Source organism: Mytilus trossulus, chromosome 5 (assembly GCF_036588685.1).
Source record: "Mytilus trossulus isolate FHL-02 chromosome 5, PNRI_Mtr1.1.1.hap1, whole genome shotgun sequence".
NCBI classification, from domain to species: Eukaryota; Metazoa; Mollusca; class Bivalvia; order Mytilida; family Mytilidae; genus Mytilus; species Mytilus trossulus.
Genome location: NC_086377.1, coordinates 51,573,221 through 51,645,309, shown reverse-complemented (window position 1 = coordinate 51,645,309; position 72,089 = coordinate 51,573,221). Strand labels below are relative to the sequence as shown.

The 72,089-nt window shown below is 33.2% G+C and overlaps 1 protein-coding gene across 1 annotated transcript; it reads right to left on the bottom strand.

Annotated features, from left to right (window-relative positions):
• Positions 1-42,112: 42,112 nt before the first annotated feature.
• LOC134718053 (craniofacial development protein 2-like) lies at positions 42,113-42,583 on the bottom strand. The gene has a single exon (XM_063580550.1). It carries the CDS (start codon positions 42,581-42,583, stop codon positions 42,113-42,115), a length of 471 nt encoding a protein of 156 aa, XP_063436620.1.
• Positions 42,584-72,089: the final 29,506 nt, after the last annotated feature.

The following is a 72,089-nucleotide window of genomic DNA, read 5'->3' as shown; positions in this document are numbered from 1 at the left end:
ATTCAAGGTCTATAGTAGGGAATTTACCGCAGGGGGGTCAAATTACCATGGCTAAGTAAAATTTTCAAAACATCTTTTCCAGCATGTTGAATACATACAAATTAGAATTTGGAGTATTATTACTATGTTAAGGAGTTAGATTAGCTTGAATTTTTGAAATTCAAGGTCTATGGTAGGGGGGTCAAAATACCATGGCTAAGTAAAATTTTCAAAATATCTTTTCCAGTATGTTAAATACATACAAACTACTTGTAGGAGTATTATAACTATGTTAAGGAGTTTGAATAGCTAGAATTTTTGAAATTTAAGGTCTACAGTAGGGGTCAAAATACCATGGCTAAGTAAAATTTTCAAAATATCTTTTCCAGTTTGTTAAATGTATACAAACTACTTATTGAAGTATTATAATTATGTTAAGGAGTTTAAATAGCTAGAATTTTTGAAATCTAAGGTCTATAGTAGGGGTTCAATATACCGCAGGGGGGTCAAAATACTTATTGAAGTATTATAATTATGTTAAGGAATTTGAATAGCGAGAAATTTTGAAATTTAAGCTCACAGTAGGGGTTCAATATACCGCAGGGGGGTCAAAATACCATGGCTAAGTAAAATTTTCAAATATCTTTACCAGTATGTTAAATACATACAAACTACTGGTTGGAGTATTATAACTATGTTAAGGAGTTTGAATAGCAAGAAGTTTTGAACTTTGGGGTCTATGGTAGGAGGTTCAACGACCTCAGGGGGTCAATATACCATGGAATTTTTTTTTCTTTTCAAAATATCTTTTCCAGCATGTTAAATACATACAAACTACTTGTTTGAATATTATAACTATGTTAATGAGTTTGTATGTATTCAACATGCTGGAAAAGATATTTTGAAAATTTTACTTAGCCATGGTATTTTGACCCCCTGCGGTATATTGAACCCCCTTCTATAGACCTTGATTTTCAAAAATTCAAGCTATTCTAACTCCTTAACATAGTAATAATACTTCAATAAGTTGTTTGTATGTATATAACATGCTGGAAAAGATATTTTGAAGAAAAAATATTTTCATGGTATTTTGACCCCCCTACCATGGTAAATTGAACCCCCTACTATAGACCTTGAATTTCAAAAATTCAAGCTATTCTAACTCCTTAACATAGTAATAATACTTCAATAAGTTGTTTGTATGTATATAACAGGCTGGAAAAGATATTTTGAAGAAAAAATATTTTCATGGTATTTTGCCCCCCCTACCATGGTATATTGAACCCCCTACCATAGACCTTGAATTTCAAAAACCCAAGCTATCCTAACTCCTTAACATAATTATAATACTTCAATAAATAGTTTGTATGTATTTAAAAAACTAGCAAAGATATTTTGAAAATTTTACTTAGCCATGGTATTTTGACCCCCTGCAATCCCCAAGGCTGACTGGGGTATAGAAATATGGTCACTTGGTCTTCTCCCGACCAGCAGTAAAACGCTTGCTGAAGTGGGGCGTCCGTTTGGCTGTGCGGGATGTATCAAGTTCGCAGTCACGTCCGGTCAGAAGGGGGACGTAAAATCCAATGTCTCGTGTAAAGAGAGTGCCACGCTCTTTGCACGTTAAGAACCCTTGCAACAACTCTTTGAGGGGTCCGTAGGTGGCCTGTTGCAAGGCTAAATTTCTGTCCCTATCCAATATACCCTCTTTTTCCGGTGGCAGTCCAAATTTCTCCGACCATCATCCCAGATGGCCTCTATTGTATCAACCTACCTATTGTATTTATTGTGAACTTGTTCTCGTCCTGAATATGCATGAAATATTTGCCACCGGACGTCAATCAATCAATCATTGACCCCCTGCAGTATATTGAACCCCTTCTATAGACCTTGATTTTCAAAAATTCAAGCTATTCTAACTCCTTAACATAGAAATAATACTTCAATAAGTTGTTTGTATGTATATAACATGCTGGAAAAGATATTTTGAAGAAAAAATATTTTCATGGTATTTTGACCCCCCCTACCATGGTATATTGAACCCCCTACTATAGACCTTGAATTTCAAAAAACCAAGCTATTCTAACTCCTTAACATAATTATAATACTTCAATAAATAGTTTGTATGTATTTAACAAACTAGCAAAGATATTTTGAAAATTTTACTTAGCCATGGTATTTTGACCCCCTGCAGTATATTGAACCCCTTCTATAGACCTTGATTTTCAAAAATTCAAGCTATTCTAACTCCTTAACATAGTAATAATACTCCAATTTGTAGTTTGTATGTATTCAACATGCTGGAAAAGATATTTTGAAAATTTTACTTAGCCATGGTATTTTGACCCCCTGCGGTATATTGATTCCCTTCTATAGACCCTGATTTTCACAAATTCAAGCTATTCTAACTCCTTAACATAGTTATAATACTCCAATTTGTAGTTTGTATGTATTCAACATGCTGGAAAAGATATTTTGAAAATTTTACTTAGCCATGGTATTTTGACCCCCTGCGGTATATTGAACCCCCTTCTATAGACCTTGATTTTCAAAAATTCAAGCTATTCTAACTCCTTAACATAGTAATAATACTTCAATAAGTTGTTTGAATGTATATAACATGCTGGAAAAGATATTTTGAAGACAAAAAATATTTTCATGGTATTTTGACCCCCCTACCAGTGTATATTGAATCCCCTACTATAGACCTTGAATTTCAAAAATTCAAACTATTCTAACTCCTTAACATAGTAATAATACTTCAATAAGTTGTTTGTATGTATATAACATGCTGGAAAAGATATTTTGAAGAAAAAATATTTTCATGGTATTTTGACCCCCCTACCATGGTATATTGAACCCCGTACTATAGACCTTGAATTTCAAAAACCCAAGCTATTCTAACTCCTTAACATAATTATAATACTCCAATAAGAAGTTTGTATGTATTTAACAAATTGGCAAAGATATTTTGAAAATTTTACGTAGCCATGGTATTTTGACCCCCTGCGGTATATTGAACCCCCTTATATAGACCTTGATTTTCAAAAATTCAAGTTTTTCTAACTCCTTAACATAGTTTTAATACTCCAATAAGTAGTTTGTATGTATTCAACATGCTGGAAAAGATATTTTGAAAATTTTACTTAGCCATGGTATTTTGACCCCCTGCGGTATATTGATTCCCTTCTATAGATCCTGATTTTCAAAAATTCAAGCTATTCTAACTCCTTAACATAGTAATAATACTCCAATTTGTAGTTTGTATGTATTCAACATGCTGGAAAAGATATTTTGAAAATTTTACTTAGCCATGGTATTTTGACCCCCTGCGGTATATTGAACCCCCTTCTATAGACCTTGATTTTCAAAAATTCAAGCTATTCTAACTCCTTAACATAGTAATAATACTTCAATAAGTTGTTTGTATGTATTCAACATGCTGGAAAAGATATTTTGAAAATTTTACTTAGCCATGGTATTTTGACCCCCTGCGGTATATTGAACCCCCTTCTATAGACCTTGATTTTCAAAAATTCAAGCTATTCTAACTCCTTAACATAGTAATAATACTTCAATAAGTTGTTTGAATGTATATAACATGCTGGAAAAGATATTTTGAAGACAAAAAATATTTTCATGGTATTTTGACCCCCCTACCAGTGTATATTGAATCCCCTACTATAGACCTTGAATTTCAAAAATTCAAACTATTCTAACTCCTTAACATAGTAATAATACTTCAATAAGTTGTTTGTATGTATATAACATGCTGGAAAAGATATTTTGAAGAAAAAATATTTTCATGGTATTTTGACCCCCCTACCATGGTATATTGAACCCCGTACTATAGACCTTGAATTTCAAAAACCCAAGCTATTCTAACTCCTTAACATAATTATAATACTCCAATAAGAAGTTTGTATGTATTTAACAAATTGGCAAAGATATTTTGAAAATTTTACGTAGCCATGGTATTTTGACCCCCTGCGGTATATTGAACCCCCTTATATAGACCTTGATTTTCAAAAATTCAAGTTTTTCTAACTCCTTAACATAGTTTTAATACTCCAATAAGTAGTTTGTATGTATTCAACATGCTGGAAAAGATATTTTGAAAATTTTACTTAGCCATGGTATTTTGACCCCCTGCGGTATATTGATTCCCTTCTATAGATCCTGATTTTCAAAAATTCAAGCTATTCTAACTCCTTAACATAGTAATAATACTCCAATTTGTAGTTTGTATGTATTCAACATGCTGGAAAAGATATTTTGAAAATTTTACTTAGCCATGGTATTTTGACCCCCTGCGGTATATTGAACCCCCTTCTATAGACCTTGATTTTCAAAAATTCAAGCTATTCTAACTCCTTAACATAGTAATAATACTTCAATAAGTTGTTTGTATGTATTCAACATGCTGGAAAAGATATTTTGAAAATTTTACTTAGCCATGGTATTTTGACCCCCTGCGGTATATTGAACCCCCTTCTATAGACCTTGATTTTCAAAAATTCAAGCTATTCTAACTCCTTAACATAGTAATAATACTTCAATAAGTTGTTTGAATGTATATAACATGCTGGAAAAGATATTTTGAAGACAAAAAATATTTTCATGGTATTTTGACCCCCCTACCAGTGTATATTGAATCCCCTACTATAGACCTTGAATTTCAAAAATTCAAACTATTCTAACTCCTTAACATAGTAATAATACTTCAATAAGTTGTTTGTATGTATATAACATGCTGGAAAAGATATTTTGAAGAAAAAATATTTTCACGGTATTTTGACCCCCCTACCATGGTATATTGAACCCCGTACTATAGACCTTGAATTTCAAAAACCCAAGCTATTCTAACTCCTTAACATAATTATAATACTCCAATAAGAAGTTTGTATGTATTTAACAAATTGGCAAAGATATTTTGAAAATTTTACGTAGCCATGGTATTTTGACCCCCTGCGGTATATTGAACCCCCTTATATAGACCTTGATTTTCAAAAATTCAAGTTTTTCTAACTCCTTAACATAGTTTTAATATTCCAATAAGTAGTTTGTATGTATTCAACATGCTGGAAAAGATATTTTGAAAATTTTACTTAGCCATGGTATTTTGACCCCCTGCGGTATATTGAACCCCCTTCTATAGACCTTGATTTTCAAAAATTCAAGCTATTCTAACTCCTTAACATAGTAATAATACTTCAATAAGTTGTTTGAATGTATATAACATGCTGGAAAAGATATTTTGAAGACAAAAAATATTTTCATGGTATTTTGACCCCCCTACCAGTGTATATTGAATCCCCTACTAAAGACCTTGAATTTCAAAAATTCAAACTATTCTAACTCCTTAACATAGTAATAATACTTCAATAAGTTGTTTGTATGTATATAACATGCTGGAAAAGATATTTTGAAGAAAAAATATTTTCATGGTATTTTGACCCCCCTACCATGGTATATTGAACCCCGTACTATAGACCTTGAATTTCAAAAACCCAAGCTATTCTAACTCCTTAACATAATTATAATACTCCAATAAGAAGTTTGTATGTATTTAACAAATTGGCAAAGATATTTTGAAAATTTTACGTAGCCATGGTATTTTGACCCCCTGCGGTATATTGAACCCCCTTATATAGACCTTGATTTTCAAAAATTCAAGTTTTTCTAACTCCTTAACATAGTTTTAATACTCCAATAAGTAGTTTGTATGTATTCAACATGCTGGAAAAGATATTTTGAAAATTTTACTTAGCCATGGTATTTTGACCCCCTGCGGTATATTGATTCCCTTCTATAGATCCTGATTTTCAAAAATTCAAGCTATTCTAACTCCTTAACATAGTAATAATACTCCAATTTGTAGTTTGTATGTATTCAACATGCTGGAAAAGATATTTTGAAAATTTTACTTAGCCATGGTATTTTGACCCCCTGCGGTATATTGAACCCCCTTCTATAGACCTTGATTTTCAAAAATTCAAGCTATTCTAACTCCTTAACATAGTAATAATACTTCAATAAGTTGTTTGTATGTATTCAACATGCTGGAAAAGATATTTTGAAAATTTTACTTAGCCATGGTATTTTGACCCCCTGCGGTATATTGAACCCCCTTCTATAGACCTTGATTTTCAAAAATTCAAGCTATTCTAACTCCTTAACATAGTAATAATACTTCAATAAGCTGTTTGAATGTATATAACATGCTGGAAAAGATATTTTGAAGACAAAAAATATTTTTATGGTATTTTGACCCCCCTACCAGTGTATATTGAATCCCCTACTATAGACCTTGAATTTCAAAAATTCAAACTATTCTAACTCCTTAACATAGTAATAATACTTCAATAAGTTGTTTGTATGTATATAACATGCTGGAAAAGATATTTTGAAGAAAAAATATTTTCATGGTATTTTGACCCCCCTACCATGGTATATTGAACCCCGTACTATAGACCTTGAATTTCAAAAACCCAAGCTATTCTAACTCCTTAACATAATTATAATACTCCAATAAGAAGTTTGTATGTATTTAACAAATTGGCAAAGATATTTTGAAAATTTTACGTAGCCATGGTATTTTGACCCCCTGCGGTATATTGAACCCCCTTATATAGACCTTGATTTTCAAAAATTCAAGTTTTTCTAACTCCTTAACATAGTTTTAATACTCCAATAAGTAGTTTGTATGTATTCAACATGCTGGAAAAGATATTTTGAAAATTTTACTTAGCCATGGTATTTTGACCCCCTGCGGTATATTGATTCCCTTCTATAGATCCTGATTTTCAAAAATTCAAGCTATTCTAACTCCTTAACATAGTAATAATACTCCAATTTGTAGTTTGTATGTATTCAACATGCTGGAAAAGATATTTTGAAAATTTTACTTAGCCATGGTATTTTGACCCCCTGCGGTATATTGAACCCCCTTCTATAGACCTTGATTTTCAAAAATTCAAGCTATTCTAACTCCTTAACATAGTAATAATACTTCAATAAGTTGTTTGTATGTATTCAACATGCTGGAAAAGATATTTTGAAAATTTTACTTAGCCATGGTATTTTGACCCCCTGCGGTATATTGAACCCCCTTCTATAGACCTTGATTTTCAAAAATTCAAGCTATTCTAACTCCTTAACATAGTAATAATACTTCAATAAGTTGTTTGAATGTATATAACATGCTGGAAAAGATATTTTGAAGACAAAAAATATTTTCATGGTATTTTGACCCCCCTACCAGTGTATATTGAATCCCCTACTATAGACCTTGAATTTCAAAAATTCAAACTATTCTAACTCCTTAACATAGTAATAATACTTCAATAAGTTGTTTGTATGTATATAACATGCTGGAAAAGATATTTTGAAGAAAAAATATTTTCATGGTATTTTGACCCCCCTACCATGGTATATTGAACCCCGTACTATAGACCTTGAATTTCAAAAACCCAAGCTATTCTAACTCCTTAACATAATTATAATACTCCAATAAGAAGTTTGTATGTATTTAACAAATTGGCAAAGATATTTTGAAAATTTTACGTAGCCATGGTATTTTGACCCCCTGCGGTATATTGAACCCCCTTATATAGACCTTGATTTTCAAAAATTCAAGTTTTTCTAACTCCTTAACATAGTTTTAATACTCCAATAAGTAGTTTGTATGTATTCAACATGCTGGAAAAGATATTTTGAAAATTTTACTTAGCCATGGTATTTTGACCCCCTGCGGTATACTGATTCCCTTCTATAGATCCTGATTTTCAAAAATTCAAGCTATTCTAACTCCTTAACATAGTAATAATACTCCAATTTGTAGTTTGTATGTATTCAACATGCTGGAAAAGATATTTTGAAAATTTTACTTAGCCATGGTATTTTGACCCCCTGCGGTATATTGAACCCCCTTCTATAGACCTTGATTTTCAAAAATTCAAGCTATTCTAACTCCTTAACATAGTAATAATACTTCAATAAGTTGTTTGTATGTATTCAACATGCTGGAAAAGATATTTTGAAAATTTTACTTAGCCATGGTATTTTGACCCCCTGCGGTATATTGAACCCCCTTCTATAAACCTTGATTTTCAAAAATTCAAGCTATTCTAACTCCTTAACATAGTAATAATACTTCAATAAGTTGTTTGAATGTATATAACATGCTGGAAAAGATATTTTGAAGACAAAAAATATTTTCATGGTATTTTGACCCCCCTACCAGTGTATTTTGAATCCCCTACTATAGACCTTGAATTTCAAAAATTCAAACTATTCTAAGTCCTTAACATAGTAATAATACTTCAATAAGTTGTTTGTATGTATATAACATGCTGGAAAAGATATTTTGAAGAAAAAATATTTTCATGGTATTTTGACCCCCCTACCATGGTATATTGAACCCCGTACTATAGACCTTGAATTTCAAAAACCCAAGCTATTCTAACTCCTTAACATAATTATAATACTCCAATAAGAAGTTTGTATGTATTTAACAAATTGGCAAAGATATTTTGAAAATTTTACGTAGCCATGGTATTTTAACCCCCTGCGGTATATTGAACCCCCTTATATAGACCTTGATTTTCAAAAATTCAAGCTATTCTAACTCCTTAACATAGTAATAATACTCCAATTTGTAGTTTGTATGTATTCAACATGCTGGAAAAGATATTTTGAAAATTTTACTTAGCCATGGTATTTTGACCCCCTGCGGTATATTGATTCCCTTCTATAGACCCTGATTTTCACAAATTCAAGCTATTCTAACTCCTTAACATAGTTATAATACTCCAATTTGTAGTTTGTATGTATTCAACATGCTGGAAAAGATATTTTGAAAATTTTACTTAGCCATGGTATTTTGACCCCCTGCGGTATATCGAACCCCCTTCTATAGACCTTGATTTTCAAAAATTCAAGCTATTCTAACTCCTTAACATAGTAATAATACTTCAATAAGTTGTTTGAATGTATATAACATGCTGGAAAAGATATTTTGAAGACAAAAAATATTTTCATGGTATTTTGACCCCCCTACCAGTGTATATTGAATCCCCTACTATAGACCTTGAATTTCAAAAATTCAAACTATTCTAACTCCTTAACATAGTAATAATACTTCAATAAGTTGTTTGTATGTATATAACATGCTGGAAAAGATATTTTGAAGAAAAAATATTTTCATGGTATTTTGACCCCCCTACCATGGTATATTGAACCCCGTACTATAGACCTTGAATTTCAAAAACCCAAGCTATTCTAACTCCTTAACATAATTATAATACTCCAATAAGAAGTTTGTATGTATTTAACAAATTGGCAAAGATATTTTGAAAATTTTACGTAGCCATGGTATTTTAACCCCCTGCGGTATATTGAACCCCCTTATATAGACCTTGATTTTCAAAAATTCAAGCTATTCTAACTCCTTAACATAGTAATAATACTCCAATTTGTAGTTTGTATGTATTCAACATGCTGGAAAAGATATTTTGAAAATTTTACTTAGCCATGGTATTTTGACCCCCTGCGGTATATTGATTCCCTTCTATAGACCCTGATTTTCACAAATTCAAGCTATTCTAACTCCTTAACATAGTTATAATACTCCAATTTGTAGTTTGTATGTATTCAACATGCTGGAAAAGATATTTTGAAAATTTTACTTAGCCATGGTATTTTGACCCCCTGCGGTATATTGAACCCCCTTCTATAGACCTTGATTTTCAAAAATTCAAGCTATTCTAACTCCTTAACATAGTAATAATACTTCAATAAGTTGTTTGAATGTATATAACATGCTGGAAAAGATATTTTGAAGACAAAAAATATTTTCATGGTATTTTGACCCCCCTACCAGTGTATATTGAATCCCCTACTATAGACCTTGAATTTCAAAAATTCAAACTAGTCTAACTCCTTAACATAGTAATAATACTTCAATAAGTTGTTTGTATGTATATAACATGCTGGAAAAGATATTTTGAAGAAAAAATATTTTCATGGTATTTTGACCCCCCTACCATGGTATATTGAACCCCGTACTATAGACCTTGAATTTCAAAAACCCAAGCTATTCTAACTCCTTAACATAATTATAATACTCCAATAAGAAGTTTGTATGTATTTAACAAATTGGCAAAGATATTTTGAAAATTTTACGTAGCCATGGTATTTTAACCCCCTGCGGTATATTGAACCCCCTTATATAGACCTTGATTTTCAAAAATTCAAGCTATTCTAACTCCTTAACATAGTAATAATACTCCAATTTGTAGTTTGTATGTATTCAACATGCTGGAAAAGATATTTTGAAAATTTTACTTAGCCATGGTATTTTGACCCCCTGCGGTATATTGATTCCCTTCTATAGACCCTGATTTTCACAAATTCAAGCTATTCTAACTCCTTAACATAGTTATAATACTCCAATTTGTAGTTTGTATGTATTCAACATGCTGGAAAAGATATTTTGAAAATTTTACTTAGCCATGGTATTTTGACCCCCTGCGGTATATTGAACCCCCTTCTATAGACCTTGATTTTCAAAAATTCAAGCTATTCTAACTCCTTAACATAGTAATAATACTTCAATAAGTTGTTTGAATGTATATAACATGCTGGAAAAGATATTTTGAAGACAAAAAATATTTTCATGGTATTTTGACCCCCCTACCAGTGTATATTGAATCCCCTACTATAGACCTTGAATTTCAAAAATTCAAACTATTCTAACTCCTTAACATAGTAATAATACTTCAATAAGTTGTTTGTATGTATATAACATGCTGGAAAAGATATTTTGAAGAAAAAATATTTTCATGGTATTTTGACCCCCCTACCATGGTATATTGAACCCCGTACTATAGACCTTGAATTTCAAAAACCCAAGCTATTCTAACTCCTTAACATAATTATAATACTCCAATAAGAAGTTTGTATGTATTTAACAAATTGGCAAAGATATTTTGAAAATTTTACGTAGCCATGGTATTTTAACCCCCTGCGGTATATTGAACCCCCTTATATAGACCTTGATTTTCAAAAATTCAAGCTATTCTAACTCCTTAACATAGTAATAATACTCCAATTTGTAGTTTGTATGTATTCAACATGCTGGAAAAGATATTTTGAAAATTTTACTTAGCCATGGTATTTTGACCCCCTGCGGTATATTGATTCCCTTCTATAGACCCTGATTTTCACAAATTCAAGCTATTCTAACTCCTTAACATAGTTATAATACTCCAATTTGTAGTTTGTATGTATTCAACATGCTGGAAAAGATATTTTGAAAATTTTACTTAGCCATGGTATTTTGACCCCCTGCGGTATATTGAACCCCCTTCTATAGACCTTGATTTTCAAAAATTCAAGCTATTCTAACTCCTTAACATAGTAATAATACTTCAATAAGTTGTTTGAATGTATATAACATGCTGGAAAAGATATTTTGAAGACAAAAAATATTTTCATGGTATTTTGACCCCCCTACCAGTGTATATTGAATCCCCTACTATAGACCTTGAATTTCAAAAATTCAAACTATTCTAACTCCTTAACATAGTAATAATACTTCAATAAGTTGTTTGTATGTATATAACATGCTGGAAAAGATATTTTGAAGAAAAAATATTTTCATGGTATTTTGACCCCCCTACCATGGTATATTGAACCCCGTACTATAGACCTTGAATTTCAAAAACCCAAGCTATTCTAACTCCTTAACATAATTATAATACTCCAATAAGAAGTTTGTATGTATTTAACAAATTGGCAAAGATATTTTGAAAATTTTACGTAGCCATGGTATTTTGACCCCCTGCGGTATATTGAACCCCCTTATATAGACCTTGATTTTCAAAAATTCAAGTTTTTCTAACTCCTTAACATAGTTTTAATACTCCAATAAGTAGTTTGTATGTATTCAACATGCTGGAAAAGATATTTTGAAAATTTTACTTAGCCATGGTATTTTGACCCCCTGCGGTATATTGATTCCCTTCTATAGATCCTGATTTTCAAAAATTCAAGCTATTCTAACTCCTTAACACAGTAATAATACTCCAATTTGTAGTTTGTATGTATTCAACATGCTGGAAAAGATATTTTGAAAATTTTACTTAGCCATGGTATTTTGACCCCCTGCGGTATATTGAACCCCCTTCTATAGACCTTGATTTTCAAAAATTCAAGCTATTCTAACTCCTTAACATAGTTATAATACTTCAATAAGTTGTTTGTATGTATTCAACATGCTGGAAAAGATATTTTGAAAATTTTACTTAGCCATGGTATTTTGACCCCCTGCGGTATATTGAACCCCCTTCTATAGACCTTGATTTTCAAAAATTCAAGCTATTCTAACTCCTTGAACCCCGTACTATAGACCATGAATTTCAAAAACCCAAGCTATTCTAACTCCTTAACATAATTATAATACTCCAATAAGAAGTTTGTATGTATTTAACAAATTGGCAAAGATATTTTGAAAATTTTACGTAGCCATGGTATTTTGACCCCCTGCGGTATATTGAACCCCCTTATATAGACCTTGATTTTCAAAAATTCAAGCTATTCTAACTCCTTAACATAGTAATAATACTCCAATTTGTAGTTTGTATGTATTCAACATGCTGGAAAAGATATTTTGAAAATTTTACTTAGCCATGGTATTTTGACCCCCTGCGGTATATTGATTCCCTTCTATAGACCCTGATTTTCACAAATTCAAGCTATTCTAACTCCTTAACATAGTTATAATACTCCAATTTGTAGTTTGTATGTATTCAACATGCTGGAAAAGATATTTTGAAAATTTTACTTAGCCATGGTATTTTGACCCCCTGCGGTATATTGATTCCCTTCTATAGACCCTGATTTTCACAAATTCAAGCTATTCTAACTCCTTAACATAGTTATAATACTCCAATTTGTAGTTTGTATGTATTCAACATGCTGGAAAAGATATTTTGAAAATTTTACTTAGCCATGGTATTTTGACCCCCTGCGGTATATTGAACCCCCTTCTATAGACCTTGATTTTCAAAAATTCAAGCTATTCTAACTCCTTAACATAGTAATAATACTTCAATAAGTTGTTTGAATGTATATAACATGCTGGAAAAGATATTTTGAAGACAAAAAATATTTTCATGGTATTTTGACCCCCCTACCAGTGTATATTGAATCCCCTACTATAGACCTTGAATTTCAAAAATTCAAACTATTCTAAGTCCTTAACATAGTAATAATACTTCAATAAGTTGTTTGTATGTATATAACATGCTGGAAAAGATATTTTGAAGAAAAAATATTTTCATGGTATTTTGACCCCCCTACCATGGTATATTGAACCCCGTACTATAGACCTTGAATTTCAAAAACCCAAGCTATTCTAACTCCTTAACATAATTATAATACTCCAATAAGAAGTTTGTATGTATTTAACAAATTGGCAAAGATATTTTGAAAATTTTACGTAGCCATGGTATTTTGACCCCCTGCGGTATATTGAACCCCCTTATATAGACCTTGATTTTCAAAAATTCAAGCTATTCTAACTCCTTAACATAGTAATAATACTCCAATTTGTAGTTTGTATGTATTCAACATGCTGGAAAAGATATTTTGAAAATTTTACTTAGCCATGGTATTTTGACCCCCTGCGGTATATTGATTCCCTTCTATAGACCCTGATTTTCACAAATTCAAGCTATTCTCACTCCTTAACATAGTTATAATACTCCAATTTGTAGTTTGTATGTATTCAACATGCTGGAAAAGATATTTTGAAAATTTTACTTAGCCATGGTATTTTGACCCCCTGCGGTATATTGAACCCCCGTCTATAGACCTTGATTTTCAAAAATTCAAGCTATTCTAACTCCTTAACATAGTAATAATACTTCAATAAGTTGTTTGTATGTATTCAACATGCTGGAAAAGATATTTTGAAAATTTTACTTAGCCATGGTATTTTGACCCCCTGCGGTATATTGAACCCCCTTATATAGACCTTGATTTTCAAAAATTCAAGTTTTTCTAACTCCTTAACATAGTTTTAATACTCCAAAAAGTAGTTTGTATGTATTCAACATGCTGGAAAAGATATTTTGAAAATTTTACTTAGCCATGGTATTTTGACCCCCTGCGGTATATTGAACACCCTTCTATAGACCTTGATTTTCAAAAATTCAAGCTATTCTAACTCCTTAACATAGTAATAATACTTCAATAAGTTGTTTGTATGTATTCAACATGCTGGAAAAGATATTTTGAAAATTTTACTTAGCCATGGTATTTTGACCCCCTGCGGTATATTGAACCCCCTTCTATAGACCTTGATTTTCAAAAATTCAAGCTATTCTAACTCCTTAACATAGTAATAATACTTCAATAAGTTGTTTGAATGTATATAACATGCTGGAAAAGATATTTTGAAGACAAAAAATATTTTCATGGTATTTTGACCCCCCTACCAGTGTATATTGAATCCCCTACTATAGACCTTGAATTTCAAAAATTCAAACTATTCTAACTCCTTAACATAGTAATAATACTTCAATAAGTTGTTTGTATGTATATAACATGCTGGAAAAGATATTTTGAAGAAAAAATATTTTCATGGTATTTTGACCCCCCTACCATGGTATATTGAACCCCGTACTATAGACCTTGAATTTCAAAAACCCAAGCTATTCTAACTCCTTAACATAATTATAATACTCCAATAAGAAGTTTGTATGTATTTAACAAATTGGCAAAGATATTTTGAAAATTTTACGTAGCCATGGTATTTTGATCCCCTGCGGTATATTGAACCCCCTTATATAGACCTTGATTTTCAAAAATTCAAGTTTTTCTAACTCCTTAACATAGTTTTAATACTCCAATAAGTAGTTTGTATGTATTCAACATGCTGGAAAAGATATTTTGAAAATTTTACTTAGCCATGGTATTTTGACCCCCTGCGGTATATTGATTCCCTTCTATAGATCCTGATTTTCAAAAATTCAAGCTATTCTAACTCCTTAACATAGTAATAATACTCCAATTTGTAGTTTGTATGTATTCAACATGCTGGAAAAGATATTTTGAAAATTTTACTTAGCCATGGTATTTTGACCCCCTGCGGTATATTGAACCCCCTTCTATAGACCTTGATTTTCAAAAATTCAAGCTATTCTAACTCCTTAACATAGTTATAATACTTCAATAAGTTGTTTGTATGTATTCAACATGCTGGAAAAGATATTTTGAAAATTTTACTTAGCCATGGTATTTTGACCCCCTGCGGTATATTGATTCCCTTCTATAGATCCTGATTTTCAAAAATTCAAGCTATTCTAACTCCTTAACATAGTAATAATACTCCAATTTGTAGTTTGTATGTATTCAACATGCTGGAAAAGATATTTTGAAAATTTTACTTAGCCATGGTATTTTGACCCCCTGCGGTATATTGATTCCCTTCTATAGATCCTGATTTTCAAAAATTCAAGCTATTCTAACTCCTTAACATAGTAATAATACTCCAATTTGTAGTTTGTATGTATTCAACATGCTGGAAAAGATATTTTGAAAATTTTACTTAGCCATGGTATTTTGACCCCCTGCGGTATATTGAACCCCCTTCTATAGACCTTGATTTTCAAAAATTCAAGCTATTCTAACTCCTTAACATAGTAATAATACTTCAATAAGTTGTTTGTATGTATTCAACATGCTGGAAAAGATATTTTGAAAATTTTACTTAGCCATGGTATTTTGACCCCCTGCGGTATATTGAACCCCCTTCTATAGACCTTGATTTTCAAAAATTCAAGCTATTCTAACTCCTTAACATAGTAATAATACTTCAATAAGTTGTTTGAATGTATATAACATGCTGGAAAAGATATTTTGAAGACAAAAAATATTTTCATGGTATTTTGACCCCCCTACCAGTGTATATTGAATCCCCTACTATAGACCTTGAATTTCAAAAATTCAAACTATTCTAACTCCTTAACATAGTAATAATACTTCAATAAGTTGTTTGTATGTATATAACATGCTGGAAAAGATATTTTGAAGAAAAAATATTTTCATGGTATTTTGACCCCCCTACCATGGTATATTGAACCCCGTACTATAGACCTTGAATTTCAAAAACCCAAGCTATTCTAACTCCTTAACATAATTATAATACTCCAATAAGAAGTTTGTATGTATTTAACAAATTGGCAAAGATATTTTGAAAATTTTACGTAGCCATGGTATTTTGACCCCCTGCGATATATTGAACCCCCTTATATAGACCTTGATTTTCAAAAATTCAAGCTATTCTAACTCCTTAACATAGTAATAATACTCCAATTTGTAGTTTGTATGTATTCAACATGCTGGAAAAGATATTTTGAAAATTTTACTTAGCCATGGTATTTTGACCCCCTGCGGTATATTGATTCCCTTCTATAGACCCTGATTTTCACAAATTCAAGCTATTCTAACTCCTTAACATAGTTATAATACTCCAATTTGTAGTTTGTATGTATTCAACATGCTGGAAAAGATATTTTGAAAATTTTACTTAGCCATGGTATTTTGACCCCCTGCGGTATATTGATTCCCTTCTATAGACCCTGATTTTCACAAATTCAAGCTATTCTAACTCCTTAACATAGTAATAATACTCCAATTTGTAGTTTGTATGTATTCAACATGCTGGAAAAGATATTTTGAAAATTTTACTTAGCCATGGTATTTTGACCCCCTGCGGTATATTGAACCCCCTTCTATAGACCCTGATTTTCACAAATTCAAGCTATTCTAACTCCTTAACATAGTAATAATACTTCAATAAGTTGTTTGAATGTATATAACATGCTGGAAAAGATATTTTGAAGACAAAAAATATTTTCATGGTATTTTGACCCCCCTACCAGTGTATATTGAATCCCCTACTATAGACCTTGAATTTCAAAAATTCAAACTATTCTAACTCCTTAACATAGTAATAATACTTCAATAAGTTGTTTGTATGTATATAACATGCTGGAAAAGATATTTTGAAGAAAAAATATTTTCATGGTATTTTGACCCCCCTACCATGGTATATTGAACCCCGTACTATAGACCTTGAATTTCAAAAACCCAAGCTATTCTAACTCCTTAACATAATTATAATACTCCAATAAGAAGTTTGTATGTATTTAACAAATTGGCAAAGATATTTTGAAAATTTTACGTAGCCATGGTATTTTGACCCCCTGCGGTATATTGAACCCCCTTATATAGACCTTGATTTTCAAAAAATCAAGTTTTTCTAACTCCTTAACATAGTTTTAATACTCCAATAAGTAGTTTGTATGTATTCAACATGCTGGAAAAGATATTTTGAAAATTTTACTTAGCCATGGTATTTTGACCCCCTGCGGTATATTGATTCCCTTCTATAGATCCTGATTTTCAAAAATTCAAGCTATTCTAACTCCTTAACATAGTAATAATACTCCAATTGTAGTTTGTATGTATTCAACATGCTGGAAAAGATATTTTGAAAATTTTACTTAGCCATGGTATTTTGACCCCCTGCGGTATATTGAACCCCCTTCTATAGACCTTGATTTTCAAAAATTCAAGCTATTCTAACTCCTTAACATAGTAATAATACTTCAATAAGTTGTTTGTATGTATTCAACATGCTGGAAAAGATATTTTGAAAATTTTACTTAGCCATGGTATTTTGACCCCCTGCGGTATATTGAACCCCCTTCTATAGACCTTGATTTTCAAAAATTCAAGCTATTCTAACTCCTTAACATATTAATAATACTTCAATAAGTTGTTTGAATGTATATAACATGCTGGAAAAGATATTTTGAAGACAAAAAATATATTCATGGTATTTTGACCCCCCTACCAGTGTATATTGAATCCCCTACTATAGACCTTGAATTTCAAAAATTCAAACTATTCTAAGTCCTTAACATAGTAATAATACTTCAATAAGTTGTTTGTATGTATATAACATGCTGGAAAAGATATTTTGAAGAAAAAATATTTTCATGGTATTTTGACCCCCCTACCATGGTATATTGAACCCCGTACTATAGACCTTGAATTTCAAAAACCCAAGCTCTTCTAACTCCTTAACATAATTATAATACTCCAATAAGAAGTTTGTATGTATTTAACAAATTGGCAAAGATATTTTGAAAATTTTACGTAGCCATGGTATTTTGACCCCCTGCGGTATATTGAACCCCCTTATATAGACCTTGATTTTCAAAAATTCAAGTTTTTCTAACTCCTTAACATAGTTTTAATACTCCAATAAGTAGTTTGTATGTATTCAACATGCTGGAAAAGATATTTTGAAAATTTTACTTAGCCATGGTATTTTGACCCCCTGCGGTATATTGATTCCCTTCTATAGATCCTGATTTTCAAAAATTCAAGCTATTCTAACTCCTTAACATAGTAATAATACTCCAATTTGTAGTTTGTATGTATTCAACATGCTGGAAAAGATATTTTGAAAATTTTACTTAGCCATGGTATTTTGACCCCCTGCGGTATATTGAACACCCTTCTATAGACCTTGATTTTCAAAAATTCAAGCTATTCTAACTCCTTAACATAGTAATAATACTTCAATAAGTTGTTTGTATGTATTCAACATGCTGGAAAAGATATTTTGAAAATTTTACTTAGCCATGGTATTTTGACCCCCTGCGGTATATTGAACCCCCTTCTATAGACCTTGATTTTCAAAAATTCAAGCTATTCTAACTCCTTAACATAGTTATAATACTTCAATAAGTTGTTTGAATGTATATAACATGCTGGAAAAGATATTTTGAAGACAAAAAATATTTTCATGGTATTTTGACCCCCCTACCAGTGTATATTGAATCCCCTACTATAGACCTTGAATTTCAAAAATTCAAACTATTCTAACTCCTTAACATAGTAATAATACTTCAATAAGTTGTTTGTATGTATATAACATGCTGGAAAAGATATTTTGAAGAAAAAATATTTTCATGGTATTTTGCCCCCCCCCCCTTTCCCCCCTAACCATGGTATATTGAACCCCCTACTATAGACCTTGTATTTCAAAAACCCAAGCTATTCTAACTCCTTAACATAATTATAATACTTCAATAAGTAGTTTGTATGTATTTAACAAACTAGCAAAGATATTTTGAAAATTTTACTAAGCCATGATATTTTGACCCCCTGCAGTATATTGAACCCCCTTCTATAGACCTTGATTTTCAAAAATTCAAGCTATTCTAACTCCTTAACTTAGTAATAATACTTCAATAAGTTGTTTGTATGTCTGGAAAAGATATTTTGAAAATTTTACTTAGCATTTTGACCCCCCTGCGGTATATTGAACCCCCTACCATAGACATTCAATTTCAAAAATTCCAGCTATTCTTACTCCTTAACATACATGTAGTAATAATACTTCAATAAGTAGTTTGTATGCATTTAACATGCTGGAAAAGATATCTTGAAGAAAAAATATTTTCATGGCATTTTGACCCCCCCCCCCCCCCTAACCATGGTATATTGAACCCCCTACTATAGACCTTGAATTTCAAAAACCCAAGTTATTCTAACTCCTTAACATAATTATAATACTTCAATGAGTAGTTTGTATGTATTTAACAAACTGGCAAAGATATTTTGAAAATTTTACATAGCCATGGTATTTTGACCCCCTGCAGTATATTAAACCCCCTTCTATAGACCTTGATTTTTAAAAATTCAAGCTATTCTAACTCCTTAACAGTATTATAATACTTCAATAAGTTGTTTGTATGTCTGGAACAGATATTTTGAAAATTTTACTTAGCATTTTGACCCCCCTGCGGTATATTGAACCCCCTACCATAGACATTCAATTTCAAAAATTCCAGCTATTCTTACTCCTTAACATACATGTAGTAATAATACTTCAATAAGTAGTTTGTATGCATTTAACATGCTGGAAAAGATATCTTGGAGAAAAAATATTTTCATGGTATTTTGACCCCCCCCCCCTAACCATGGTATATTGAACCCCCTACTATAGACCTTGAATTTCAAAAACCCAAGTTATTCTAACTCCTTAACATAATTATAATACTTCAATGAGTAGTTTGTATGTATTTAACAAACTGGCAAAGATATTTTGGAAATTTTACATTCAATTTAAAAAAATCCAGCTATTCTTAATCCTTAACATAGTAAAAATACTCCAATAAGTAGTTTGTACGCATTTAACATGCTGGAAAAGATATCTTGGAGAAAAAAAAAATTCATGGTATTTTGACCCCCCCCCCCCCCCCCCAACCTTACCATGGTATATTGAACCCCGTACTATAGACCTTGAATTTCAAAAACCCAAGCTATTCTAACTCCTTAACATAATTATAATACTCCAATGAGAAGTTTGTATGTATTTAACAAATTGGCAAAGATATTTTGAAAATTTTACGTAGCCATGGTATTTTGACCCCCTGCGGTATATTGAACCCCCTTATATAGACCTTGATTTTCAAAAATCCAAGTTTTTCTAACTCCTTAACATAGTTTTAATACTCCAATAAGTAGTTTGTTTGTATTTAACATGATGGAAAAGATATTTTGAAAATTTTACTTAGCCATGTTATTGTACCATGATATATTAACCCCCCCCCCCCTTCTATACATCTAAACTAAAGACCTTTCATGTTAAAATATCTTGCTACTGTAACTCCATAACATATTTATTATACTCCATCAGTAGTTTGTATTTATTTTATTAGTTTGAAAAGATGTTTTGAAAATTTTACCTTTTAAAATCAAGTGAGCCATGGTAATTTGACCCCCTCCCCCTTTTATACCATGGAAAATTAAAACTTAAAAGTCTACCATTCTATATAAATATTTTAAATTTCAAAGAATTATAGTGTCCAAGCTACATGGTCTAGTTTTAATGCTTTAAGAAGTTTTTTTTAATGAAATTTTGTTGGTTAAGATTTCAGAGCACTTATACCAAGCAAATATTTTTCTTTTAACCAATCATTGAAAATTTACCTCCCCTTCTTGTATAAATGATTTTTAATATTTGATTAGCTTTTATAGAATGTTAAACGTTTTATTAATCATCTAAAATGAAAAAAAACAGGGGGGTTCAATTTTTCATACAGGGGGGGGTTCAATTTACCATGGGGGGGTCAATTTACCATAGCGGTATTTTGACCCCGGGGTCATTTTACCATGGGGTTCAAAATACCATATGACACCGGTCGGGAGAAGATCAAGTGACCATATTTCTATTCCCCGGTCACCCTTGGGGTGTCACTTAAATGCTATTTTAAAATACCAGTGCTAATCATCTACAGTATTTTACCATGATTACAGTAAAATACTTAAAAGAAAAATTTAAATTGGTGATTTTACATGCTGTATATCCATGCTACACTGTAGGACACAAGTCCTTCTTCCAGCACCCGAAAAAAAAAACCATTTAGTCCAGTTTAACTAAGATTTAACCTAAAACTAATTACAACAGAAAATGTTTAGTTCTAGTCTATAGCAGTATGCCCTTTATATTCACAGAAAAAAGTCCCATTAAATCTAACTCGAGGAAAACTCAGAACCAGCATTTTTAATTTCTTATGGAAATTAACATTGGAAGGGTAGATAACTTACTTAAATAACTCTTTTTTCGGTCAGTTTTTTTGTTATATTTCTTGAAATTTATGTAATGTAATATACTTTCATCGGCATCGGGTGAACAGTTTGTATTAGACTAAATTATATAATCTTCTCATGAAATGTTCAAAATCGAAGTGTTATGGTTAGTTTTATTTTCTTCGTGCATTTTTCATTAACGAAATTGCAAATTTGAAGCTTCTGAACCATTTTGAAAAAAATAGTGTGAACATTTGGTATTGTTTATATCTGTATTTTATATTTTCTCAGGAACTTACTTCTCTAAAGAAGATTTTAACCACAAAAAGAAGAATTCATTATTTTTTTTAATTTGAGATTCTTTACCTTGACATGTTGAAAAATTCAATAATCATACCCAACAACCGGTATATCAGTCCTATTCAGGACCGATAACTCTGTCGATAGATATTATCGGGTATACAATATTGTTACAACCAGACCAATCGTGTTATACGTCTCTGTTGGAATGTATACAATAACTATATTTTTTTTTACACAATTTAAACTTTATATCGATTCATTGCCTGGATTTAGCTTTAAATATTAAATTAAAAAATAAATAGCAATAAAATCATGTTCAATGATCGAAAGTCATTTAAATTCATATTTGAATCAGAATATTTCTTTGAAAAAAATTTAGAAACATAAATATTTGAATGCCTTTTGAGCAAAAATTTTTTTTTTAAGGAAATGTTCATTATTTTCATATTTTCCAAGGGTTTATTATGAAACATACTTCTTCTGATTTGACACGGGAAGGAGAAGATATTTATTTGTACATTTATGAAAACTTTGGTATATCACAAAATTTAAACTTTGGTAATACATGTATACACACTGACAGGATGTTGAATGTCACATGGTTGCTTTTGGTTTGCACGTCTACCTGACAATATATTATGATGTAACATTATAACCCAACTTAGATTTCACCTGTTCGGTCAAGGAATAAAATTTTAAAGGTATAGAATATTTACCTATTATAATTGGACATTGTTTTTTTTTCTCTTTGGATGAAAACATTTATTTCTTTTTTGTTTTAAAAGGAATGTATAAATGTATTTTTAAAGAAAGATAAAATAAACAGAAAACTTAAAAAAAACACCTTTAAAAAAAGAAAAGATTTTTTTTATTAGATATTGTAAACTATTTCTGTTAACAGTATCTCCTAGATGAATATCTGTCAAAAATAAATGTTCCCGTTGTTTTTTTTATTAAGAAATTTTGAAATCAATGATATCGAAATATCACTAAAGGAAAATAACAGACACATCAGAGATTCTTCATAAAAAAATTAATATAATCTAGGAAACTGTTTAACATGTTTAAGTCTAACTATAGAAATCATTGATTTGATGCAACATTTCTATATGATACATCAGCCGCCATCTTGAAAAATCTCGGAAAATTCCCTTTTTTAAATCGATGTTTGACCGAATTTTCCCTGAAATTAAACTGTTTTAAGTAGTATTCTTCGCCAGCTATATGTTTGAATATACTTAATCGATTGGCAAAGTTTGTGTTTTATTTACAGAATTTCTTTATTTGTTATAAAAGTAGACATGGGTATCGGTAATTTAGCATTGAGTCAACGGAGAAATGACGAGAAAAAGTGCATATTTTACGATTCCGATTTGACCGAATTTAATCAAAAATTAAACTGTTACGACCAACATTGTTTGATAGAAATATGTTTGAATATCAAGGATTGATTTGCAAAATTAAGAAAACGGATCAGGTTTATGAAAAAATTAAACTTTATTGAAGCATATATGCATTTTATATGGGGAAATATAATACAAAATGGTGGCTATTATACGTCACAAAAGTCACGTGATGTCCAACTTAGTTGGATATGTGGTCAACAAATGAATTACGAAATCTAAATTATAGCTTGGTTAAATATATGAAAACAACTTTAAAATTGTTTGTTATACTCTAACGACCGTTAAAAAATCAAGAATCAATACATTGTGATGAATAGAAGCGGTAAAATTTTTTATCAATTTTTATTAATATCTCTGCCTTTTTAGTAAGTTATCTTCCCTTTCAATGCACATCTCCAAAGGAATTTAAAATGGTGATTTTTTTAAGCCTTTCTCAAGTTAGATTTTATTGGACTTTTTGTGTGTATATTTGGGCTATAATGCTAAAGATTAAAACTTAATAATCTTCTGTTGCAATTACTTTCGAGTTGGGGTCAAATTTAAGTTATACTGACTGGATTTAAATTTGTTATTAAAATTTTCTACATTTATTTGTCGGCATGTTCATTTTTTGTTTGTATAAAAGAATGTTCACGTCATAATCCACAGTACGTTTATTACGAATATACTTTCGTGGACATTGCACTTTAACGAAGACCATCGCATTTATAGCGTAACCATCGTACCTCTGGATCCGCCACTGAGAATTTTAATTTGAATGATGATCTCCCATATCTCACCGAAGTCAGATTTTTTTTTTTTGAAAAGCTAATATATATTGATCCATCTACTTCTTCTTTACGGAGTCATGGAACTATAATTGTAAAAACAAGTCCTGTGGGTTTTTTTCCAGCAATATCCCTCACTATCTCCTTTTCGGATGTACAGAGACCAAATGTTGGGGCTCATCAGTGAGAGTAAACCAACTTCTGACAAAGAATATGTTGACCTTTATTTTAAGATAAAGAGAACTGACTTAATTCATGTACAAGATGAAGTTTCAAACACTAGAAACAAGAACATACATACACCAAATTATGCTACTTACTTGGTGTAAAGTGAGCTACATCTACATCTACATCTACATGGGTAATCCGTAAAGAGTCGGTTGACTCATCACACGAATGTATTAAAATTAAAGTTGTGTCATTCAAAATGTGCTCTTTTAAAATCATATGTACAGGTGCCAGTGCAGATAAAAACATTTGTGTGCTGATTTACGGATATCTGTGTGCTATGAGGTTGGTTTTGAATGCCTCATAGTCATCAATGTCCAATAAGCTAGGCGGTAGTTCATTCCAGTTTGTGATGGTTCTTACGAAAAAGCTATGTTTTCTTTGTTCAGAACTTGATCCTAATCTGACAAATCGTCGTTGATGGAACTGACGCGTCATTCTTGCTGGTGTCATCAAGTATTCTGGAATAGGAATAGCAATAAGTTGGTGTATTACTTTGTGAAACAGGAGTAAACGTGATGTTTTTCGTCTCTCCTGTAATTGTGGTAGTTTTAGGTCCTCTAATAAAGATGTGACTATGCCCGGGTCTCGGGAATACTCATGCCTGATGAATCTGGCTGCTCTCCTTTGGACCATTTCTATCTGTTGTATGTGTTTTTGGAGATGCGGGTCCCAGACACTGCTAGCATATTCCAGTGTTGGGCGTACAAGGGTTATGTATGCCTGACGCTTTATATTCATTGGGCATTTACTAAGATTCCGTCTTATAAAACCTAAAGTTTTATTTGCCTTTGTAGTGATATTTCCGATGTGGTCATTCCATGACAAAGTGCTAGATAGTTCCACTCCTAGGTACGGATTGTGGTTGACTGTTCCAAGGATGTGTCCCTCCATTTCATATGGGTAGATTATTGGTTGTCGTCCTGTTGTTATACGCAATACAAAACATTTCGTTGGATTAAATATCATTTGCCATTTTTTAGTCCAGTTAACCACAGTGGTCAGGTCCTGCTGGAGTTGAAGACAATGGCTCATTGATTGTACAGCTACGTAGATTAGGCTGTCATCTGCAAATAATCTAATTGATGATTTTATGTCAATACCTATGTCGTTGATATACAAGAGGAACATTAACGGCCCAAGCACTGTGCCCTGTGGTACACCAGATTTTACATTTACAGATGATGATTCATCGCCGTCTACTAGTACTTTCTGCTGTCTAGTTGTTAACCAAGACTTCAGCCACCCGTGGATGTCTCCTCTGACTCCATAGTGGTCTAGTTTATGGAGGAGTCTGATGTGGGGTACGGTGTCAAAGGCTTTACTGAAGTCGAGTATCAATAAGTCAGTTTGTTGTTTGGAATCGAGATACCTGCTTATTTCTTCAACTGTTATTATAAGCTGTGTTTCACATGATCTCTTTTGCCGAAATCCATGTTGGAAGTCTGCAAGGATATTATGACATTCTAAGTGTTCCATGATGTGTTTAAATATTATGTGCTCCATTACTTTACACGGTACTGATGTAAGCGATACCGGTCTATAATTTACTGGTTTTGATCTATCTCCTTTTTTGAAAAGTGCGGTTATGTTTGCAGTAGTCCAATCGTGAGGGACTTGTTTTAGACATAATGATCTTTCAAATATATGTTTCAGATAAGGTGATATTTCATCAGCTGTTTCCTTTAATATTCGGCAAGATATTTTATCTGGACCACTAGCTTTATTGATATTTAGTTGTTTTAGTAGCTTTGCTATTCCCTTTTCTTCAATTTTGATGTCGTTAATGTTGTTGATGGTACTAGGTCCCATGTTTGGAAAAGAAGCCATGTCTTCCTCTGTAAAAACAGACTGGAATTGGTTGTTAAGTGCTTCTGCTTTAGATGTATTGTCCTCCTTAATTTGTCCATCTTCATTGAGTGTTGATACACCACTACTCTCCTGTTTTCTTGACTTTACATATCTCCAAAACTGCTTGGTGATTCCCTGCTTAGGCGATTCAGTATTGGTTTCATCCTTAATTTCTAATAAGTTGGACAAGTAATTTTTGTGTTCAACTTCTAGTAGGTTTTTTATGTTTCTTCTAATATTTTTGAATTTTGCCCAGTCTTTATCTTTCTTGGTCTTTTTAGCTCTGTTATATAGTCGTTGTTTCCTACGTATTACTCTCTTAATATCTCTCGTGAGCCAGGGGATGTTCCATCTACTGGTGCATGTTTTCTGTGGTATATGCTCGTCCATGAGTGATGTAAGTAGGGTCTTAAATGTTTCCAAACAAATTTCTATAGATTGATCATTTGTCTTTTTGATGTTTTCAGGAAATTCATCCTTCAGTCTGGTCTTTATAGCTGGTATATTTCCTTTGGAGTATAAGAATGTTTTGCGTGGCTTCTTTTTCGTTAGTTTAACTTTAGTTTTGATGTCCACAATTACTGCCTCGTGGTCGCTTATTCCGTTCTCTACAGATATGCTCTCTATGAGATTTTTGTTGGTGGTGAAAACTAAGTCAAGTATGTTATTTCCTCGGGTTGGTGTAATATTTTGTTGTTCAAGGTTATGTTCGTTGGTGATATTCAGAATGGTCTCATTTACCTCTAGGTTGTACTGTTGTGGTGATCGGATTGAATATGCATCTTTCCACTGAATATCAGGGATGTTAAAATCTCCTGTTAGTACTATATTAGGCAAGTTTTGGCAGTGGGTGAGTCTCCCAAGTGATTCGTCTAGTTTTTGTAGTGATACAGCTTCATTGTTTGGTTGTCTATAGAAACATCCGGTGTATAGGGGTTTACTCCTCTGAACTTGTATTTTGTTCCATGATATCTCACAGTCAGTATCCAGAGTCACTTCTCCTGAAGATATAAGGTCTTTTCTTACCGCATTTAAAAAAGCTATGAAATGCAACTTAAATTCTACCTAGTTGTGTTCAGCCATAACTAATCAACTAGCTACATTGTCCTGGGACTTTTCAGCTGCACTTGGAATAAAACAACTAGTTGAAGTTTCCATCTGAACGAATTAACTAGTTGAAAAGTTTCAATTCCACTGGATCAAAGTAACCGACGGAACATATTGGCTGTTACATCTTCACACTATAAACGACAAATATATTTTCCAATACCTGTGTGACGTAGAAAAATAGTTGACACTTATGGTACAATGACATACGTTTATTCCGTCAAGTGTATCTAATGAATATCGGGGTAATACTTGTCCTGCGACTTTCTTTCCGATATCTTACAAGACACCTTTCAAGAGCATGACAAGATTTTGAAATGTCAGTTAAATCATTAAGAAAAATGAAAATCGGGACTTACCAGGAAGACAAAAGAGAAAGAGATTTAGGATGCACCAGATACAAACTATCGAACTTAATGGACGCAATGAGTGAAAAGAAAAAGAGATTAAAAAGCAGTAAAAAAAAATCTTAAATAAATACTGAACTCCGACGAAAATTCAAAAAGGACAGTCCAAAATCAAAAGACAAAACACATCAAACAAGTGGATAACAACGGTAAAATTCCTGACTTGATACAGGCATTTTGTAATGTATAAAATGGTGGATTGAACCTGGCTTTAGAGCTAGCTAAACTTCTCACTTCTGTAACAGTCGCCTAAAATTCCATTACATTGTCAACGATGAATGCTAGTCAATTCGTTCCAAGTCCGATTCGTTCCAAACCAGTTCGTTCCAGATTTGGACAATTCGTACCAATTCAATTGTCAATTCGTACCAACTGATTTATTTTATTATTAATCAGACTTAACAATTTGTTCCAACTTTATTATAATTTTTGTGTTCGTAAATCACTGAATTTGTGTAAATCAACCCACTGTTCATGGCAAAAATTGTCAATTCATTGTCATTTTTTTATGTATATTTCATATAATGGATCGTTTTTCAATCAGTCTAAACAATTTGTTCTAACTTTCTTTCACTGTTTATGTCCGTATATCACTTTTTTTGTGTAAATCAACCTATAGTTCACGGCAAAAATCATCAATTTCTTGTCAATTATACGAACAAAAAAACCAAAAGAGAATGGTATAGTCATTGAGACAGGGACTGAAAAGCAGGAAGAGGTGTCGTCAAATAAGAAGCAAGCAGATGAGAGCCTAAGTGAGACTAGAAGTTTAAAGCCAGAGACATCAGCCAAATTATAAGCTGAACAAATAGTCACGATATCAGTGCAGAAAATTAATATTCTGAGGAAGTTTTGAAAGAGCTGGCATTGTTTACATGTCTCCAGTCTAGTACAAGCCTTTGGCTTTGGTTGATACATGTGATACTTTTGGATCGGTTAGGGAACTGTCGGACTGGTCTGATGTGTCGAATCCTAATGGTTTTGTTGTGGCTTTTTATATTTTTTGGTGTAGTTGAAATGTAAAATCTTAATATTGATATTCCAATGTTGTCATACATTCCTCATTTGTTTCATTTGATTTAAATAATTGATGTGAAAAAATCTCAGTTCTAAATCAAATTCGTTCATATTTCGTGTCTTGCTCATTCCACCAGGAAAAATACTGCCTTGGCTTTCTTTTACCATGACGTCATCCTTTCTTTCGTCTATATGAAAACTTCCTTGTACTTCCACCATTTTTCTCTTTTAATTGTCAGCAATTGCTGACAGACACATTATAGTAAAACCAGCCAATTTGGACCTTTTTTGTTTTTGTTTCCAGTCAAATGTGATTATTTAGTGAATATCAAGTTGTCAATAAAAATTAACGTATATAGTCAATTATAAATAACGGAGAAACATAGAACAACTAAATATGGTTATTAACGGAGACAAAATTAATGAGAAAAGGAGTTGGCATTTGAGGGATGGGTGCATACTCATCAAAACAACAAATAGATTACAGGTAGTAATATTCCTGTTTGTCAAGTTTCATTTTTAGCCATGGCGTTGTCAGTTTGTTTTAAATTTACGAGTTTGACTGTCCCTTTGGTATCTTTCGTCCCTCTTTTGTTGATAATCATTTGTTTAAGTTCAATATTGGGAATTTGTCAGAGACAACAACCCGACCGTAGAAAAAACAACAGCAGAAGATCACTAACATGTCTTCAATTTAGCGAGAAACTCCCGCACCCGGAGGCGTCCTTCAGCTGGCCTCTAAACAAATGTATACTAGTTCAGTGATTATGAACGCCATACTTATTTCCAAATTGTACACATAAAACTAAAATTGAAATAATACAAGACTAACAAAGGCCAGAGACTCCTGACAGGCGCAAAAATGCGGCTAGGTAAAACATGTTTATGAAATCTTAACCCTCCCCTCTACCTCTAGCCAGTCTCCTTGGACTGATTTTTTATACGATATATATCCCCCAAAACCCATCTCTTAAAAAATGTTTACCTCTCTTTATTGGCCGTATTTCTTTGTTAATAGTCCAAAACCTGACATTTTTTTTGAGGATTATGTACCCTTCTGTTGCTTCAATGCTAAACATGAGGAAATTTTGTAGAAAATCCACAGCCTCTATCCTAGTTCTATCATATTTGGAAATTTGATGACCGATAGATATAGGATCATTGCATGCAGTGCTAGCATTGTTTTCCTAAAAACAAGTTTAATAGGTCTTTCCACTTTTCTGTGGAAAAACCTATTGTTTTTCTTCGAATTATTTTTTTTTCTTCCGCCTAATTTTGTTCTTGCGTTAAATATATGTTTCGCAATATGTCGATTAGATATTTGGTATATGATATCCAACAGTTTATTCGCTTTTGAAATTACCCTGCGTAACCGAATACTTTTTTTTTGTAGGAGTTATCTCCACAAACACTGTTTCCTTGTGTCCACTACTATGCAACCGTAAAAGATTACGACAAATTCATTTTACAAAATTGCTCGTTATATCCTTCGCATGATTTGTCCTATTTTGATCGAAGCAATATGAACGCTTATGCATTTGATATGCTTTTATACCTTGTAAACCATAAGTCATGGGCCGTGTTCACATTGACATAAACTCGGTGTTGTGTAAGTGTAACTCACACATAAACTAAACATAATTACGTTCCCATTGATAAAACTCAATGTTTACATGTAGTGTAAATCATGTTTTGTCTACATGCAGTCGATAGCCGATGTCGGCCTTGTGTAGGTTAAGTGTACACAAAACTAGGCACTCAGAACTTCAATTTTCTCATGTATATTTAAAAAAGAAACATTTTTCACATTAAATTGATACTTATGACACTTATAAATAAAGATCTTTGGCGAGCCCGTGTTTAAATGCGCAACCGAGACATCTTTAAACTTCGATGGTACCAATTCAATATTTCATACTATAATGTATGGGAAAACTTTGGATTCAGAATATTTGTTCATTCTAATCATCTGAATGACCCGATTGTTTTTTAATGAAAGTGTTGAAAAATCCATCCCCCTTTTTTTTAAAAGTCAAATGGTCGTTCCCTATCTGCTAGAAAAGATGTTCGAAAATTTAAATTCGGTTCTACGTAATGAACATTTAAATGACATATAGTTTACAAGTGTGAACAAATCGTGTGTACAGGTAGCTAAACAAGGTGTATAGATGTGAACAAATTTAATGTAAAACTAGCTTACATCACATTAAACCAAATGTAAATATGTTTACTGTACCCGGCGTTTGGTGTGAACGCGGCCATAGAGACCTTGGATCTTTTGATTAGATGTCCTTTGTCCAAAAAAATGTAAATTACGTCAAGGTCAAAGGTCAATATCATATTCTAATTTTGGAATTTGGCTTATTTCCACTCAATTGATAGAATAAATGTGTTATTTTAGTTTAAAAGTCAATATAATAAGATATACATTCAAATTTATTGTAACTTGATATAGGAAGATGTGGTGTGAGTGCCAATGAGACAACTCTCCATCCAAATAACAATTAAAAAAATTAAACCATTATAGGTTAAAGTACGGCCTTCCTTGGTCAATTGATTATTTGTTGAGTTAAGCTGCTGACTTTGTCGTTTTTCTACACATACTCCGTATACCGGCGTTGATGGCAATCATTCCATGTGTCAGATTTTCTCGATTTGGTCCAAAACAGTCGATAATGGCATGATCAATGGCATGTTTTCTTCTTGGTGACAAAACTATCTTTCCCTTTTTGCCACTGTAATATCTCCCGTTTAATTGGTCAACTGTGTATAGCTTCCTGTCTGCTTGAACTTTCCACATGGCAGTCATCCCTACTCTTAATTCGGTATGTTGGTTGCTGGACATTGTTAATAAGTCGGATTCAGATGTTAATTCTAGAATGTTGCCTTTAAAACACGGTTTTAATGTTTTTTGAGCTGACTAGGATGTGGGTATGGTAGAGGTCAAGTTGTTAAATGATGGCTGGTTTTTTGGTTTATCTGGTGTATCTATATCAAAAGCTAGTTCATCAAGAACTGTTGGTGGTTTTTGATCATTTACCGGTGGATAACGCTGTGTTATGGTAGGCTGATTCAACCAAAATCGTTTTTTTTTTTTAAATTATTTTTTTAAAGTAAATCTTTGTGCGATTTTCATAATATAAACAGCAGCGACATGAGCGCATGATACGCCCGACGTCTTGTGTGGAAGTTTTATGCAATAATCATAAATAGCTTCTGATAAGGTTTTAAGCAATTACCAAATATTGTTTTTGAGACACAGCGGGACTTGTGAGAAACCCAACGTAGTTTTTAAAAGTAACATTTTGAATCAAAACCAAAAAGTATACAGATCTTTAGATTAATAAATAAAATTCTAAATCGCTCCCCTGTTATGCAGAAATGTCTGTAGTTTTATTGTTTTTTTGGCCATAATGTTTATTGGGTTCATTTTCAGTATCTAATGGGTTAAACAAAAATACAAATTTAAAGAATTCAAATCGATAAAACTAGTGAGTTCCGAAAATCTGCCAAAATTTCAAAAACATGACAAGCGAACTTTCTTAATCTATAATGCTTAGAAACGTCGCACGATACTGGTGTCACCTAACGTTACATACTCAAAGACGTAACTCGTAAGACAAAATAAAATCGTTGGAATGCATGTTGTACAGATGGCTTTTTACGATAAATTTTAAAGGAATGATTTTTTTTTCCTAAGAAATATGTTTTTCTTTCTTAGATTAAAGATGTTAAGCTTTAGTTTCATTAACAAATTAAAAATAAAAAAGAGACTTGAATTGAAACCATTAATTATATACATTTTATTTATAAGGGCAATCGATTTCTTTTTTTCATGGATAAACTATGCACTGCAAATGCACTCATTTTTGCACTAAAGCATGTCTGCATATCTAACATGGCAGTTCTGCACAAATATATGCAAGGGAATAAGCGGGAACAATTATTATAGCTGTTTTTTTTATATTAATTTGTATTATAGCGGGTCCGACTATTATAGTCCGGAAACACTTCCGTTCCTCGAGGACATTTTTCTCTCCACCCCTTCTATGTGAATCGGTAGAGCTTCAAAATAAAACATTAATTTTAAAGTTTTCTTATTTAGCAACAAAATAAAATAGCCGTATTCCAAAATCGTCTGTAAAAACCCCAATCATGACAATAAGACGGAACGTTAGAATCAAATAACGTCAAAATCGTATGTGGGGACATTGTATCGGACATTTTAGTTTTATCTGATATCTTGTATATTAGATTTAATTTATGGGAATTTAACATCAAAATAGAGATAAATGTTTGTACTTTTATCCATTATCATTTTTTTTATGTAGCGAATGGTACTGTATTTAATAAACATCATGAAAACACAGAAAACGTTTAATTTGGTTTGAAGGGGACAAAATGTCGGACATTGCCAATCAACTCGAATAAAAATAATTTGTTTTAAAATTTCCTGATTATTGCATGAGGCGAAAGTGTGATCTTTGTACAAAATACTAGTATTAGAATTATTTACTTTCGACATAGGGATTACTAGTGGTATCTGCTTGTCAGATTCTTGTTTAAAGCGGAGTACTTCTGGTCTTTTACAAGAATCTGACAAGCAGATACCACTAGTATTTGTAACTTAATATCACTTCTCGTTAGGAAATATAAATAAAGCTTTACGAAAACATTATAAATAACTAGTTCGCAATGCGAAATGTAGGGAGCTATTTCCAAAACCACCGATGTTGGCGTATAGTAGACATCGGAACTTAAAAGAAATACTGACTAGATCGGTAGTCAAAGCTTAGTATAATATGAAGAATTGCGTCAGGACCCCTGATGAAGAACCCACCCTTCATATGAGCCACGGAATATTATAGAGTTTGTCCTATTCTGTACTGCAGAAACACGTTGTGTTGGGTCCTGGAGAATAGGCAAACGTGGCTGATAGGTAACATGTAGATTATAGAACATTGTCCTTTTTAGTACCTTCCCGTGTATCGCTTCAATTGTGATTGATGTCGATCCGTATTTCCTGTTCACAGGGACTCGCACTTGATAAGTGTGTCTGCGAGACTTAAGAAATTTTGCTGACACGTGTTTATTTATGAGTTTGAGAAAAAAGAATCGCTGATAGCCAACTATTATAATATTATGAATAAGACAGGAAGGAACAAGCTAACATTAAAGAAGAGTAGAAAGATGGACAGTTCACATCCACCACTAAATCAAGAAGCACTCGCGATCGCTGCGAATGAAATGAATGAAAGCGACTTCGATAATCTGGACCTAACAGATCTAAACGACAATTCCGGACCACCACCTATTGATATTGCCTTTGAAACCGTTAATAGAATAGAGGAAGTTATGGGCCAGAGATTAGGAATAGTCAAAGCTAGAGAAGGGATGGTGTACGGGAAAACATCCAATAATATGCCCCCCTTCTGTCATCTCAATATGATATGCACCCCTGATCTGGGCAATGTTGAAATGAACAATTTGTTTAGGGATCAAATGAACAACATCACCGAAGAGACGAGAAACACGTTCACGGACAGAATAATCCAAACATTAGACGGTTTCCTGGAAGAAAAAAAGGAAACAATAACAACTATAAGAAGAGAGGCGAAAGAAAAATTTGGAACTACTAGTAAAAGTGCGGGTACAGCAAGATCCATCATGTACAAAAAACTAGGAGAACTGAAAGACCATAATGACAGGAAGCTAGCTGAATTTAAAGCAGCAATTCGTTACAAACAATCCGAAAAACATAGTGGACCACATGACCAAAGGAAAAGATACAGGGACAATTCATATAACTATTAATTATGATACTTTGGAAATTTCTTATGTTTTCATTGGATTTTTTTATTTCTTGTTTAATAAAACAAGTGTTAATCTACTAGTATCATCTTTAGGATCATTGACGATCACAAAAAAGATTGGGCTTAGAGTGGCGTTTAGTAACGACATGTACGAAATAGAATTTGATATTAAAGTAGTTCGAGGATAAGGGTATGGTTAATGAATAGTACAAGTTGTTGTCTATGGATAGAGATTAGGTTAAGGTTAAGGAAAACAATAAAGATATATCAAAGGATATCAGGTTAATTTTTAGGGTAAGGGTAATGATGGGGATTTTGTTTGGTTGAAGGTTATATCTAAGTTTAAGGAGAATGATAGGGATAAGGTTGAATACAATGGTATAGTGCTAATACGGTAAAGCTGTAAAATGCGAACTAAAATCTAATTATAAAGTCTGAGGATGAGGGTGAGGTAAATTATAAGGGTTAGAGCTAGAGTTATGTTTGTGAAGATTTGAATAAGATTAGATCTAACCCTAACCCATAAGGATAAGGTTGAACATAAGTTCATGTATAAGGATACGATAAGATTTCATTTTAGTTGAAGGTTAAGAGAACGTGACGTCTGATGATAAGGAGACGATAAAGAGACGGGTGGTAATAAGGACAGGGGCTAAAATGCAGATAAGAATAAGTTTAGAGATGAGATTAAGTGATGTATCAGGGTTAGGCTAATAATTCAAGTAAACGCAATCGGCACGCGCAAATGATCACTCTATGGTTTTGGATAAGATCGTGTTTTCTATTTACGAAGTAATTGTATGATTGCAAAGTTATTAATCACCCATTACGAACAGATAGTCGATGCTAAAAAAACAAGGCAAAACATAAAAAACACCCTTGTCAGCTGATAGTTCATATTGATCCGTCACCTCTTTCTCTTTTTTTAGAATGTATATCACTTTCTAACTAAGAACTAATAGTTCAAAGGAAGTTCGACAAATTCAAAGAAGAAACTCTCAAAGAAAACAGAAGCGCCCTTTCAGGGCTGATAAACGACAATGAAAAATTAAGAACGGAAGTGGTAAATTTGAATAACAAAAACAAAGAGTTGGAAAAAAATCAACTAGAATTAAAAAGTGAGATTAACACACTAATAGAGAAGAAGGACATGGAGGTTGATGAAAACCAAAATGAATCTCAGAACCAGAATGAAATAGCCTTGTAAGTGTTACCATCGATACATACAACATTGAACTGACAAAAATAAAGAATGACATTGACATGTATAACAAAACTAATGACCAAGCTTTGGAAAATATTACAACAGATCTAACCATGTTGAAATCTTCTCAAAAAGATGAGATTGAAAGCTGTCTAAACAATGCGACATTGAGCATAAAGACTAATTCAAATGCAACTGACAGAGACAACTTTAGCACTACAATCTTCGTTTTTAATGATCTACGAGTATTCTGATTGAATGGTACACAATGACTTGACTATATTTACCTTTTTTAAAATGATTATATGGATGGAGGGTTGTAGCATTGGCACTCACACCACATCTTCCTATATTTAATTATTCATAATTAACAAATATTTAAAAAATTGTATGTTTTTGAAATATCATAAATATAGTGGTAAAAAATGAATAATCAGTCCTTGCTTTAATGAAAATGAAAATTCTTGCTTCAATAGTGCAGAAAATGAATAATCTGTCATCTCATTTTACAAAAATAAATAACCTATAAAAAAACCTCCTGCCTCCACCCCCCAGAATATCAAATGGTCGTCCCCTTATGTAGACGTAACGCGCGTCTGGCGTTAAAATTATAATCCAGGTACTTTTGATAACTATTTACCCCACTGAGGAGATGCCACTGCTGGTGGACGTTTCGTCCCCGAGGGTATCACCAGCCCAGTAGTCAGCACTTTGGTGTTGACATGAATATCAACTATAAGGTCATTTTTATAAATTTTCTGTTTACAAAACTTTATTTTTTTCTAAAAACTAAGGATTTTCTTTCCCCAGGAGTAGATTTCCCTTAGCCGTATTTGGCACAACGTTTTAGTATTTTGGGTCCTCAATGCTCTTTTTTACTATTTTCATCTGAGCGTCACTGATGAGTCTTATGTAGACGGAACGCGCTTCTGGCGTTTAAATTATAATCCTGGTACTCTTGGTAACTATCGGGACTGTCTAAATTGAAGACCTAGTTTGAGTCTAGTTTCTCAATGCCATCCTCAGAGTGTATCGTGACATCCCTACCTTTCCTTATTTATTTATTTTCACATGACATGATTTGATGTCATAAACTCTCTATCCTTCATTAAGCTAATTTCCAGTTTGTTTGTTTGACAGGTCAGATGACGAGATAATGCAGCCCTTAAACTGATCAATGCTGATTTAGAATATTCCCTACCCTTTACAGTTTGAAGGCTTGCATACCAGATTATGAGTCGCTCATTTAATGTAAAAGACATAAGTCATTTCAAAGTATGTCTGCTTTTCAAGCCTCCCAATTGAGCTACCTTTGTTACTGGACGCTCAGATTGAAGCAAGGTAGTGGCAAATGTTTTCGGGGTTGAATGACTTCTACCGTAAAGTTCAGCAGTAACAACAATTGTTTTCATCATCATACCTAGCTTGTTCTGCCATTAAGGCTGGCGACAGTACCAAACACCGTCTTTATCAGGTTTGGGCAAGGGCCGTAGATAAAATCTTGACTCTGGGTCACTCTTGAGGTCTTCTGGACGTTTTTTTTTTATAATTGAATTAGATATTACATGTACCTTAAATCGGTCATTTGATCAAGATAATTTTCTAATGTATCTTGACAATTGTATCTGAAATAAACTTGAACCAACTTAATTTCTAGTAGAAATATTTTTTTAGAAAATTTTACCTATTTTTGATAATTCAATAAGTTAATACAGTATATCGACCATATTCTATAGATAGTTTTATAGAATGTAACAGAAAACCTGCCAACGGTTTAAATAATGATTTTTTTCTACATTTTACTGTAATTTTTTATTTTCTAATTGTATTAAATTTTAAAAGAAAGCCATTAGTGACTGTTAAGCAATGAAGACATAATGGCAACAAATGGCAAAAAAGAGCTGGACTCAATGATGCAGGAGTTAGACGAGGAACTTGTGAGGGCAGTACGTTACACAGAGCGCCGATAATTTTTTAAGATTGTAGATGAGCTGATTGAGGAATATAAAGAGAAGCTCAAAGTGCATACAAACCTAAGGAAACATTCAAAAAAGGAATTTTAGGTTTAGTATTATTCCGATCATGGGATTAATTTATCAGCTTTTAGCTCTAGTACTTATCCGTCTTCTTGTTATCCACAAGGGTGACTGGGGTATAGAAATATGGTCACTTGGTCTTCTCCCGACCGGCAGTAAAACGCTTGACGAAGTGTGGCATCCGTTTGGCTGTGCAGGATGTATCAAGTACGCAGTCACGTCTGGTCAGAAGAGTGACGTTAAATCCGATGCCTCGTGTACAGAGAGTGCCACACTCTGCACATTAAAAACCATTGCTATAACTCTTTCAAAGGTCCATAGGCGGCCTGTTGCAAGGCAAATTATTTTGAGGTTGATTGGACATGACGATTCGGAATTTGCAAGAAGCCCTTGGTCGCGTATCGAATGACACGCGCTGATTAAAGATCATTAAAAAGTCATTTAACTTCAAAATTACAAAAGCTATTAAAAAAATAAAGATAAATTGCCTAGTGTTCCAAGTAATGATTTCAACACAAACCATAATTCTTATCTGTCTATGGGCTGGGCACTTAAGGAAACAAAAGCTAAGGTTACATTTAATGCTTAGCAGAAAGAATTTATGGTAGATAAATTTAATATTGGTAAAGTAACCGGCAAGAAAGTAGACCCATATGTCGCAGCAGAGGAGATGAGAATGTCTGGAAAATTTAAGAGGTCTGAATATCTGTCTGGTCAGCAGATTTCATCTTATTTCTCCAGACTTTTTCAACAAGACAAAAAAAAACATCTTCTGATGACTGTGTTGCTGCATTGTGTGAGGAAAACAAAGAGCACTTAAAGACACATTTTATCATGACAGTTTCTATAAATCTCATGGTATTCAACTTGTTTCAAACTCATAAATCGAAAACAAACTGACAATGCCATGGCTAAAAATGAAAGAAGACAGACAAACAATAGAACACATGACACAATATAGAAACCTAAAGAATAAACAACATGAACTTCATCAATGAGCAAAACTAACATCGGATAGTCAGCTGTAAAAGTCCTCAACAATGACAATTGTAAATCAAGTCAACTATAACCTGGGACACTCACTGTGGTGAAACAGTACAACATAACAAACAATAAAATCATGTTGTCACTGTGGTGTAACATTACAACATAAGAACAATTATTACTGGTTACTTTGCCAATATTAAATTTATCCATCCTAAATCATTTATCTGCCTTATTTTAAAATTTAACAGATAATTTGAATAAAATTAACACAAAGTAAGATCATGTATTGTTTATTCATTGTACTTGAATGTGTTGCTTATTTTTATAGTATACTTGTTACATCATTCTTCTCCATAATCAGTCTACTTTGCAATTAACAGAGCTGATGTTTGGTGTGTAATTTTATATTGATTGATTGCTTGTTGGTTGCTTTACGCCGCATTAGCACAAAAAGGCTATATCGCGGCGAGAGCTAATTCGAATATTTTTACAATTTAAAGCATATTTTTAAAATAAGACGAAAGGTCCTTCAATACACTAAAATTCTTGACTAAAGCAAATTGATTATATACAAATAAAAATCAACAGTAAAATAACGTGATAAAAATTAAAATCGATTTAAATATAATAACATTTTTATATTTTATAATAAATTCCAATTTCTTTTAAAAAAGCAACAATATTTGTAAATGGAACATTATTAAATAAATCATACATATTATTGACATTGAAATGCTGCTTACGAATATCAGCAAAGTCAATACAATTAATTAAAACATGTTTAATAGTATACTTGCAGTTGCAAGGAACACATTGTGGTTCATCTTCATTTTTTAAAAGATACTCGTGTGTTATTCTAGTATGACCAATACGACATCTAGTAATAACACACTGATCTTTTCTGCACATATTATCAAAAGGTTTGCCTAAATTAGGTTTAATTTCATGCAATTTATTATCGTTTTTTTTACTCCATTTATTTTTCAATATATTAAAAACATATTCTCTAATATTAGATTTAAAATCAGTATATGGTATATCACAGTTAGAGGGTCACCAAGAGCAGTCTTTGCCTCAAGGTCTACAGCTGTGTTTCCAAGGATTCCAACATGACTCGGAACCCATAGAAATATTATTTCTTTCAGAAGAATTTTTAAATTCCTCATTACATATAAAATTTTCAGGATTGTTGGGTTTTGAATTTTAGTATTTAGTATAGCTTGTAAGCATGAAAGTGAATCCGAACATATAATAAATTTGGATTTATCTGAAGAAGCAATAAATTTCAAAGCCAAAATTATTGCTTCTGCTTCAGCAGTTAAGATGGATGCATCAGATGGCAAACGGAGGGTTGCAGCTCTGTCCCTGAAGACAGCAGTAGATGCAACTCTATCACCATCTTTTGATCCATCAGTATAGACAGTTGAAAAATCGAGATAATCGGCTTTAATTTCAGCATAGTGTTGCTGAATTAAAAGAGGATTTGTTTTATTTTTATTGTGTTCACGGAGATCAAATATCATTTTTGGTTTGGGAAGTTCCCATGGAGGACATTTGCAAGTTTGAACTTGAGCAACAGATTTTAAATCAAAAGAAGCGAAATGTGGTTTTAAACGTAAACCTAACGGAGGAATTTTATTTTCATGTTTTGCAAAAATATCTTCATAAATCGGATTAAAAACACAGCTGTAGGCAGGATTATCTGAATGCGCTATTAGTTTGACAGCATATTGAAGTCCAAGCTTCAAACGTCTGTCAGTGAGTGAGTGCTCATCAGCCTCTACATACAGACTCTCAACTGGTGAGGTTTTAAATGCGCCAAGACACAGACGCAAACCTTGGTGATGCACAGCATCGAGAATCTGTATGTAGGACTTCCTTGCAGAGCCATAATCTAGTTTAGATTTAACAAGAGATCTATATAAATTGAGTAAAATGTTGCGATCAGCACTCCAGTCAGTGCTGCCGACAACTTTTAAAATATCTAAAGCTTTTAAACATCTCGCTTTTAACATTTTGATATGGGGTAGAAAGGTTAACTTTTTATCGAAAAGTAAACCAAGAAATTTGGTTTCATCAACCATTTTAATTGGGTTGCCGTACAAAGTTAGTTCTGGATCAAGATGCAATTTTCTTTTGTTACAAAAATGCATCCCGACCGTTTTTGAAGTGGAAAATTTAAAACCATTTTCCGAGGCCCATTTTTCAATTCTTCCAAGACATAATTGTAATTGTCTTTCAATGTTATTCATATTTTTGCCTCTGTAACATATTAAAAAATCATCAACGTACAATGAACCTTCAATATTACTTTTTAAAACTTCAACAAGGCTGTTGATTTTAAGACTAAATAATGTAACAGATAAAATACTGCCCTGAGGGACACCCATCTCTTGATCATAAAGATCAGACATGGTCGAATTAACTCTAACATTAAATTGTCTGTTAGAGAGAAAATTAGAAATAAAATTAGGCATATTGCCTTTCAACCCCATATCAAATAGATCTTTTAAAATACCATATTTCCATGCAGTATCATAGGCCTTCTCAAGGTCGAAAAAGACCGACACCACATGCTCATTTTTCGCAAAACCATTCCGGACAAATGATTCGAATCGAACAAGATGATCAAGAGTACTGCGACCCTGTCGGAATCTCGGAGAGATAAAAGTGGTCATTTTTTTTTTTTTTTACATTTTTATCTTTTTGATTTTTATTTGAACACGAACACAAGCGGATTTTTGAACAAAAAAAATATGAGAATCTTTTAACACGTCTCTTAGTATGTTCAACAATGCTTTGCAAATACAATCGGAATCTTAGGGAAAACGGCATATTTGTGGCATTTTATCAAATAAAAAAAAAACCACGGGTGACTGGGGTACAGAAATATGGTCACTTGGTCTTCTCCCGACCGGCAGTAAAACGCTTGCTGAAGTGGGGCGTCTGTTTGGCTGTGCGGGATGTATAAGTTCGCAGTCACGTCCGGTCTGAAGGAGGACGTTAAATCCGATGCCTCGTGTAAAGAGAGTGCCACGCTCTTTGCACGTTAAGAACCCTTGCAACAACTCTTTGAGGGGTCCGTAGGTGGCCTGTTGCAAGGCAAAATTTCTGTCTCTATCCAATATACCCTCATTTTCCAGTGGCAGTCCAAATTTCCCCGACCATCATCCTCTATTACAACAACCTACCTATTGTATTTCTTGTGAACTTGTTCTCGTCCTGAATATGCATGAAATATTTGCCACTGGACGTTAAGCAACCAACAATCAATCAAATAAAAAAAAAATTTGACTTAAATTGGTACAAATAACCTTCATACGTTATCATATGATAAGATGGTGGTCTGAGCTGATATCTGCTCCTCTCATAACTCTTACGTCTTGTAGTGAGCTTCTCCATCTCTGACTTATCATGATGTGGTCAATCTGATTTTTTGTTTTCCCATCAGGTGATTCCCATGTCTCCTTGTGTATGTTCTTATGTGGAAATAAACTGCCTCCTATCACAAGCTCAATCATCTCACAGAATTCAACTAGCTTTTCTCCATTCTCATTTATTTCTCCTAGACCATGTTTTCCTAGTGTTTTCTCTCTGTCCTTGTTCTCCTTTCCAATCTTAGCATTCATATCACCCATGACTATTTTGATGTCTCTTTTGGGGATGTTGTCCCAAACATGTTGTAGTTGTTCATAAAAACAACCCTTTACATCATCTTCGGCATCATTAGTTGGTGCATAACACTGTATGATAGTTATGTTTTGGCATTTAGCTTTTAGTTGACAATTATACCACATGCTTTAAATCAAATTCTAGCTGTATTACAAAAATATGCATGGAATTTCAAAAAAAGAAGAAAGCAATTTCTGTCTGTGTTGGGGTCATGCTGTCTCATTGCCATACATCACATCTCATGCAAAACATGCTAAATTACAAGAATCTTTACTCTTCTAATACTGTGAATATTCCATCAAGTTTTCAAGTTTATATAATCATGATAAGTATAATGTATTTCCTTCAAATACTCAAAAATGTGCGAGTAAATTTATTCCCAAGATAATAATAATTTATATTAAACAATGCCAGGACAATAAACATGATAAATGTGAGATTTATTATTGCAGTTACAGAAAATCCTGGATACAGATAATGCATTGTAATACAATCATTTAAATAAATTTATATTTTTTTATGCAAACATTTACAATTATCATAATTATATAAATAACCAATTTTATTTTAGACAAGAACAAGAAGAAAAGAAAACATCGCATTTTCTGATTTCCAAGTACATGTATAAACAACGCAAGCTACATTTGTGTACATGTACAATACATATATACATGTATGTACAAAATGGCAAAGAAAATACTCATAATTGTTTTGTTAAAAATTAAACATTATGTGGCTGTTATACAGATGTTTTGCTCATTATTGAACCCAACATCAATATCATATGTCTTTAAGATGAACAATAACTGCATGATTACAACACTGCTTTATGCTTTTGAACTTTTTGTGCACCTCGGCCTGTATTCAGTGTTTATATGAAATGAACTTGAAAAATTATAAATCATGATTAAATATGATTTTCTTGTTCTCTCATGTCTCTGCAGGTGGCCAAAATATATACAACTATTTTTCCCTGATGGAGAGTTGTTTCAATGGCAATCATTTTTTTTTACATGTCGTATTCTTACTTTTATAATTACATTTACATGTACATGTATTATTTGTAAATCAAACTAGTGGTGCTTCAGTGAATTTCATGCCTACATGCCTTAGGTTTCTTTTTGTATCCTTTTTGATAAGTTTTGCAGAGACCATGATCACACCAGAAGATTTCACAGAATTTTGGCAAAGTAATGTGGCCAGCGAGGCAGAGGCAAAATTGAAAGGGGAGATACCACAGACAATCCAACCATCAGACTTCTTACACGTCAGGAATTACCTCCTACTGAGGCTCCTGTAGACAAACGCACAAAGGCCTGGAGCCATTAAGAATATCACACAGCAATCGATGGAAAGGGCTCATACCGACAACGACGGAGCAGTTGTGATGGTAAGTAAAAGTATGACTACTATAATCAGTTTGAAAAACAGACGTGTTAGTAAAGATTAAAAGCAACGCAACATCGATTGTTAGAAGGACTGCAGCAACAGATTGCAATGAATCTTTAGAGACAGTTAAAATTGCTAAAAGAGAAGCAGTAGTATGACTATAATATAAATTTGATGAACAGTAATGGGAGTAAAAAAAAAGATCATAAAACTTGTCGTGTTTTATACACAGTAGTATGATACAAAGTTAACTGATACTGCAACTAATTATCTTTTATGTTTAATTTAAAAAGCAAAATAAATTATCATTTTAATTCCAAAAAGCTACCATTTTAACGTAAATAACTTTACGGTATGTTAAAAAAAAAGCGATAGTTAAATACATAGTTACCAGCTACCGCAAATAAGTTAACAATTACCGCAAAACGTTACCATTTCACCGGTAATGAGGAAACGGTATTTTGCAACTTTAATGCGGTTATTGGATACAAAGTAAGCAATTACCGTAAAAAAGTCGACTTTTACCGTCAAAAAGTCACCAACTACCGCTTTATTGGTCACTTTTCACCAAAGAAAGGTCATAAAATACCGTCAGTATTTGCAGTATATAGTAACACTTTTGCGGAAACTGGGAACAAGTTTGACCTTTTTTTTTAACATGAATACAATATGAATTAAATTAATTTTGGGATGAACTACTTTAACTTTGAAAAAGAGATCACCAGCAAATCGATCCACCAAAGATATAGAGACAATAAACTGGTGGAACACATGATATTTGTTTACTGCGTGACTTCAGAAAATGTTTTAATAGTAGATAAATTTTGGTATATTATTTTAAAAGATGATAATGAACCTTGTTAACTAAATGGTAAACCCATAATTGAGTACCAACTTTAACTACGTTGACCAAAAAACTTCAACCAAATCTTGAAGTATGCACTACATGTATCATAAAGTATTTGTTTAAGGAGGTTCTGAGATGAATGATGTGCTGTTATTATACATGTATAATGTCAAGTTTCATGGAAGAGTTTTTATTACTCCTGATGTGCATAATAAATTCATATACTAATTAGTATTCTAATTAATAGATTTTTCTTTTGTTTTAGATGATAAAATTTTATACCAAAACGTTATGTTGTATTGCTATTAAGACAATGGCAATCATATTTGGGGCTGTTAGTTCCAGGGGAGAGTTAGCAGCCAGGCTTTTGAGGGCTGCAGAATCCCTTGGTAACCTTAGAAATGGTGCTGTTATTAACAGGCCATAAGATATCCACTACAGCAACCCAGATAAGGGTCAATGTATACTTTTTTTTATTGCTTAAATAATGTTCAAACTGCATTTGTGAAAAGCCAGACTTAATTATTGTTTGCTGTTCCCTAACCCATGGATAAAAAATAATGTTAGGTAGGTGAAATAAAACAATGTGGCATATATATTTATACTATGGGAAGTGACTTATTTTTACATGGGCACCCTTTTCATATGTTCTACCATGCAGTAGTTACATTATCACTAATGTTAATTACCATCATTTGTTGAAATCTGAAACAAATGAGTTATTCAGTGTGGTTTACTGTGAGTAAGCTCCTCTTCTTGGAAAATGGCTAGTCTATACTTTCTTTCCTTGGAACTTTCACACCAATATTATTCAGTAGATGAAACACCCAAATCTGTAAATACATGTATAGACAATTAACAGTTTCAGAGAATGACAGATAAGAGACTTTACGTAATTACTCTAATTATAATTTATAACATTTTTATTATTTGACAATTTTGAAAAGATATATGTCAGGCTTTTATGTCATTTCGATAATGCAAACGCTGTATAAAAATAGAAACACTTTAACAAATAGTCAATGTCAATGAAATATGACTGAAGGTACATGGCTTAACAATCTCAAAGGATTGCATATCTACTTTTGTCTTTGAACTGAGAATAATTCAACACCAATGAACAATTAGTGAAAGGTAATGTATATAAATGACTGAAACCTATACAATAGAATAGCATCTACTTCCATGAGTGGGGCGAGTTGACATTAATTAAATTCATTGTGATCTATCTATTCGTCATGCTTTAGGCCAGAGATATGGGGGGTTACTTAAATTAAAGACTGACATGCAATAAAAATATTGATTAACAGTAAGTAAAATGCCAAGCCCAGCTATACTTAACTCCTGCGTACTCTTGTCTTTCAGATTCGTATTATCAGCATTTGTGAAAATCTTTCTATATATGTGCCTGGCATTTTCACACCTTGTCAACCTTTTGTGATTTTCTTTAATTGCACTATTGATTTGGTGTGCCCAAAGTTTATCCACAACATAATCTTCTAGGTGGACATCGTCCCCAAATCTATTGTAGACATATCAATTTTTCCCTCTTTTACATACATTTTTGCATTAATGAATATTTGGTGTAAGATACCCATTGTGATTATTAAATTGTACAATTTTTTGGTTGACGAGAGTAATTGTGTTATTCAATCCTTCATTTGGGGATTACTTTTTTCAATTTGCAGGTAGGAAGTTTTTCTTTGGTTGAGTCTGATTTCATTCCAAGGTTGTATACTCCTTGTTGGCACTGTGCAGTAAATTGGGACACAGTCTTTGTGTGCCAACAATTCTTTACCAGACTGCATTTGAAAGAGATATCAAACAGTAAACTTGGAGAGGCTTGGTTTACAACCTCTTCGTGTGTACTGCTTGTGTCAGAATTTAATTCTGTTGTCAAATTACATATACCCCCAACAACATATACAAGTTTTTATTTACCAGACTTAGGTATTTGTTGGCTGGCCAGGTCTGTTATCTGTCCAATTGTTTTTCCTGGAAAGTATTTGGACACAGCCATAGCTATTTGTTCCTTCAAATGCCTGGCCCGACTATCACCAAATTAAATCTAGACATTTTAAATAATAAAAAATACGACTTTAACAATTTCATATAGTAATTGGCCAGGTAAGACTTTTTATCTGTTTACAAGTTTTGAACTATTTTTTACTTCTTTCTACTTCTTTGATATTTGGTTTGCCATAGTTATTACATGCAACTACTGATTTTGCTCTTTTAAAGAAAGTAGCTTTGTATTGTTGTAACCATATTGGATGACTGGGTTCACGGTTATCTCCACAACAGCCTCTTTGATGTGAAAACCAACCCTCAACAATATCTTGGTTAAATCTTTTAGGAATTGTGTATGGTTTTGTTGGATATTTCACTTAGAAATTGTTGTGAACATACATATTTTACTACGTCTGTGAAAGAGGACAGGGTAAGGTGAACATCTTGAATGGTGCTGGTGGACGGTCGTCGCCGAGGGTATCACCAGCCCAGAATTCAACTCTCCGGTTTTGACATGAATATCAATAATCTGGTCATTTTTATAAATTTCCTGTTACAAAACTTTGAATTTTCGAAAAAATAAGGATTTCCTCAACCCAGGCATAGATTACCTCAGTCGCATTTGGCACAACGTTTTGGAATTTTGGATCCTCAATGCTCTTCAACTATGTATTTGTTTCGCTCTATGAATATTTTGAAATGAGCGTCACTGATGAGTGTTGTGTAGACGAAACGCGCGTCTGGCGTACTAAATTATAATCCTGGTACATTTGATAACTGTTGCCAAGAAATATCATGCTTTTGTTTTTTCTGAAGGCAATACAAATTCATGTTCCAATTCTGTAGACCATTGAAAAAAACAATCATTTATTTGTACAAGTTTTTTAATACCCAATTGTATCCTTATCTTTGTGACCGTCATTGTTCATGGTTTGTAACGCAGTAATAATTTTGGAACTATTCAAAATTTTGTAAAGAGCCCAGGAAGGTCCAATTGACCTAGTAGAATGTCCTCTCACTGAAGGAATATCTTTTTAATTTCTTTTTAATATGCATGTTTAATCACCTTCACTAACCAACTAGAAATAGTTTGTGAAGATACTGGTCTATGTGGTTTATTTACAGTTCAAAACAATTTCAGTTCATCTTTGCAATTCTTGTCTCTATTTTCTATTATAAACGTTAAATGGAGAAATCTTTATAAGTCTGTTTGACTTGTGTTTCATCCAATTTGTACTTGAGCAAATAAGATATGTTAGAACTAGTATCTGAAAAATGGATCTTAACACAGAAACTTAACCATGAGTTGGAAAATAGGACATCAATCAACTTGCTCAAGAAGTGAAAAGAGCATAAAAATAAATGCTATAAGGTAGTGACAATACTTACCTTTTCTCCTTCATCAATCGGTGTTGCATCGATATCCTTCTGTATGGGCCGGATGAAGCAGGTGGCTTGTCCCAAATAACAATTTGAGAGGTGCTCCACAATATACCAATTCAGTTCAGAATTTATAAGCTGGAGTGTTGATCTTGAGGTGGATGATGTCCGCCACATCCCTTCAGTGTGAGAAAATTTATTCCCTAGCTGTTGAAGGAAATCGGGAGCATGGGAAGTTTTAACGAAGGTCAATTTCCGTTCTTCCAGATCAGCCTAAAATAAAATCCTTTTCTTATCTTTGCTGGCAACGGTTTCCTGAAAATTATGTAAAGTATATTATTTTCAATCATGCAAAATATTTAATAAATGTGTTTAGTGGTAATTGATGCTACATGTATGTTCAAATTTATATTCCTCCTAATACTTAACGAAGAAAATAAAGTATGTGTAAGTCTTTTTATTAACCTTCTATCACTTTTATATAAATTTCGATTAGCATTAGTGATGTTTGATTATATTCAAAATAGACTTATAGAAAAACAATTAATACCTCATTTGATATATCTATTTTGTGAAGATGTTCATTTTTCTCACACATAAGAATATACACGTCATCTTCTTAAATATTGCAAACGGTGTTTATAGATATTAAGTCATATTAGCAAAAACAAACTCCATATTAAAATATATGGTCGCACTGTTGACGAAAGAGTCAAACAAATAATAAAAACTGGGAAACTGCAGCTACATTACAAGTGTATATATTAATTATGTATTGGATTTTTTTCATGACCTAGTGCCACGAACGCGAATGAAAGGCGGATTTCCGTATAGGTTATACGAATAGGTGGACTTCAAGCATATAGGGTCACCAATTTGAGGTTTTTCGTTTCATAGTTTAGCTCTGTATAGCGAGTTTGGAGTGGTCGTTTTGTTTCCTTGGTGTATATTGCCTTTTTCGTGATTTTAATCGTACATGAAGTGCAATTGCGATGTTAACGTGTTACTCGTTATATAAAAAAAATATAATAAAATTAATGTTATCCATTTTAATGAGCATTTAAGCCGCATATTTGGTCCTCTATATACACTGGCTTCTAGTCTGTTTTCTGTTTTTTTTACATCCATTCTGAAATTTAAAAATAACACATTCAGCACTTTAAATCATTAATGTAACACATCTTCGACAATCAGTACAACACAAAACTTTATGAATTTGATATATAAAAGTAATGGAAAGAAACATTTTTATGTTTGCATTTTCAGAAAAGCCGTCGCGTTCATTTTGATAATATAAATACTAAACTAAAGACACGATATTCTCATTTTAAATTTGGAAATGTCACAATAGACGCACTTCTATAGTCATTTAAATTTTCATTTACGCATTTCACACTGATGCGTGATAGTTGTAATATGCAAGAGAATCAATATATTTCAAAACTTTTCCAAAACCTTTTTACAATTTTTTTGAATTATTATTCACAGATACTTATTGTCGCCATAACGATAAGTGCACAGCAGTCTTGTTATTTTTCTCAACAAAACCGTTTCTGATGTCCGATATTATGTGTAGAGAGAAACAAAGCGGACCAAAAGTAAACAATACTTACATTCCGATAACCGCTTCCCTCCTTCTTTTGGGCCGAATATTTGTATTTTGTCACAAATACCCCAGATGGAAATACGGACATCAATAGTGTCTTAGGTATGCTTAGGTATTCCTCTTGTACTTCTATTATATTGCTGAAATTCAAAAACAAGACCTATATTAATTTATACGAAATAGTATGTGCTAAACATAGCCTTTTGTATCTCTCTCATATCACACTATTACATTTATTTTACTCCCATCGAGCTATATCACATTTATCTTAAACAGAGACATATATATATATATATATATATTTATCCAACGCAATCATAGGTTTGAACGTAGTTTTCAATTTAGACTCGTTTATATATATATATATATATATATATATACAACTCGTCTAAACATCAACCCAACAATGTTAGATCTGTAAATTTGCTATATATATATATATATATATATATATATATATAAACGAGTCTAAATTGAAAACTACGTTCAAACCTATGACTGCGTTGGATAAAAACCGCAATTTTTATACGTGTGCATGTCAAACAAATTTCGTTGTAGAAGGGTCTAAAAACAGCACAAACAACATTTTCCAAAAGACCAAAAGAGTGAAAAAGTATATTTAAACAAAACGCATTTGACTAACAGGTCGAACAACTGATGTTCTTTAACCCTGCTGACTGCCATTGACGATTGCCAAATAAAATTGATCACAAGATGTAACAAACTGGATCTCAATATAAATTTAATACGTCACAGAAAAAAAAGTTGTTAACTTGTGGACAGGATGTTGTGCCACAAACATTCGGTGTCAATATTTCTTTAGTACACCATATCCGGATTTCGACAATAAATGTCTCTTCAGTGATGTTAGGGATCGAAACGGTATTTGGAAGGCCAAATAAAAAGTACAGGCATGTATCATATATATATATATATATAAGTCTATAAAAAGGACCAACCAGCAAATTTACTATGTACCGGATCGTCTAGAATAGGCGATACTATGCAGATAAGGAAGGCGATACTATGCAGACACGATTTTATAACTACATTTTCGTTTTATAACACCTTATATCAGTACCGTTGTGCAAATCTTTAGACTGATATATATATATATATATATCATATATTTTTCAAAAATTCTTAAAAGGGTCGACCCAAGTTAAGCTATTAGGCTTTGCTGGTGTGTTTTTTTCAATATACAAAAACAAAATCTTTCTTCACGATAGCAATATAATAAAATGACGTGCCGCCAAGGGAAACGTACCTTTCAAACGAAACCGACTCGACGATACCATCAATGATATCAGTATCCTCTACTCTTTCTTCCACTAACTGCAATGCAAATTAATTTCTTCTTTACTAAATACTAAATCATATTTGAAAGATCGAATTGCTTGAATCAAGCCTTTGAATACATCCATCAACATATATATCTATATATAATACGGAGGTATATGGGGAGGTTGGAGATCGTGCGAGGGCTGTATAGCCATGCAAGGTCGTTGAAATCGTCCATCATATCATCAAACATGTTCAACACCGCCGTATTATTGTGCCTGTCCAAAGTAAGGAGACTCTTGCCTTTACAAGTCTTTAATGTGTTTAATGATGTTTTTTTAAATTTTATTTAGAGTTTAGTATAACGTTCATAGTTCTTCGTTTGATCAAAGGATGAAACTTAATGAAAAAAGATGAAAACGAATATACCTCAAAGGTTATTGATGGAGAGGCGTTATAACACCTTGCATAATTAAAATCATTGATAGGTACCACACACTTGATGTGGTACAGCTTTCCGTCCTGGAGATGGCAGCCCCTTATGATGCCTGCCACTCCATTCCATGCCGTCTTGTTGGCTGTACGGCTACTATATTGTGTTGATTTCTCTCCTCTTGGAGCCATTGGCTATCTGTATTTCACCTATCTACAATTCAGGAATATTAAAGTCAACTTAGTTGGAATCATCTGTCCATCTCCATTCAATTGCAAAAGGTAATTATAGTAAAACTAATTAACACGAAAGCCATTCTCAAACATTTGAAGGGTATTAACACGAAAGTGATGGGAGTGATTTCTCTGATTTCGATGTTAATTTTTAAAAAAAATAATATTAAGCCACATTTGGCAACTTTTTGTTTTTAGTAATTTGAAGTTTCTCAAGATTTTATCATCAGAGAAAGCTCAGCCATTAACTATTTAAGTTATAGGTTATAAGCCTCAAATGTACATGTTTTTATCTTTGGACATATTTTTAGGTAAATAAGAAAGAACATCTGCAATTTTGTGAAAACAATCATAACAAGGGCAACTAAGGACCTATCTACAATAGAAGCACAAAGGGAAAATAAAGAAAACAAACATGCTCCAAAAGTACACAAATCAACTCAGTATCATGGAAAGGTATAAAAATTATCAAAACTTTATGTCGAAATATCCCAAAATGAATGTAGATTTTAAAAAATTTGGCATTAAGCTGAAGAGACTTCAAAAATATGTCACAGATAAAAAGTACTGGCAAAATAGTAACAAAGATGGACAACAAAACAAGTTTATTGAACATTTCTCACTCAAAACACGGCATTTAATGAGCAGCCATATTTGTTAAATAATAACAAACAGAGAGAAAAATATTGACGATTATATGATATATTTGGGAAAATAGTGATAAAATCGTGCACAGAAAACTAAGTTTATGATGTATACATGCATTGGTTCATGAATTGGACAAACTCACTCACTCGTTTCATATGACTGTAAATGGATTTGGCTATTTCTTAGGTTTAGTTTTGCCATTAAGGTCTTTGACTATTTCGGCTTTGAAATATTCGGCTATTAACGTTCCTGATGAAGGCAAGTCAAGAAAAGCCAATTGTTGAGGATAAACTGAAAATCAAATTTCAGAACCAGGTCAAGGTGTCTCTTTCGCCAATTTAATAACCTCAAGAAAAAAGAAAAAAAATTGAAAAAAATCTAAAAGAAACTAGGAACTCCATAGAAGTTTCCCTTTCGTCTGGGAAGTCATACAATCAACATACCAAGGATCGTATGGCCACAAGTTTTGAAAACAAAACACATGCAAGAGAGAGAGAGAGTTCTTACTCTACTTCAAAAAGAACAACTTGGACAAATGCCTTAAACACATCATGGAAATTTCTTGAATTATAAATTTGACAAAAAAAGATTCACAACAGAAATACAAGAGAAACCTGAAGGCAGCTATGTTAACTGGTCCTTACTAGCTAGAAAATATGACTTAAAAAGCAATGGCGAAGTGCCTAAAAATGCAGGCCAGGTATTGAAAGCGTATACACTTGATCTAGGAATCAATATATCAAAATTTTAAACAAATTCCAATATTGCAAGTGATGAATACACCAGACGTATAAGAAGGGCAAGGAATCTATTATTTACAAACAAATTGAGAGTATCAGTACCAGCTGTAAGATCTGCCACAAAAATTAAAGAGGGTTATCGACGACCAAAAAAATATGGCGAAATTGATATTGGAGAACCCATAGCTCCTAAAACCATCAAAAAAACAAATATTACAAATTCTGGTACATAAACTGAGGAAAAACAAGTCATTTACAGCAGAAAAATATCACTCGACAAGATACGTATGTCTGTTCTCCACTTGGAATTCTTCGTCACTTCACGGATGAGGAATATCGCACCATGTCCAACCATGAACGGAGATCAAGGTTCCTAAGGATCAACGAAACAATACTGTGGATTCATTATTATTCGTTGGATACCAATTTTCGTGGGTTTCGTGAGTTCAGGTGAACCACGAATTCAAATGTTCAACGAATATCCTATTTTCAATAGGCATAATATACAGAGATCTACAAAACCACGAAATCAAATATCCACGAATATGCAAGTTTTCAGCTATCCACGAAAATTGATACCCACGAAAATAAAGGAATCCACAGTACCTGAAAATAAAGATGAAGCCATTAGTTATCTTAAGTCATTAGAGAGAACTAGAAGTATAAAACTGTGGCATGATCATAGCAGCCTCCTGAATCATTCTCATATCTGTTTCACTGTTTCATGGATTTATGATAATGCCAATTACTTTACAAATAAGGAGTATTAGGAAAGATTTCGGAAGGAAAACGCAATAAAATTCTGTCTCTATCCACTATACCCTAATTTTCAAGTGGCAGTCCAAATTTACACGACCATCATCCCAGGTGGCCTCTTTTGTATTAACCTACCTATTGTATATATTGTGAACTTGTCCTCGTCCTGTGACGTCCGGTCAGAAGGGGGACGTTAAATCCGATGCCTCGTGTAAAGAGAGTGCCACGCTCTTTGCATTTTAAGAACCCTTGCAACAACTCTTTGAGGGATCCGTAGGTTGCTTGTTGCAAGGCAAAATTTCTGTCCCTTTCCAATATACCCTCATTTTCTTGTGGCAGTCCAAATTTCCGCGACCATCATCCTCTATTGTATCAACCTACCTATTGTTTTTATTGTTAACTTGTTCTCGTCCTGAATATGCATGAAATATTTGCCACTGGACGTTAAGCAAACAACAATCAATCAATGTTCTCGTCCTGAATATGCATGAAATATTTGCCACTGGACGTTAAGCAACAAACCATCAATCAATCAAAATCTATACTATTAAACGAGAAGTCCTCATTTTAGGTGTCGCTTCTCTTCTGTCCACAATTAATTGATCAACACGCCTCTGTGTCTTATAGGTACAGTGCATAGTTCCATTTGTCATCCATTCATATGGTTATTCAGATTGAGTTATTTTTAGAGAAAAACTAGAAAAAAGGCATCCGGATATTGTCCCGTCATTGGACGAAATTTTAAGTCAGATTAGACTTACGGTTTGCGGTTTTTTTTCTGTATACTTTGAACATACATATACAAAGAATAAAGTGTATTTTTAGAATTCTATCTGGTATCATTTTCAAGTATACTATCCACGGCATTCACAGAGTTTATTAAATAGAGAGGGTCTGTATACTATATTAATGACCACTATGGATCGTTTAGTAAACTTAGAATTGAAAGAAAATACACTATATTTATATACTAATGAATGTTCATAATATACAGATAAGCGCTAAAAGTATTCATGTGAACTTTTGATACCTTTTCTGAAATTTTCCAGTCATTAAATCCTTTACAAAATTCATTGATTACAAAAAAAAAAGAAGATGTGGTATGATTGTCATGTTGAGACAACTCTCCACAAGAGACCAACATGACACAGATATTAACAATTATACTAGGTTACCGTACAACCTTCAACAACGAGCAAAGGCCATACCGATTTCTCAGCTTTAAAAGACCCCGAACTGACAACGTTAAACAATTCAAACCAGTAAACTAGCGGCCTTATTTATGTACCAAAAAATGTAACACATAAACAAACAACAACCACTGAATTACAGGCTCCTTACTTGAATGTTTATAACATACTAAATGTATGTTCATATTGAAATTGAAAGAAAACCAAAAAAAATGGAATAATGGAAATAAAGGAGGAGGATTAAAAAAAGGCATTTTCCTGTCTCCAATAACCTATGACTTTAAATATGATACTTTTGCTGAAATTCTCCAGTCATTCAATATTTTACAAATTTCTTCCAACAACACTTTGCATACTTTAAACTACGCTCTGAATATCCGCGATTTCGCGGGTGTGTTCTAGTATGTATTATATGAAGAAAGCGTTTGAGGAATATATTTCAGGCCTTCAACAGTGAGTTAAGCATATACTACATTATTTCATAAATCATTTCATACAATATGTAAAACAGAAATTTTGTTTAAAAAAATACAAATCGGATTTCCTTTTTACATCCTTGTTCTATGTCCTTTCCATTTCATCATCTTCTTGGACTTGAAACATGTCCTGAGTTTTGAATACACTCTCTTTCATCATCATTATCGTCATCATCAAAACGTTTACATCATCTTTATCAACGTTTGCATCAGAATCAACGTCAATATCGCAATTATTGTCGTCGTCTGTTTTTTTGCGATTTTCTTACCTTAGCTACATGTACAAATATCTTTTTCGTACCACTTTTTTTTCTTTTTTTGGATATTTCTGATTGTATGGTCAAATCGTAACACCTTTTTCGTCATCTGACAGACAAAAGTTACCTTTGGACCTTTTGGGCTAGTTTGTTAGTTTTGGGTTTGGACCTTATTAAGTCTCCCGCCCAGAAAACCCCTGTATTGCACGAACCCTCCGGTGGATCGCTATCCTTGCCTTGGTCGGAGGGCTTGCGTGTCTCAGTGACCCCAAGAGATATGCCAGCTGGAGCTTCGTCTCCTGGTAGGGTTACCCATGCTGGATAGGTTGAAGGGTAGAGACCAGACTGAAGTGATCCGAACATCGTGAGATGCCCGATGTTTTAAATAAAATAGGCTATCCAACCCGTTTGCTGTGGGTTGCAACCCGTGTCGGTGGTTGACGAGATCCTTGTGGATTAGGACTATAGCCAGACTCCTTACGGTCAGAAAATACCCGGACGGACGAGACTATAGTTCAATAAGCTGCTTTGGCTTCGATATCATCTAAACGGGAGGTCGGATGGACCCGGTTCGATCAATCGGCTGGTCATGTCGAGCCCTTCAGTTAATCCTCAGCAATAAGCTTTCTTGTAACAATTTTCATAACATACACATTTCTTTTAAATTTAAATCAAATAGATCAAATTACTTTTTTTGGGTCTCCCATCCTCAGTTCTAATGACTGTTTTATAAAGGAAACTGTATTTTTAATTTGACTGTGAGATGTGGGGTTTAGTATTATTTTAAGTTTAAGCATGTCATCTTTAACATCATCTTTCCACTCTGAATTGGTTTTTATTAATTGTAAAAATGAAAATAATTGCTTCAGGAAACTTTTGGTAAAATACTTGGGATTTGATGATGCATTATATGCTGATGACAAGAAAAGATGTTGCTCATTCTGCAGCTTAAGCAATTAAGTTAGAACAAAGAAAAGATCTTGATTAGCAATTCTCCAATTTTGACGGAATCAAATACTGTATTACAAACCGGTCTTCATTTATTAACCTATTTCTTAGTTCTTGAAGAAGATGGTCAATGCACGGGATTAATAACGTTCGCTTCAAATAATCCTTCGGACCGGCAGCTGGAACATTTACCCTATGCTGTTGTCTTGTTGCCCCTCGTGGCATCGACGGTACTACATCAACACTATAAGCAAGAGTTACAGCACTGTTGTACAATTGGTCCCAATCGTCTGCAGACTCGAGTTTTTTTTTTGCAGCATTTCGACTACGACTTTGACTTAATTCAGGCTGTCGAGGAAAGCAAAGTCCTTAGTTTACAATATTGCAGACAAAGGAGCCAAAGGTTGTAGAATAGCCTGAGCGACAACAAGACCAACAATGAAATCAAATTTAGTTATTGAACAACGGTAACTTCTGGCTCTAGATCCTCAAGAGAGTCACATACCACAGAGTATGCATGAAGAAAAGTGAACAAAGAATCTGACCTACTAGCCCTCCCTGTCTCGCATGAGGTCTTCAACTTCTGTCGTCTACCTATTTCCTCCTTAACCACATTTGGGGCAGTACCCAAATTTTCTTTGAATGATGTCAAACGCTTCGCTGAATAATCAAAAGCGAACGCGATTACCTGCCCGGTGTCCATAAGATTTCGAACTAGTGGTTCCTTGCAAGCATGTACTATGGCCAAATTAAGATAGTGTGCTTTACAGTGCACATATGAAGCAAGCGGCACTCTTTCACGTACTCTAGCCTGGACGGCACGATGAATCCCTGACATATTTGCAGCACCATCGTATCCTTGTGCTCTCATGTTTGCTATAATAATGCCATATTTCTTTGGTTGAGTGAGAAAGATATCAGATAACGCTTCTGGTGTAGTTTTCTTACCTTCCGCAAAACCTAAGAAATCTTCATGAAAGAGTTTGTCCATTCTATCATAAAATCTAACACAAAGTGAAATTATTGTTTTGGTTGAGCAGTCGGTTGCTTCGTCCGCTAGAAATGCAAAGTAGCGAGAACTGTTGCATCGGGCAACAATGTCAGATTGTATTTGATCCGCACACAGCATAATAATTTCGTTCTGTATGTCGGGAGACGTATATTTGGTTCTTGGATCGCAAAATGCTAAATGGTTATCCAAAATTTCGTTACCCTTTGCCTTGTCCTGAAGAATGGCTATGATTGATTGATTGTTGGTTGCTTTACGCCGCATTAGCACAAAAAGGCTATATCGCGGCGAGAGCTAATTCGAATAGTTTTACAATAAGACAAAAGGTCCTTCAATATACTAAAATTCTTGACTAAAGCAAATTGAGTATATACAAATAAAAATCAACAGTAAAATAAGGTGATAAAATTGTAAATGGAACATTGTATACTAATAATTTATTAAATGTAAAAGAAATAACTTATGTAAATGCATATTTGATCATACATAATTTTATATAGAGAAATCTGATTTAATATTGTATTTCTGTTTATATTCAAAACCTCTAATAACTGACAAATTATTATCAAAATGTTTTTATCTTCATTTCCCATTAGCCAAATAAAAAGAGATTTGTTTTCAAGTTTTGAAATATTTTTATTTTTACTATATATTTTGCTTAGAAAGGGATTTCTAACATTATCCAGAGTTTTACATGTTAAAAGAAAATGCATCTCATCTTCTATTTCCTAATTACAGAGTTTGCATATTCTATTATCTAGTTTAATATTAAAATAACGACCTTTTTCTATTTCAAGTTTGTGAGCTCCAATTCTAAATCTTGTTAAAACACATCTTTGAATATATGGTAATTTCAATAAGTAAGGCTCAAAATTAAAATTTGGTTTAAATAATCGATAAGTTCTAAGTTTATTTCCAGAGGTCTTATTTTGTCTTTTATCATTAAATAATTCTTTCTTCCATATGCTGCAATACTTTAAATATAATTTCTTTTTCACCATATTTCTAATGTTTATTTTAGATGAGATCACCTGATACTCTTTTAATTCAAGTAATTTTAAGATAGCATCAATACTACTAGCCCAACAATTCTTCCCAGCTTTAGATAATGTATTTGAGAGAGAGTATGCATTTGTTAATAAAATATTATTTTAATATGAATTCTTTTCCAATATTTAATCATGTTTGTTAAAATATCTATCATTAGAGGATAACGACCTAATTCGCCAAATATGGCTAAATTTGTTGCGTGCTTATTCACTCCTAATGTAAATCTGCAGAATTTTAGATGCACTTTTTCATTTTTTAGATCTTTACATAATCTATAGAAATAATTAAGTTCTGTGTCATTATTTAACTTTTTTGAATTAAAACAGCCCCATATTTCTGAACCATATAATAATACAGGTTTCACTGTGTGATCAAAAATGTGCATTAGAGTGGAGATATTAGGTTTATAATTAGTAAAATATTTTGTATATTTAAAGAATGCTTTTAAGCCTTTTTTATATAACATGTTTTTGGTTTCTGAAAAGCTGCCAGATGCACTAAAAGTTACGCCAAGATAAGTATAATGTTGGGTACTTTGGATGTACGTGTCTTTATATGAAAGCTGTGCATCTTTGATACGGCCAGATGTATTAAAAACTACAGACTTTGTTTTTTTTAAATTAACTTCTAACCCCCAATTTTGACAATAAATTTCCAGCTTATTTAATGCATTCTGTAAGCCTTTTTTAGATTCAGAAAGCAGTACAAGATCGTCAGCATAAAGAAGACAATTTAATGAAACATTTGATAGCAATACTGGGTCACAGGTTTCATCTAATAAAGATTTAAAATCATTTATAAATATTTTAAAGAGACTTGGGCAAAGATTATCTCCTTGTCTTACTCCAATATATGATCTAAAGTCTGAAGTTAACATGTTTCGTGTTTTTATACATAGTATGTTATTAGAATACATACTTTTGATTATATTATAAAAATGAGTTCCTACTCCAATTTTACTAAGTTTATAATACAGTCCTGTGTTATTAACCGTATCAAAAGCTCTTCAAAAGTCAACAAAACATGTGTATAATGGTTTCGAACCTTTTTGTGTGTGTTTATCTATTAGAGTTTTTAAGACAAAAAGATGATCACTAGTCATTTTACCTTTTGAAGATCCCAGACAGATTCACCGCTCCAACTGTGAATTTCTACTGTTTCTTTTTTATTTGATTTCTTTTTCTCATTTTTTTTTTTTGGAGATGATATTGAGCTCTGTAGGGAAGATTGAGTTGACTGAGTACTGGTCTTTATAAGATTTTAGTTTCCTTGGAATTAATATTTTATCGGTAGGTTCTGTTTCAACAGGCAGCATTTTAAAATTGTCCGCATCAACTGGCCAAGTCATGCGAGTTTGTGTATTCTCGTGACTGAATGAGCGGACAACTTTGCTGGCGTACGGTGGTCTGTTTGATACAAGGAGATCATTCGAAACAGAAGCTATCTGTTTAGCTTCTGGGTAACTGATGTTTCTTTCTGTTTTAATTTTAATAATATTTTTTTCTTTAAGGTAAACAGGGCAGTCCCTAGACGATGAAAAATGGGATTCACCACAGTTTACACATTTAGAAAATTCAGAGTTACATGTTGTTCCCTCGTGTCCTTCGTCAGAACACTTGAAGCATCTCTGCTTACCATGACTATGTTTGCTTCCATGACCAAACTTTTGACAAGTAAAGCATCGAATTGGGTTAGGGATAAACATGTCAACTCTGATTCGGAAGCAGCTTAAAGTTATAGATGGAGGAGGGGTTGGAGTTCTAAAGGTCAAAAGGTATGTATTTAATTTAATTATATTTCCATTCTTTTTAATTTGAAATCTAATAAAACCAGTTACACCTTGGCTTGAAAGTTCCTCACCGATTTCTTCCACGTTGAGGTCAGCAAGGTATTGACTTCTGTCTCGAATGATCCCCTTACAGCTGTTCAAACTGTTATGAGGAGAGGCAGAAACAGGAAAGTTTGATATTGTAGACATTGTAAGTAAATTTGTGGATTGACTTTTGTTGGAACATTCAACCAACAAATTGCCAGATCTCATTTTTGAAACGTTTTTAACAGTACCAGCAACGCTTTGAATTTGTTTGTGAATTACAAAGGGCGATATTTTTGAAATTGGTTTTTCTTCTGTTCCTTTTATTACAATAAATCTGGGCCAACTGTCATCTTCCCGACAGGGCTCTGAATCATCACATTTTCTTTTTTTATGTATTAAAGCTGATTTAGAGGGTTTGTTTTGTTGTGCCATATGAGAGGAGAAAGATTCACCATTCTTGTCATCCACCCACCTCGGAGTGCCTACAAGGGCGATGCTGTGTGTCCGTGGCTAACCGGGATCAAGTGCTAATGCTGAAAACGAACTTCAAATATAATGTAGCTGGTCCTCAAAATTAGCACCCAAGATCCACTGCAGAAAGCACCAGATGTTCCAAGAATAGTATACTCAAGCAGAGCGTATCCATCAAGCGAAAAAGAAAGCGTACCACTTGATTGACCCATGAGCCTTCGCCTTCTTCAGTTATCCGAAATATAAATAGCTTAATTACTTGTGTGTATTATGAAAATTGTTACAAGAAAGCTTTTTGTTGAGGATTAACTGAAGGGCTCGACATGACCAGCCGATTGATCGAACCGGGTCCATCCGACCTCCCGTTTAGATGATTTCGAAGCCAAAGCAGCTTATTGAACTATAGTCTCGTCCGTCCGGGTATTTTCTGACCGTAAGGAGTCTAGCTATAGCTATATAAAAGTATTCATGTGAACTTTTGATACCTTTTCTGAAATTTTCCAGTCATTAAATCCTTTACAAAATTCATTGATTACAAAAAAAAAGAAGATGTGGTATGATTGTCATGTTGAGACAACTCTCCACAAGAGACCAACATGACACAGATATTAACAATTATACTAGGTTACCGTACAACCTTCAACAACGAGCAAAGGCCATACCGATTTCTCAGCTTTAAAAGACCCCGAACTGACAACGTTAAACAATTCAAACCAGTAAACTAGCGGCCTTATTTATGTACCAAAAAATGTAACACATAAACAAACAACAACCACTGAATTACAGGCTCCTTACTTGAATGTTTATAACATACTAAATGTATGTTCATATTGAAATTGAAAGAAAACCAAAAAAAATGGAATAATGGAAATAAAGGAGGAGGATTAAAAAAAGGCATTTTCCTGTCTCCAATAACCTATGACTTTAAATATGATACTTTTGCTGAAATTCTCCAGTCATTCAATATTTTACAAATTTCTTCCAACAACACTTTGCATACTTTAAACTACGCTCTGAATATCCGCGATTTCGCGGGTGTGTTCTAGTATGTATTATATGAAGAAAGCGTTTGAGGAATATATTTCAGGCCTTCAACAGTGAGTTAAGCATATACTACATTATTTCATAAATCATTTCATACAATATGTAAAACAGAAATTTTGTTTAAAAAAATACAAATCGGATTTCCTTTTTACATCCTTGTTCTATGTCCTTTCCATTTCATCATCTTCTTGGACTTGAAACATGTCCTGAGTTTTGAATACACTCTCTTTCATCATCATTATCGTCATCATCAAAACGTTTACATCATCTTTATCAACGTTTGCATCAGAATCAACGTCAATATCGCAATTATTGTCGTCGTCTGTTTTTTTGCGATTTTCTTACCTTAGCTACATGTACAAATATCTTTTTCGTACCACTTTTTTTTCTTTTTTTGGATATTTCTGATTGTATGGTCAAATCGTAACACCTTTTTCGTCATCTGACAGACAAAAGTTACCTTTGGACCTTTTGGGCTAGTTTGTTAGTTTTGGGTTTGGACCTTATTAAGTCTCCCGCCCAGAAAACCCCTGTATTGCACGAACCCTCCGGTGGATCGCTATCCTTGCCTTGGTCGGAGGGCTTGCGTGTCTCAGTGACCCCAAGAGATATGCCAGCTGGAGCTTCGTCTCCTGGTAGGGTTACCCATGCTGGATAGGTTGAAGGGTAGAGACCAGACTGAAGTGATCCGAACATCGTGAGATGCCCGATGTTTTAAATAAAATAGGCTATCCAACCCGTTTGCTGTGGGTTGCAACCCGTGTCGGTGGTTGACGAGATCCTTGTGGATTAGGACTATAGCCAGACTCCTTACGGTCAGAAAATACCCGGACGGACGAGACTATAGTTCAATAAGCTGCTTTGGCTTCGATATCATCTAAACGGGAGGTCGGATGGACCCGGTTCGATCAATCGGCTGGTCATGTCGAGCCCTTCAGTTAATCCTCAGCAATAAGCTTTCTTGTAACAATTTTCATAACATACACATTTCTTTTAAATTTAAATCAAATAGATCAAATTACTTTTTTTGGGTCTCCCATCCTCAGTTCTAATGACTGTTTTATAAAGGAAACTGTATTTTTAATTTGACTGTGAGATGTGGGGTTTAGTATTATTTTAAGTTTAAGCATGTCATCTTTAACATCATCTTTCCACTCTGAATTGGTTTTTATTAATTGTAAAAATGAAAATAATTGCTTCAGGAAACTTTTGGTAAAATACTTGGGATTTGATGATGCATTATATGCTGATGACAAGAAAAGATGTTGCTCATTCTGCAGCTTAAGCAATTAAGTTAGAACAAAGAAAAGATCTTGATTAGCAATTCTCCAATTTTGACGGAATCAAATACTGTATTACAAACCGGTCTTCATTTATTAACCTATTTCTTAGTTCTTGAAGAAGATGGTCAATGCACGGGATTAATAACGTTCGCTTCAAATAATCCTTCGGACCGGCAGCTGGAACATTTACCCTATGCTGTTGTCTTGTTGCCCCTCGTGGCATCGACGGTACTACATCAACACTATAAGCAAGAGTTACAGCACTGTTGTACAATTGGTCCCAATCGTCTGCAGACTCGAGTTTTTTTTTTGCAGCATTTCGACTACGACTTTGACTTAATTCAGGCTGTCGAGGAAAGCAAAGTCCTTAGTTTACAATATTGCAGACAAAGGAGCCAAAGGTTGTAGAATAGCCTGAGCGACAACAAGACCAACAATGAAATCAAATTTAGTTATTGAACAACGGTAACTTCTGGCTCTAGATCCTCAAGAGAGTCACATACCACAGAGTATGCATGAAGAAAAGTGAACAAAGAATCTGACCTACTAGCCCTCCCTGTCTCGCATGAGGTCTTCAACTTCTGTCGTCTACCTATTTCCTCCTTAACCACATTTGGGGCAGTACCCAAATTTTCTTTGAATGATGTCAAACGCTTCGCTGAATAATCAAAAGCGAACGCGATTACCTGCCCGGTGTCCATAAGATTTCGAACTAGTGGTTCCTTGCAAGCATGTACTATGGCCAAATTAAGATAGTGTGCTTTACAGTGCACATATGAAGCAAGCGGCACTCTTTCACGTACTCTAGCCTGGACGGCACGATGAATCCCTGACATATTTGCAGCACCATCGTATCCTTGTGCTCTCATGTTTGCTATAATAATGCCATATTTCTTTGGTTGAGTGAGAAAGATATCAGATAACGCTTCTGGTGTAGTTTTCTTACCTTCCGCAAAACCTAAGAAATCTTCATGAAAGAGTTTGTCCATTCTATCATAAAATCTAACACAAAGTGAAATTATTGTTTTGGTTGAGCAGTCGGTTGCTTCGTCCGCTAGAAATGCAAAGTAGCGAGAACTGTTGCATCGGGCAACAATGTCAGATTGTATTTGATCCGCACACAGCATAATAATTTCGTTCTGTATGTCGGGAGACGTATATTTGGTTCTTGGATCGCAAAATGCTAAATGGTTATCCAAAATTTCGTTACCCTTTGCCTTGTCCTGAAGAATGGCTATGATTGATTGATTGTTGGTTGCTTTACGCCGCATTAGCACAAAAAGGCTATATCGCGGCGAGAGCTAATTCGAATAGTTTTACAATAAGACAAAAGGTCCTTCAATATACTAAAATTCTTGACTAAAGCAAATTGAGTATATACAAATAAAAATCAACAGTAAAATAAGGTGATAAAATTGTAAATGGAACATTGTATACTAATAATTTATTAAATGTAAAAGAAATAACTTATGTAAATGCATATTTGATCATACATAATTTTATATAGAGAAATCTGATTTAATATTGTATTTCTGTTTATATTCAAAACCTCTAATAACTGACAAATTATTATCAAAATGTTTTTATCTTCATTTCCCATTAGCCAAATAAAAAGAGATTTGTTTTCAAGTTTTGAAATATTTTTATTTTTACTATATATTTTGCTTAGAAAGGGATTTCTAACATTATCCAGAGTTTTACATGTTAAAAGAAAATGCATCTCATCTTCTATTTCCTAATTACAGAGTTTGCATATTCTATTATCTAGTTTAATATTAAAATAACGACCTTTTTCTATTTCAAGTTTGTGAGCTCCAATTCTAAATCTTGTTAAAACACATCTTTGAATATATGGTAATTTCAATAAGTAAGGCTCAAAATTAAAATTTGGTTTAAATAATCGATAAGTTCTAAGTTTATTTCCAGAGGTCTTATTTTGTCTTTTATCATTAAATAATTCTTTCTTCCATATGCTGCAATACTTTAAATATAATTTCTTTTTCACCATATTTCTAATGTTTATTTTAGATGAGATCACCTGATACTCTTTTAATTCAAGTAATTTTAAGATAGCATCAATACTACTAGCCCAACAATTCTTCCCAGCTTTAGATAATGTATTTGAGAGAGAGTATGCATTTGTTAATAAAATATTATTTTAATATGAATTCTTTTCCAATATTTAATCATGTTTGTTAAAATATCTATCATTAGAGGATAACGACCTAATTCGCCAAATATGGCTAAATTTGTTGCGTGCTTATTCACTCCTAATGTAAATCTGCAGAATTTTAGATGCACTTTTTCATTTTTTAGATCTTTACATAATCTATAGAAATAATTAAGTTCTGTGTCATTATTTAACTTTTTTTAATTAAAACAGCCCCATATTTCTGAACCATATAATAATACAGGTTTCACTGTGTGATCAAAAATGTGCATTAGAGTGGAGATATTAGGTTTATAATTAGTAAAATATTTTGTATATTTAAAGAATGCTTTTAAGCCTTTTTTATATAACATGTTTTTGGTTTCTGAAAAGCTGCCAGATGCACTAAAAGTTACGCCAAGATAAGTATAATGTTGGGTACTTTGGATGTACGTGTCTTTATATGAAAGCTGTGCATCTTTGATACGGCCAGATGTATTAAAAACTACAGACTTTGTTTTTTTTAAATTAACTTCTAACCCCCAATTTTGACAATAAATTTCCAGCTTATTTAATGCATTCTGTAAGCCTTTTTTAGATTCAGAAAGCAGTACAAGATCGTCAGCATAAAGAAGACAATTTAATGAAACATTTGATAGCAATACTGGGTCACAGGTTTCATCTAATAAAGATTTAAAATCATTTATAAATATTTTAAAGAGACTTGGGCAAAGATTATCTCCTTGTCTTACTCCAATATATGATCTAAAGTCTGAAGTTAACATGTTTCGTGTTTTTATACATAGTATGTTATTAGAATACATACTTTTGATTATATTATAAAAATGAGTTCCTACTCCAATTTTACTAAGTTTATAATACAGTCCTGTGTTATTAACCGTATCAAAAGCTCTTCAAAAGTCAACAAAACATGTGTATAATGGTTTCGAACCTTTTTGTGTGTGTTTATCTATTAGAGTTTTTAAGACAAAAAGATGATCACTAGTCATTTTACCTTTTGAAGATCCCAGACAGATTCACCGCTCCAACTGTGAATTTCTACTGTTTCTTTTTTATTTGATTTCTTTTTCTCATTTTTTTTTTTTGGAGATGATATTGAGCTCTGTAGGGAAGATTGAGTTGACTGAGTACTGGTCTTTATAAGATTTTAGTTTCCTTGGAATTAATATTTTATCGGTAGGTTCTGTTTCAACAGGCAGCATTTTAAAATTGTCCGCATCAACTGGCCAAGTCATGCGAGTTTGTGTATTCTCGTGACTGAATGAGCGGACAACTTTGCTGGCGTACGGTGGTCTGTTTGATACAAGGAGATCATTCGAAACAGAAGCTATCTGTTTAGCTTCTGGGTAACTGATGTTTCTTTCTGTTTTAATTTTAATAATATTTTTTTCTTTAAGGTAAACAGGGCAGTCCCTAGACGATGAAAAATGGGATTCACCACAGTTTACACATTTAGAAAATTCAGAGTTACATGTTGTTCCCTCGTGTCCTTCGTCAGAACACTTGAAGCATCTCTGCTTACCATGACTATGTTTGCTTCCATGACCAAACTTTTGACAAGTAAAGCATCGAATTGGGTTAGGGATAAACATGTCAACTCTGATTCGGAAGCAGCTTAAAGTTATAGATGGAGGAGGGGTTGGAGTTCTAAAGGTCAAAAGGTATGTATTTAATTTAATTATATTTCCATTCTTTTTAATTTGAAATCTAATAAAACCAGTTACACCTTGGCTTGAAAGTTCCTCACCGATTTCTTCCACGTTGAGGTCAGCAAGGTATTGACTTCTGTCTCGAATGATCCCCTTACAGCTGTTCAAACTGTTATGAGGAGAGGCAGAAACAGGAAAGTTTGATATTGTAGACATTGTAAGTAAATTTGTGGATTGACTTTTGTTGGAACATTCAACCAACAAATTGCCAGATCTCATTTTTGAAACGTTTTTAACAGTACTAGCAACGCTTTGAATTTGTTTGTGAATTACAAAGGGCGATATTTTTGAAATTGGTTTTTCTTCTGTTCCTTTTATTACAATAAATCTGGGCCAACTGTCATCTTCCCGACAGGGCTCTGAATCATCACATTTTCTTTTTTTATGTATTAAAGCTGATTTAGAGGGTTTGTTTTGTTGTGCCATATGAGAGGAGAAAGATTCACCATTCTTGTCATCCACCCACCTCGGAGTGCCTACAAGGGCGATGCTGTGTGTCCGTGGCTAACCGGGATCAAGTGCTAATGCTGAAAACGAACTTCAAATATAATGTAGCTGGTCCTCAAAATTAGCACCCAAGATCCACTGCAGAAAGCACCAGATGTTCCAAGAATAGTATACTCAAGCAGAGCGTATCCATCAAGCGAAAAAGAAAGCGTACCACTTGATTGACCCATGAGCCTTCGCCTTCTTCAGTTATCCGAAATATAAATAGCTTAATTACTTGTGTGTATTATGAAAATTGTTACAAGAAAGCTTTTTGTTGAGGATTAACTGAAGGGCTCGACATGACCAGCCGATTGATCGAACCGGGTCCATCCGACCTCCCGTTTAGATGATTTCGAAGCCAAAGCAGCTTATTGAACTATAGTCTCGTCCGTCCGGGTATTTTCTGACCGTAAGGAGTCTAGCTATAGCTATATAAAAGTATTCATGTGAACTTTTGATACCTTTTCTGAAATTTTCCAGTCATTAAATCCTTTACAAAATTCATTGATTACAAAAAAAAAGAAGATGTGGTATGATTGTCATGTTGAGACAACTCTCCACAAGAGACCAACATGACACAGATATTAACAATTATACTAGGTTACCGTACAACCTTCAACAACGAGCAAAGGCCATACCGATTTCTCAGCTTTAAAAGACCCCGAACTGACAACGTTAAACAATTCAAACCAGTAAACTAGCGGCCTTATTTATGTACCAAAAAATGTAACACATAAACAAACAACAACCACTGAATTACAGGCTCCTTACTTGAATGTTTATAACATACTAAATGTATGTTCATATTGAAATTGAAAGAAAACCAAAAAAAATGGAATAATGGAAATAAAGGAGGAGGATTAAAAAAAGGCATTTTCCTGTCTCCAATAACCTATGACTTTAAATATGATACTTTTGCTGAAATTCTCCAGTCATTCAATATTTTACAAATTTCTTCCAACAACACTTTGCATACTTTAAACTACGCTCTGAATATCCGCGATTTCGCGGGTGTGTTCTAGTATGTATTATATGAAGAAAGCGTTTGAGGAATATATTTCAGGCCTTCAACAGTGAGTTAAGCATATACTACATTATTTCATAAATCATTTCATACAATATGTAAAACAGAAATTTTGTTTAAAAAAATACAAATCGGATTTCCTTTTTACATCCTTGTTCTATGTCCTTTCCATTTCATCATCTTCTTGGACTTGAAACATGTCCTGAGTTTTGAATACACTCTCTTTCATCATCATTATCGTCATCATCAAAACGTTTACATCATCTTTATCAACGTTTGCATCAGAATCAACGTCAATATCGCAATTATTGTCGTCGTCTGTTTTTTTGCGATTTTCTTACCTTAGCTACATGTACAAATATCTTTTTCGTACCACTTTTTTTTCTTTTTTTGGATATTTCTGATTGTATGGTCAAATCGTAACACCTTTTTCGTCATCTGACAGACAAAAGTTACCTTTGGACCTTTTGGGCTAGTTTGTTAGTTTTGGGTTTGGACCTTATTAAGTCTCCCGCCCAGAAAACCCCTGTATTGCACGAACCCTCCGGTGGATCGCTATCCTTGCCTTGGTCGGAGGGCTTGCGTGTCTCAGTGACCCCAAGAGATATGCCAGCTGGAGCTTCGTCTCCTGGTAGGGTTACCCATGCTGGATAGGTTGAAGGGTAGAGACCAGACTGAAGTGATCCGAACATCGTGAGATGCCCGATGTTTTAAATAAAATAGGCTATCCAACCCGTTTGCTGTGGGTTGCAACCCGTGTCGGTGGTTGACGAGATCCTTGTGGATTAGGACTATAGCCAGACTCCTTACGGTCAGAAAATACCCGGACGGACGAGACTATAGTTCAATAAGCTGCTTTGGCTTCGATATCATCTAAACGGGAGGTCGGATGGACCCGGTTCGATCAATCGGCTGGTCATGTCGAGCCCTTCAGTTAATCCTCAGCAATAAGCTTTCTTGTAACAATTTTCATAACATACACATTTCTTTTAAATTTAAATCAAATAGATCAAATTACTTTTTTTGGGTCTCCCATCCTCAGTTCTAATGACTGTTTTATAAAGGAAACTGTATTTTTAATTTGACTGTGAGATGTGGGGTTTAGTATTATTTTAAGTTTAAGCATGTCATCTTTAACATCATCTTTCCACTCTGAATTGGTTTTTATTAATTGTAAAAATGAAAATAATTGCTTCAGGAAACTTTTGGTAAAATACTTGGGATTTGATGATGCATTATATGCTGATGACAAGAAAAGATGTTGCTCATTCTGCAGCTTAAGCAATTAAGTTAGAACAAAGAAAAGATCTTGATTAGCAATTCTCCAATTTTGACGGAATCAAATACTGTATTACAAACCGGTCTTCATTTATTAACCTATTTCTTAGTTCTTGAAGAAGATGGTCAATGCACGGGATTAATAACGTTCGCTTCAAATAATCCTTCGGACCGGCAGCTGGAACATTTACCCTATGCTGTTGTCTTGTTGCCCCTCGTGGCATCGACGGTACTACATCAACACTATAAGCAAGAGTTACAGCACTGTTGTACAATTGGTCCCAATCGTCTGCAGACTCGAGTTTTTTTTTTGCAGCATTTCGACTACGACTTTGACTTAATTCAGGCTGTCGAGGAAAGCAAAGTCCTTAGTTTACAATATTGCAGACAAAGGAGCCAAAGGTTGTAGAATAGCCTGAGCGACAACAAGACCAACAATGAAATCAAATTTAGTTATTGAACAACGGTAACTTCTGGCTCTAGATCCTCAAGAGAGTCACATACCACAGAGTATGCATGAAGAAAAGTGAACAAAGAATCTGACCTACTAGCCCTCCCTGTCTCGCATGAGGTCTTCAACTTCTGTCGTCTACCTATTTCCTCCTTAACCACATTTGGGGCAGTACCCAAATTTTCTTTGAATGATGTCAAACGCTTCGCTGAATAATCAAAAGCGAACGCGATTACCTGCCCGGTGTCCATAAGATTTCGAACTAGTGGTTCCTTGCAAGCATGTACTATGGCCAAATTAAGATAGTGTGCTTTACAGTGCACATATGAAGCAAGCGGCACTCTTTCACGTACTCTAGCCTGGACGGCACGATGAATCCCTGACATATTTGCAGCACCATCGTATCCTTGTGCTCTCATGTTTGCTATAATAATGCCATATTTCTTTGGTTGAGTGAGAAAGATATCAGATAACGCTTCTGGTGTAGTTTTCTTACCTTCCGCAAAACCTAAGAAATCTTCATGAAAGAGTTTGTCCATTCTATCATAAAATCTAACACAAAGTGAAATTATTGTTTTGGTTGAGCAGTCGGTTGCTTCGTCCGCTAGAAATGCAAAGTAGCGAGAACTGTTGCATCGGGCAACAATGTCAGATTGTATTTGATCCGCACACAGCATAATAATTTCGTTCTGTATGTCGGGAGACGTATATTTGGTTCTTGGATCGCAAAATGCTAAATGGTTATCCAAAATTTCGTTACCCTTTGCCTTGTCCTGAAGAATGGCTATGATTGATTGATTGTTGGTTGCTTTACGCCGCATTAGCACAAAAAGGCTATATCGCGGCGAGAGCTAATTCGAATAGTTTTACAATAAGACAAAAGGTCCTTCAATATACTAAAATTCTTGACTAAAGCAAATTGAGTATATACAAATAAAAATCAACAGTAAAATAAGGTGATAAAATTGTAAATGGAACATTGTATACTAATAATTTATTAAATGTAAAAGAAATAACTTATGTAAATGCATATTTGATCATACATAATTTTATATAGAGAAATCTGATTTAATATTGTATTTCTGTTTATATTCAAAACCTCTAATAACTGACAAATTATTATCAAAATGTTTTTATCTTCATTTCCCATTAGCCAAATAAAAAGAGATTTGTTTTCAAGTTTTGAAATATTTTTATTTTTACTATATATTTTGCTTAGAAAGGGATTTCTAACATTATCCAGAGTTTTACATGTTAAAAGAAAATGCATCTCATCTTCTATTTCCTAATTACAGAGTTTGCATATTCTATTATCTAGTTTAATATTAAAATAACGACCTTTTTCTATTTCAAGTTTGTGAGCTCCAATTCTAAATCTTGTTAAAACACATCTTTGAATATATGGTAATTTCAATAAGTAAGGCTCAAAATTAAAATTTGGTTTAAATAATCGATAAGTTCTAAGTTTATTTCCAGAGGTCTTATTTTGTCTTTTATCATTAAATAATTCTTTCTTCCATATGCTGCAATACTTTAAATATAATTTCTTTTTCACCATATTTCTAATGTTTATTTTAGATGAGATCACCTGATACTCTTTTAATTCAAGTAATTTTAAGATAGCATTAATACTACTAGCCCAA

Excerpts from the sequence above, each read along its gene's own strand:
- LOC134718053 (XM_063580550.1), bottom strand. The coding sequence starts at position 42,583 with ATGTGGTATAATTGTCAACTAAAAGCTAAATGCCAAAACATAACTATC.